This window comes from Lycium barbarum, chromosome 6, assembly GCF_019175385.1.
Source record: "Lycium barbarum isolate Lr01 chromosome 6, ASM1917538v2, whole genome shotgun sequence".
Taxonomy (NCBI): Eukaryota; Viridiplantae; Streptophyta; class Magnoliopsida; order Solanales; family Solanaceae; genus Lycium; species Lycium barbarum.
The window spans coordinates 89,194,107-89,248,435 of record NC_083342.1 but is presented as its reverse complement, the minus strand read 5'-3'; the positions used below and the strand labels follow the sequence as shown (position 1 = coordinate 89,248,435).

At 38.8% G+C, this 54,329-nt stretch overlaps 4 protein-coding genes across 8 annotated transcripts; 1 reads left to right on the top strand and 3 right to left on the bottom strand.

Annotated features, from left to right (window-relative positions):
• Positions 1-2,539: 2,539 nt before the first annotated feature.
• Positions 2,540-15,423, bottom strand: LOC132644174 (uncharacterized). The gene is made up of 3 exons (XM_060360753.1): positions 10,468-15,423; positions 2,953-3,225; positions 2,540-2,842 (listed from the first exon to the last, which is right to left on the bottom strand). The coding sequence occupies exons 1-3, from the start codon at positions 15,421-15,423 to the stop codon at positions 2,540-2,542; spliced, it is 5,532 nt and encodes a 1,843-aa protein (XP_060216736.1).
• Positions 15,424-22,276: 6,853 nt separating this feature from the next.
• Positions 22,277-29,227, top strand: LOC132644729 (DNA topoisomerase 2). Of its 2 annotated transcripts, none has more exons than XM_060361338.1 (19): positions 22,277-22,846; positions 23,493-23,767; positions 23,851-23,932; positions 24,029-24,299; positions 24,414-24,613; positions 24,702-24,911; positions 25,004-25,117; positions 25,215-25,325; positions 25,400-25,564; positions 25,663-26,004; positions 26,098-26,231; positions 26,330-26,687; positions 26,777-26,963; positions 27,043-27,092; positions 27,176-27,598; positions 27,689-27,869; positions 27,950-28,014; positions 28,133-28,238; positions 28,332-29,227. In XM_060361338.1, the coding sequence occupies exons 1-19, from the start codon at positions 22,304-22,306 to the stop codon at positions 28,904-28,906; spliced, it is 4,392 nt and encodes a 1,463-aa protein (XP_060217321.1). In that variant the 5' UTR covers positions 22,277-22,303; the 3' UTR covers positions 28,907-29,227. The 2 variants fall into 2 exon arrangements, with proteins under 2 accessions (XP_060217321.1, XP_060217320.1); XM_060361337.1 differs by having other exon boundaries at positions 28,130-28,238.
• A 994-nt stretch (positions 29,228-30,221) lies between these two features.
• LOC132644727 (protein OBERON 4) lies at positions 30,222-37,300 on the bottom strand. 3 transcript variants are annotated; one of them, XM_060361335.1, is made up of 3 exons: positions 37,142-37,298; positions 33,780-36,736; positions 30,222-31,065 (listed from the first exon to the last, which is right to left on the bottom strand). In XM_060361335.1, exons 2-3 carry the CDS (start codon positions 36,706-36,708, stop codon positions 30,494-30,496), a joined length of 3,501 nt encoding a protein of 1,166 aa, XP_060217318.1. In that variant the 5' UTR covers positions 36,709-36,736; positions 37,142-37,298; the 3' UTR covers positions 30,222-30,493. The 3 variants fall into 3 exon arrangements, with proteins under 3 accessions (XP_060217318.1, XP_060217317.1, XP_060217319.1); XM_060361334.1 differs by having other exon boundaries at positions 33,780-37,298; XM_060361336.1 differs by lacking the exon at positions 30,222-31,065 and adding an exon at positions 32,852-33,006 and having other exon boundaries at positions 33,780-37,300.
• Positions 37,301-41,235: 3,935 nt separating this feature from the next.
• Positions 41,236-47,588, bottom strand: LOC132644726 (peptidyl-prolyl cis-trans isomerase FKBP42). Of its 2 annotated transcripts, none has more exons than XM_060361333.1 (8): positions 47,397-47,588; positions 47,168-47,220; positions 46,340-46,522; positions 43,645-43,734; positions 42,719-42,903; positions 42,513-42,635; positions 42,262-42,414; positions 41,236-41,796 (listed from the first exon to the last, which is right to left on the bottom strand). In XM_060361333.1, exons 2-8 carry the CDS (start codon positions 47,199-47,201, stop codon positions 41,470-41,472), a joined length of 1,095 nt encoding a protein of 364 aa, XP_060217316.1. In that variant the 5' UTR covers positions 47,202-47,220; positions 47,397-47,588; the 3' UTR covers positions 41,236-41,469. The 2 variants fall into 2 exon arrangements, with proteins under 2 accessions (XP_060217316.1, XP_060217315.1); XM_060361332.1 differs by having other exon boundaries at positions 47,168-47,249; positions 47,397-47,587.
• Positions 47,589-54,329: the final 6,741 nt, after the last annotated feature.

The window sequence follows — 54,329 nt, the reverse complement described above, 5'->3', positions numbered from 1 at the left end:
AAATATTTTCTCTAGGAAATAAGTTCCTTGAAAATGAGGAAAATGACTTCCTTAATGGAAGTAGAGAAAATAAGTTTCATAAGTAACATTGCAAGTTCATTGTCTCCTCCCTCCCTACCCAACACCCCCAACCCCTACCCCTCGACCTTTCTATACCCCACCACCCCTGAACCCCCACTCTGCACCTTATACACAACCCCCATACACCACCCAACCCTACAGTTCCCCCACCCCACCTCCTAACCAACCCTACAGTTCCCCCACCCTACCTCCTAACCAACCCTACAGTTCCCCCACCCCACTACCCCCCAATACCTCCCTTCCCACCCCTATAACCACCTTCCCTACCCCCTACCCCTATCACCACCTACCCCCAACCCCTACCTCTCATCTTCCTACCCTCCCAAATCTCTCAACTTTGCAAAATTAGGCACTTTGTGAAATTAGTAACTTTCAAAAAGAGCAACTTTACAAAAGTAGCCACTTTGAAAAAATATTACTTGTGAAAAGTAGCTACTTTTCAAAAATAATAGTTTTGCAAAAGTAGTCACTTTTAGAAAATAGTCATTTTGTGAAAGTAGATACTTTTTAAAAATAGTAACTTTTTGAAAGTATCCAATTTTCATAAATAGTGATTTTGTGAATGTAGTTACTTTTAAAAACTAACTACTTTGCAAAAGTAACTATTTTTTTAAAATAGCCTCTTTGTAAAACTATTAAAATAACCATTTTTGCAATGTCTCCTTTCTAAGACAAAAGTAGCCATTTTTTAAAAGTGACACAAAAATGACTACTTCTGTAAAGTGGCCATTTTTTGAAATTGACAAAAAAGTTACTATTTTACAAATTTGACTTTTCGGCCGTTTTGCAAGAAATACAATTTTGCAAAAATAGCCATTTTTATGTCAATTTTTAAAAAATGACCAATTTACAAAATAGCAATTTTTTGTGTCACTTTTAAAGAATGGCTAGTTTACAAACATAGTCACTTTTTTGGGTTGTCTTTTAAAGTGCAAAGTAGTCATTTTTTGTTGTCTTAGAAAAAGGTCACTTACAAAGGTATCCACATATTTGGTTATCTTATAAAAATCGTGATATAGGCTATGCGTCCACCAAACAGTATATGAGAGACCTGGTTGTATACCAGTTCCCTTATGCAGTGTAGTATGTAAAGGACACAGGATGTTACCGTGGAAAACTCGTTGTTCAAGGGATTAAAAACCAAGACCTACCCCAGTAGGATTACAACTCCACTACACGAGCAACTTCAGGTTACAACTCCATCGTAAGCTAGGAATTAACTCCCATAATCCCTCACCCTTACAATAATGCTTATGCAACCTAGGAACTAACTCACGTAGTCCCTCCACACTTGTTATACTTCGATTACAAGCCACTCCACTTAGCTAACTCTAGCTAAGGACCACTAAGGTTGACTACCTCTAGCCAAACTCAACTAATACACCTAAGCTAAATCTAGCCGAGGGTACCACTTAATAGATTGAAAAGTAAACTACCTAACAATTACTAAGAATTTGATATACCTAAAATAGTTTCCTTTTTGGGAAGAGTAGGTTTAGAATTTAAAGCACATGAACAAAGACTTACAACAACCTAAAGAACATAGACTAAACTCATATCAAGATTTGGTTCTTCAGCTTGAAAGTAGCTTTGTTCTTAAGAGATCTTGAGAACTTGTGTCGGCAGCTTTGCACGATTTAGATTCGGTTCCCACATCTGCTAAATATGTTACCATTATGTTGTATATATATAGTGAGAGCATGTGAGGTGACAAGAGACCACTCTTCAATTTGACCTAAAGCATAGGCCAGCTTATTGCTGTACTTGGGTGCAGCAAGTGGCTCGGCTTTGCAGCTGTCCTGTATTGATGATGCAAGGTGCATAGAGAGAAGATTACAGACCAGGTCTCTATTTGGTTTTGAAACAGTTTGACAATCATCAAAACATGAATTCACATGGAATGATCAATTTCCCACTTTTTTTATGATGACAAACTCATAGAGTGATGTTTCCCTGAGAACTACCTTCCCACTTATTCCCCCTGCGAAGCAGACCATTCTTTTTAGAGCACCTGCAACATGTTAGCAACAACGCAACACATTTTTACAGCATATCTTTTAGCACATCCGCTGTCACATCCACTGTATTCTTTCGCACAACACAGCATGTCTTCCAGCACAACCACCGTACTCTTTCTCATAACACACACAGTGATCCCATCACAAATATTAATTCTTTCCTCTTTTGGCATCATCAGAAAAGCAACCATAGTACAGCCAGTAAGAGGTACAAGTAGAGAATATTACAAGCAGAATCAACATGAGCAAGCAAGGAAAAGTGCATAAAAATATAAAAGCCCAAGAATACGAATTAGTACAAACAATACAAGTATATGTCAGAGTAAACTACTAATGTGCCAGTCAGACAAGAAAGATAGAGAACATGGGGGTTAAGACATCAGCCAAGGGAGGACAAGGGAAGGAAGCATAGACTAAAGGAACATGCTAAGAGCTGATTACTAGGGGTGATCCAAGGCTTGAAGAAAATTGTCAATTTTCTCAATATAAGCGCCCTGATCTTGGGGCATCTGTTTCCTGAGATCTTCCACTTTGTTCTTTAACTGATCCCTCAGAAGAGCATTCTCATCTTTCATCTGCTTGATTTTTGCATGTGTTGCCTTCAAGGCTTTGGTAAGAACATAGATAGTGGAGCCTGCTCCTTTAGGCGCACATGCACAATCTTCCAGAGTAGCCATGGAGATCACATTCTTTTTTGTTCTCAAGGTGGATGGGCTAGTTAGCACATTAAAATGCCCAAGGATCTTTGTCAGAAAGAATCCATAAGGAAGACCAAGATCATTTTCACTAGTGCTCACTGCAATGATCAATATTAATTAGTCGATTCAATAATTGACAAAGCTTCCATAAGTACCATATGTTCTGAAGTGACACTGTCATCCCTTCCACTTCTTGGTATGAGCACTTTGTCCACAAACTCGAAAACAGTTGACAATTGGGCTCGAGATCCTGTTTGAGAAGCTTTCCTGGATGGACTGACCTGCCTTCTGTGACAATCACGTTTTTGAAGGAGGTAGAAGCTCTTCTGGTCATATCCCTCAGCCCTTCGGTTGATACTCCCAAGACTTCGGCTAGTACTGCTTCTGTTAGTACAAAGTTTATCATATTCACTGTTAGGGCCAGAGCACTATCATCAAGATGAAGTAGATTTGTATACAGTCCCATTACTTCAGCTCCATACACACAAGGAGCCGGTGGAGTAAGAAGATGAGTCCACTTTTGAAATTCCACCATCTCCGATAGTTCTTTCATCCCCGTCTCTTCTTTTAGGTTTACATCAATTATCATCCCAAAAATAATCTTCTGCATTTGGAGATGTTACTTTCTTACTTCAATTTCAGGTCTCTCAATGGCACTTGGCCTCCGTTTCTTTTGTGAGGCAGATTGAGTATCACTTTCTTCTCCTCCTATCATTTCCTTTGATTTCCTTTTTTTGTTTTCCTTCATACCCCTAGAGATCTGATTACGAACAGAGCGAAGTATGATATCACCATCGGAGTCAACATTTTCTCCTGAGTTTCCTTTTGAGACACCAGGTACTTTAATGCAGATGGGACACCAAGTTTTCTTCTCAGGGTTGTAACGGTTCGCAGTTACGCGGGTGCGTATCAGCTACTACGAACTTATTGGTGCTCTTTCGGACTTTGTTTTAAAAGAATCGACATCTTGAAAATTTGGAAAACTGAGGGTGAAGGGTTTATTCAAATACCGTGAAAAAATCTTCGTAATCCAGAGTTTCAGGTAAAGGTTCTGATGATCCCCTGGGTAAGGTGTTAGGCACCCCAGTATTAAGGATCCGTACTATACTGTTGACCTTCGAATTCCAATATATGAGTATTTGCATGAACTGTTTATTTAGTGTTTATTCCCGCAAAAACCTTTGTCACTTGCATATCATTTTTTAAAAAAAAAAAAAAGTTTGAACAGGTTCCCTTTATGTATAGGGTACTTATATTTGGATTTACAGTATCCAGGTGAAATAGTCTCCCTTTTATAAGGGTAGTATATTTTGTTTGTAAAGAGAGTACAAAAATTGTCATCCTTTTATATATGTCGTTTATTAGAGAATATAAAATTGTCATGGTTTAAATACAGAGTTTTGTCCATACTTAACTCATACTTTGTTTGGGTCGACCCATTTAATACATTTGGAGATAATATGTTTGGAGCGCCTTATCTAAAAACTTGTATATACGAATGTTTTGGTTTGAAGCACATTTATATTAAAGAATGTACGTCCTTTATAAGTCTAAAATTGATCTCGGGTTTATAGCCAAAATTATAATTCTCCATAAAAGGGTCCATCCATTTCTTGGGTTTAGCAAAAATAAACTCATGTGTGAAACTTGTTTAAAAGCTTAATGTCACAAACCCCTTTTTACGTCTAAGTGGGCTTCAGCCCAAAAGTCTTTTATTATTTATTTGGTTGGACTTGGCCCATTATAGGTTTATTATCTTTCTGAAAAGAAGAGGTCAGCGAGGATTTTCAGCCCCTAAACTTTTGCCAAATTTGTTATTTGGATCAGGTCCAAAACCATTTACCCTTATTCTTGGTTTGGGTCTGAAAACTTGGTTTGATTTTGTAAAATGTGTGTGATTTATTTCAAGAACCAGTCGGTTTTGCTTAAAAAAAATGTCATTTACAACCTTTTGATTTTGAAAATTCCTTTTATTCTTGTTAGCCCGTGTTAAAACAGTTTGGCCGATTATCCATTTGGTCTTGACAAAATCGTTATGCTAAATCCAAGTTTTTGAAAACAAAAGTTTTGGGGACTTAAAGCCAATCTAAACGACATAAGTACCGTTATCCTAAGACAACTAGATCGGACAATAAGGATTCCACTAAATGAGTTTTTTTACAAGTTTTGTACAAATACACACAATGCTCAAATGAAGGAAATGGAAACAAAATAAAGAAGAGAGAAAGACTAGGGGGCGTGCCAATCCCCTAGTATGCCATTTTCACCCATGGTTGGGCCTTCTACGCGCCAAGCTATTTAATTCTATCTTTGTGGACTCGATATCTTCGGTTAGTTTATAATTTTCTAAACTTATCACATGTATAACTTACGCACATATGTATCAAACTCTTTCAAGTTACATAATTATGGCATTTGATCACACTGTTGGTTTTACTGGTCGAGACCTTCACAACATAAAAGGAAAACAGTCATCACCACCCATATTTCCGACACCGCACAAGTTCCAAGGGGTTTCATGAACCCTAGGCATGGCTGGACATTGAGGAATGGCTAAGACCTGTCCCCAAATCATCTCAACTCCCCAGACCAGTATTGCCAAAGAATGCATCAAATTCCCATAATTATGCACAAGTATCACCACACGTGGAAACAATTTATTTTACAAACAACACTGAAAATAAACTCAAGACCATAGTAGGAGGATCAAACAGATATCATAATATGATGACATAAGATAACAAAATAACTCCAAAAAAAAAAAGGAAACATTTAATCACAAGAAAGACCAAAACAGAACTGCCCTCTTCATCCCCTGCCCTTGGGACTGGGTGAAGTCTAGCCTATTTTTAACTGAGTTTGAATTGGGCCAGGCCCAATTTCCTGCTAGAGGGAGATATGATCAAGAGTTGAGACCTAAGTGAAATTTCCATCCCCTTTTTCCATTTGTATATGCTCTGTACATGACTGACATGTTTACTCATATACACCTAATGCATCCCTAATATACACATACGATATGTATATCAAGTGTATATCAAGTGTGTACCCTTCCCTTTCTTCACTAACCTATACATGCCTTATGTATCTAGTCTCTAAGCCCTTATCCCTAAAGTCCATGGCCCAGTGATCAATTAATTACACCAACAATTCATTGAAGGTCTGAACTTTAGAAGTCCTCTATCGTTTATCTCTCCCAAGACCTTTCCCCTCTTATGATCTCATCCTCATACCCCAGTGACAGCACTAAGGACCTTGGGAAGATTTAAAATAGCTCATCACTATCACAAATTTACCACAATTGACTCATTAAAACCTATCCAAACTCTAGAGGTCTTATGGCCAAGTTACAAGCATGATCACTAAAATAGACCCAACATAAATACTTCGGGCAATGACACAGATTAATGTTCAAAGGCAATCTCAATCCAAAGCTCTAACTATGAAATGATTTTGCTCTTTTTATATCACACAGTATCTCAAAGCATATATGTTCTCCTTTAGGACTAACTCATACATAATAAGCAAGACAGAATCAAATACCACTCATTTAGCTTTTACAAAATCTTAAACATCACCATTAGTCTTCTTCTTGGCCATGGCTGCTTATTCATTTTTTGACATTTAAAGCACAACATCCAAAACAGTACAAACAGTTGCACAAAGAGACCTGGACCAACCTTTCCCACTATTTCCCTTCTTCATTTGTCTTTTTAATTCTCAAGTCTTAAGTGATCAGTATTGGGAAGGATGATTTCTCTACACATAGCACACACATAGACTATTTCACACATGATAAAACAAGACAAACTCACACATGACCAATCTTTAACACATATATTTTATGTTAATCTGCCAACCCTAGAAATTCCTTCTTAATTTTTTTTATTTTTTTGTTGAGAGTCTAGCATCTCTTCACTGAGTTAAACCAAACATAGCTATTGTCACCACTTAATAAGCATGTTTTACTAGTTGGCTGGCCATTTTAGACAAGATAAATATCATCTTAAGGCTATCCTAAATTCACCTTTAATTAATAGTGTCAAAATACCTTTCAAACTACCTAAATGCATTCTCATTCAAACAATATCATCAGAGATCAATTCAAACAAGTCATGATAATCACTATCTAAGCCAAGCTATCATAATCAGAAAACCATCAACAAGTATGAGATTGATAAACCTTTCACATAATTCAAGCCAAGAAAAATCATTCCTTAAACATCAAAATAAGCATATTACTAGTACTAAACTACATTTAACTACACATATAACACTCAACCATACTAAGCTATCATTAATATAGGCAGAAATTTAAATAAAAGCAATAAAATAATAAATTGTTACCTTTTTTGAGTGTAATCGGAGCAAGAATGGACTTGGAGCCTACCTTGTGCTTCCAAAATCAAACTCAGCCACACCAAATGCAAGACATGGAAAAGAAAAAAAAATTTAAAACTAAAAAAAGACTCAACCCTTTTGTTAAAGTCTAAATATCACTAGTGAGGCCTAGATTTCGAGTGAAACTCAAAATTCAAGCCTCTTTTGGGGTTGTCCAACTTGTTTTAACATTGAGGGATAGGGTTTTATTAAAATAAAACCCTAAAACTTATCTCAAATCTTACAAAAATGATGTGGGACTTGTGAGTTTTCCACAAGTCTTCATTTTCACCTAACGCCCATTGTAAATCGACGAAAAATTAAGAAATTTCAAAGATTTTACCTTAAAGGGGAATTTGGCAGGATTTTTGTGGAAGAGAAAGCGTGAAGAAGGATGAGAGCAATAAATGCTCCGCCTTTTCCACCACGCCTAGCTCTGTTCACGCTCAGGTGGCGATAGGACATCGCAGTAGAGGAGGGAGTAGGGTGGCATCTAGGGTTTTGAACCCTAGCCTTAGGAAAAAGGAGTGACCCATTTAGGGGTCATTTGGTTGAGGCGGGGGAGTATTTTATGCCACCTTGGGCCGGGTCTGGGCTGTTGGGCCTGGGCTCTGCCATTTAATAAAATGAAGGGGTGGGGGTGGGGGTCTTTTGTATATAGTATATGTATACAATGCGTATATCAAGTGTATACATACATGTAGGGGCAAGGTGGGTATTTTAATAAAATAGGAAAACACTCAAAACAACCAATTGGTGATCGTAGTAAATAAATCATGGTCAAATTAAGATGTAGTTAAATTTAAAACACGACTAATAAATTCATTTTCACATATACAGCCTCAATTGGCTTTAAAACTAAATGATTGTTACAATTACAACCTTTTATCTAGCTAATTGCAAAAATATCCTTCACTAATCTTAATCTGATTAATTATTTAAAATATAGCCTTATTTTGTTACTGATTAACCAATTAAGGCTAATTTGCGCTAATGACCTTAATTGATTTGCTCATGGACTTGGTCATCTCAATTAAAGCCACTAAGAGGCTAAATTTGCAAAACAACCCCTCTAATTAACCAAATCAATTACCAAAATAATTTATTAATTATACAACTATGCAAACCCACAGAATCAAAGGTTGAGGGGGTAAAATGGTCAATTTCTTTAATTACTCAAATTACCTTGGACAAAAATAGAATAATTTATTTATTAATATGATTTTTCCTTGATTCAACAATTAAGTAAATAATTATTCAAAATTGTTTTGGTTTTAGTTAACCCAAATAAAGTATTCCATCAATGTCATAAAATATCAATTAATTTCACATAATTGATAATGTCCTGAAAAATCTCTTTATCAATTTAAAGAGGTGAAATATTGTCCTGAGCAATTTAGACCCTTTAAAATGCACAATTTATTTCATTTGTTATCCAAGGACTCTGAGTAATTAAAATAAATTACGGGAGGTCAAAAATTAGGCGTCAATAACTGCCCCTTTGGTGTTCGAGGATGGCGGGACCATCCATGAGCAATGAAATTTGACTAACCCTAATTTTTTGACGGACCCGATTCATCTCACCCTTCAATTTCATGCAATTCACATATGCGTCCGGACCCTGGCTTCTGGGTTTCCTATATATCTCGAGTTATACGAGAATTCAGGCCACCTGTAATTTGACTCAATTAAAGACTTTCAAGTGATTTAGCAGGAAAATCTCGAGATTCCCGGTGTTGTGACCAAGGTTTCTCCGGATGGTTGTTAGAGTGCAACCGACTCTCCGGTTTTGATCCCGCCTACATATCCCTGGTCTCTGGGAATCAGGACACTTGTAGTTCAACTCGCAGGAGAAGAGTATGTCCCTTTTGCGGGAATACTTTCAGATTTCCCCAGCGTATATCCGATCGGTCGCGATTTTTAATAAAATAGACAGATTTACTCCTAGTTCACCCATGTTCATGGTTATAACCTTCGACCTCATCCATTCATATACAATGTCTATTCCATGATCTTAACGTCGTTTATAACACATTCATATTACAACTCAATAACAATCATAATTCAATTCAAACTATTTCTCAAAAATTCACTATTCATCATTCATAACCCATTTTACCATATTTTCTACAATCCATGTATTTCAACTCTCCAATACCTTAAACATCATATAAATATCATGAATCTTACCTTAGATATTGTAGGAACAAGCTTTGGTTGATAATACTCCACCTTGAGCAAAACCCTAGTTTATCTCCATTTGGATTTCTTGACTTTGGATGATCTTTGATGGTTTCCTTACTCTTGATTCACTTACTTTTATGTTGTTGATCCTCAACTATCCTTGAAAACTTGTATAATAAGTGTAGAGAGAGGTTTTAGAGAGAAGTGGTGTGATGTAGAAATGAAATAAAACAAGTCTTGGTCCCTTTATTTAATGACTTGTAAAATCTGTGTTGAAGTGAACAATGGTCGTAAACTGAGTTTACGACCCGTCCTACAGTTTACGGACCGTCCATCATGGGCGTATTTAACCATATCAGAACCAGAAGCTTTAGACTGCAACCATGGTGATTTACGACCATGGTTTACGGGCCGTAAATCACTTTACGGTCCGTATTCCAGGTCGTATTATACCATTTCCTCGACTGGCAGAAAGTTGAAGTCTTGCATGCCAATTGTTACGCGGCGCCTTCTTTAGAAGTTTAGAAGGGCGACGTAAGGCTAAGTAATCCAACGTCCGTGTGATCACTATCCGCCAACCTGAGGTCCCCTCTACACGCTAGACTAGACTGTCAATGCCGTGTAGGAAAACCGTGTCGTCAACAATTGCAATGAGAGAATTGAAAACGAAAATTGCTTGCTTGTATTAACAGAGAATTGATTACAAGAGAGTTGGGGTGTTCGAGGGGGAGAGAACACCTTTGCAGAAGATTTGAATGCTTTTGATTTCACCGACTATATCCCCCCTAATAATGCTTTAAAAAAAATAACCCAAGTTACAGGAGTAGACATAAGAAAGCTAGAAAATCATAATACAAGAACAGGAAGTAAACTACTCTATATTTACATCAAAAGTGACCTAAACTAGAGCAGGTCCATTACAGCATCTTCGGATCATGGCACTGCCGTGCGCACCGGGGTGCGGGCACGGTCGGGCGCGCTTGGGCGCAGGCTGTCGTGCGCAGGCGCTGGGGCGCTGGCACTGTCGTGCGCGCGCATGCGCTGGCATCGGGCGCGCTGGGGCGCAGAGGGTCGGGCACTGCGCGCGGGCTGCCTGGCATGGGCACCTGGGCGCTGACTGCAGGCGAACGTTGAGGGCGCTGCTTGCTGGTGGGCGCTTTGGGCAATGCCGGCTGGTGGGCTCGGTCCTGAGCAAACGATGGGGCGACATTGGAATAGGCATTCTTGTCGCTTGGTGCGACCGAGACCACGGGGTCGTCCATGACACTGGGGCCATGGGGTGCGACCAAGGGGTCATTGGGCATGGCGGTAAATCCACCCATGACATTCTCCCCCACCTGATTTGGCGACGTCCTCGGAGCCTTCTTTGCAAGATAATCATCAATCAGATCCTGGAAGGCCTTCAAGTCTTTCACCCTTTCCCATGTGTTCTCCTCAGCATCACATCCTCTCCATTTTACCAAGAACTCTTGGTGGTCTTTCCGTGATGCATGAATCACCCGATCATCAAGTATGGCTTCTACTGTTCTTTTGCCAGATGAGTTGTTTGCTCGAATACCGGGTATTGTGAGCTGGCTCCTTGAGGGATCCTCCTTGTCTTCCTGAAAAGGTTTCAATAGGCTAACATGGAAAACTGGATGGATCTTCCACCAAGCTGGGACATCAATACGGTAAGCCACTTCCCCAATGCGTTTCACAATGGACAAAGGTCCAATATATTTTTGCAACAGGCGAGGGTCGTTAGTCCCCGCAAATAGGTACCGCTTTGGGATTTTCACCATCACTTTGTCACCAACTTGATACTCCACGAAACGGCGATTTTGATCAGCATGTTTCTTCATCCGCTTCTGGGCCTTCTCAAGGTAGCTCCGCACTATCTCTAGGTTCTGCTTCCATTCCTTAGAGAAGCTAGCAGCTCTAGGAGATTTAGACACATTTGGGGCATCAACGGTATGTGGGAGGAGTGGTTGCTGCCCAGTAACAATTTCAAAAGCGCTCTTGTTGGTACTCGAGCTCTTTTGGGCGTTGAAACACAACTGAGCAGCATCCAAGAGCTTCACCCAATTCCTCTGAGAACCAGTCACAAAGTGCCGAAGATAGTCCTCCAGCATGCCATTGAACCGTTCCGTCTGGCCGTCAGATTGGGGATGAAAACTCGAACTGTGGCTCAACTTGGAACCCATGCACTTGAAGAGCTGGGTCCAAAAGTTGCTAGTGAAGCGAGAATCGCGATCACTAACAATATCCCTGGGCAGACCCCAATATTTAACAATGTGGGCAAAGAAGAGTCGAGCCGTCTCTTCTGCTGAAACATATTTAGGGGCCGCAATGAAAGTAGCATATTTGGAAAACCGATCCACCACAACCAAAATGGTGGTCAGATCTCCGACCTTGGGCAAGCCAGTGATGAAATCTAGCGAGACACTTTCCCAAGGCCTTGTTGGGACAGCTAGAGGCTGCAGCAGACCCGCCTGGGTCAAGCGATCGGACTTGTCTTTCTGACATACTAAGCAAGTCCTCACATACTGAGCGACGTCATCGGCCATCTGGGGCCAATAATATGCACGGCGCAGCAGCGCCATGGTCCTTTCCTCTCCCGGATGGCCTGCCCAAAGAGTATCGTGGCATTCCTTCAGAAGGGTCCTCCGCAAGTCACCTCCCTTAGGTACATAAAGACGGTTCCCTTTGACTCTGAGAAACCCATTTTCCATATAAAACTGGCGAGTTTTTCCCTGCTCTGTGAGGCTAATCAAATGTTGAGCAGCAGGGTCCTTGGGGAGCCACTCCCTTATCAGATCTTTTATGGGTGTGGAAACTTCGCTTCCCCTAAGGGCGGCGAGTAAACACACCGACGCTAAGTCAGCCCTTCGACTCAGCGCATCAGCAACCTGGTTAGTCTTCCCGCTTTTGTATTCCAAGTTAAAGTTGAACTCTGCGAGAAGTTCCTGCCATCTGGCCTGTCGCCCGTTCAGCTTTGGCTGGGTCATGAAATGACTGACAGCCGTGTTGTCCGTTTTCACAACGAACGGGGTCCCCAACAAGTAGTGCCTCCAAAGGCGTAGACAATGGACGACAGCCAATAGCTCTTTCTCATGGGCAGCATAGCGACGCTCTGCATCCTTCAGTTTCCGGCTCTCATAAGCAACCGGGTGCCCATCTTGCAACAGCACCCCACCCAAGGCGAAGTCTGAGGCATCAGTCTGTACTTCAAAAGGCCTGGCCATATCAGGAAGGGCCAGGACTGGGCTGCTAGACATAGCCCTTTTCAGCAAATCAAAGGCCTCCTGACGCCTGGGAGACCAATCCCACGGCGTGACCTTCTTCAAAAGTTCTGTCAACGGCACAGCAATGAGCGAATAACCTTTCACGAACCGGCGATAGAAATTGCACAAACCAAGGAATGACCTCAAGCCATGAATATCCTTGGGCGGCGGCCAGTCCGCAATCGCCCGAATTTTCTGCTGGTCCATCTTGATCCGCCCCTCTTCAATGACGTGACCAAGGAAGTCAATCTGTTTCTGGGCAAAGGAGCACTTGGACAGCTTCACATATAATTCGTGCTCCCTTAGCCGAGTCAACACCTTCCGCAGGTGCCCAAGATGTTCCGCCAATGTTTTGCTATAGATTACAATGTCATCCAGGTAGACCACCACAAATTCGTCGATATATTCGCGGAATACCTGGTTCATCAAGGTGCAAAACGTGGCAGGAGCATTTGTCAAGCCAAACGGCATGACCAAGAAGTCAAACGACCCATATCGTGTCATGCAGGTCGTTTTCTGTTCATCACCCTCGGCAATCCTCACTTGCCAATACCCTGTCTTAAGATCAATTTTTGTAAATACCGTGGCACCACCCAACCTGTCAAATAGGTCCGCCATCAGCGGGATAGGGTACTTGTTCTTCACCGTGATCTTGTTTAGGGCTCGATAATCAACACAGAGCCTTAAGGTACCATCATGCTTCTTCTGGAACAACACTGGTGAACCATACGGAGATTTTGATGGCACTATAATCCCTGCGTCCAACATTTCCGTCAATTGCCTCCGAAGCTCGGTGAGCTCGGGTTGTGACATTCTGTAAGGTGCACGAGCAGGAGGCTTCGCGCCCGGCACCAGCTCGATCTCATGATCCACATTCCTCCTTGGCGGCAAGCGCTTTGGCAGCTCCTGTGGCATCACGTCTTCGAACTCCTTCAGGAGCTTCTTCACGACCATAGGCATAGGCCCAGAAGAACGCTTCATATCCTTCATACACAAGGTAGCCAAGAACGTGTGCTCTTGTCTCTTGACTCCTTTGTTCAGTTGAAATGCGGAGATGTTTCCGTCCTTCATCTTTCCTGGTAGTGCAGGGATGAGGCAAGTCTTGGCCCCATTTATTCCCAACACCAACAGTGCATCCGCAAATGGAAACGGGATGACATAATTTTCCCGCATGAATTCCAATCCCAGTATCAGCTTGAAGTCGTCCATGATGACAATGGACATATTCATCTTTCCCTCTAGAGAACTCAACTTGAACGGCACTCCCTTTGACGCTCCCCCAACTGGTATGGCGGGGGAGTTGATTGCTTTGACGCGACCCCGGCCTTTCTCCACCACAAGCCCAAAATACTCCACCTCAGTGGAAGCTAGATAGTTGTGGGTAGCACCTGTGTCCACCATGGCCCTAACGGGCTTACCATTCACTCGCATATCAACGAACATCAAAGTTTTGCTTTTACTAACATAACGTTGGAGTTTCTCTTTTGGGGCCTTCTTTGTGGCAGCAGGAGTAGGATCTTTCTTCTTGCGAAGGCTGGCACTAGACTCGCCCTCTTCTTGACATATGGCATTGAGAAATTGAGTGAAGGCACCCATGGGTTCCTCCATTTCCTCTATTTCTTCGATTTCCTCCTCTGCCTGGCTCTGCTGGGCAGCATTCAACTTTCTAACCTGAGGACAATCAACCCTCATGTGCGGTCCACCGCACTCAAAACATCCGCCCTTTGGAACATAGGGCGCTTTCCCACGATTTTTGTTTGGAGACGCAACACTCACACTGCCAGACGAGGAGGCCCTAGATTGGTTAGACCCTCGGTCTCCCCCACTTCTACTAGGGCCACCCCTGTTGTTGTTGTTATAGTTGTTGTGTTGGCCCCCTCTTGTATTCCCTCCCCTAGGAGGTTGTTGTGGCTTGTCCTTTCGAGGCTCCACCTGATAGTCGACAAGGCACTCAGCAGCTTGCATGGCCCTTGTCACTGTATCCACCCGTTGCCTTTGCAGCTCTGCGCGGGCATACGGCTTCAGTCCTTCCATGAACGTGAAAAGCTTGTCTTTCTCACTCATGTCCCGAATACTCAGCATGAGTGCGGAATACTCACGCACATAATCCCTAACTGACTTGGTCTGGCGCAGCTCCCTGAGCTTCCTGCGCGCATTGTACTCGACATTTTCTGGAAAGAATTGCAAGCGGATAGCCGCCTTTAGTTCCTCCCATGTCGTTAGATTTTCTTCCCCGGCCCTGATGGCCTCAAACTTCACCCGCCACCAAAGCTTAGCATCACCTTGCAAATACATGGTAGCAGTTGCTACCTTCTTTGGTTCCTCTAACTCCCCCACGGCCTCAAAGTATTGTTCAACGTCAAAAATGAAATTTTCAACTTCCTTGGCATTTCGAGCACCGTGGTAGGCCTTTGGCTCCGGTATCTTGATTTTCTGGGGCGCAGGCACATGATTCCCAGCGCCCCCACCCTGATTTCCTCCTCCTCGGAGTACTCCATTTAGGGCCACTTGGAAGATATTAAGCTGGCCCGTCAACTGATCAATAGTTTGTTGCATTACAGCTATGGTAGCTGCATCCTCAGTCCTTCCTTGTCGCAACTCCTCCACAATCAGTCGTGTTCCCTCAAAATCACGACTCATGTGCACGATGTCGTTGCTAGCCATCGTTGTCTTTCGGTCCAGGTCATCCATCCTTTCACCCATACTGGCCCTCAGAGCGGGCACAGTATCATTTAGCTGTCTCAGTCCCTCGACAGCTGCTTCGAGGTCCGTAATACGTTCCCCTTGGGTCCTCACCATGGCTGGTGACAAAATCCGTCGAAACTTTTTCCTTCGTTTTCTAGCCAGTCCAAAACTGTGCTCTGATACCAACTGTTACGCGGCGCCTTCTTTAGAAGTTTAGAAGGGCGACGTAAGGCTAAGTAATCCAACGTCCGTGTGATCACTATCCGCCAACCTGAGGTCCCCTCTACACGCTAGACTAGACTGTCAATGCCGTGTAGGAAAACCGTGTCGTCAACAATTGCAATGAGAGAATTGAAAACGAAAATTGCTTGCTTGTATTAACAGAGAATTGATTACAAGAGAGTTGGGGTGTTCGAGGGGGAGAGAACACCTTTGCAGAAGATTTGAATGCTTTTGATTTCACCGACTATATCCCCCCTAATAATGCTTTAAAAAAAATAACCCAAGTTACAGGAGTAGACATAAGAAAGCTAGAAAATCATAATACAAGAACAGGAAGTAAACTACTCTATATTTACATCAAAAGTGACCTAAACTAGAGCAGGTCCATTACAGCATCTTCGGATCATGGCACTGCCGTGCGCACCGGGGTGCGGGCACGGTCGGGCGCGCTTGGGCGCAGGCTGTCGTGCGCAGGCGCTGGGGCGCTGGCACTGTCGTGCGCGCGCAGGCGCTGGCATCGGGCGCGCTGGGGCGCAGAGGGTCGGGCACTGCGCGCGGGCTGCCTGGCATGGGCACCTGGGCGCTGACTGCAGGCGAACGTTGAGGGCGCTGCTTGCTGGTGGGCGCTTTGGGCAATGCCGGCTGGTGGGCTCGGTCCTGAGCAAACGATGGGGCAACATTGGAATAGGCATTCTTGTCGCTTGGTGCGACCGAGACCACGGGGTCGTCCATGACACTGGGGCCATGGGGTGCGACCAAGGGGTCATTGGGCATGGCGGTAAAGCCACCCATGACACAATATACGACTGCCAGTTTACGGACCGTATACCATTTTACGGTCCGTATTTGCACTTTACGACCACTGGCCAGTTGCAAACCTGCAACTTTTCACATTTCTTAGACTTCTCATTCTAATCATCCACATCCAATTGCATGAATTGCTCACCTCCTTTCTTGCCTTATCTTAGCCAACTTTCTCGTCTTACATCGGATACCTTTGAAATCTCACCTAAGGCCATCAAACGTCATTTCTTACTCATGGGATATCATACACTCCTACTCATCACTAGTTCATTCGTTTGCGTACCAACGGAAAATTTCTGAGGTGTAACAAAAATCCTAATTTTTCTCCATTTGTATTTCTTGACTTTAGATAACCTTTGATGGTCCTTACTCTTGACTCACTTGTTTAATGTTATTGATGGCTTATAATCCTTGAAAACTTGTATAATAAATGTAGAGAGATGTTTTTAGAGAGAAGGATGAAATGTGGAAATGATTTTGTGAACTTGGTCTCTTATTTAATAAATCATCACTGATCTGTCGGGTCCATTATACGGTACGTTTTACGGTCCGTATAACCATTATACGGTCCGTAAAATTGATCGTCAAATGAGCCTGTCCTGCACCCTTCGCTGTGACCGTTCTACGGTCCATTATACGGTCCGTATAATTGATCGTAAAACTTCACCCGCGAGCAGCCTTCTCTGTGATGGTTTTACGGTCCATTATACGGTCTGTATAATGAGCCGTATAACCCATCAGTCTACTGAACTGATTCTATCACTTTGTTTGACCTCCGATCCTTATGGAACCTTCTTAACACTTGTTCAACACTTCATTATCGATCTAAGGGACATTATAACTCTTCTCCAAGACATCATTAAGTCCTTGCTAACTCGTTGCTCGTAATTCTTTTCCGATACTTATCAAATACTTTTGCCTTCTCTTGGCAATCCTCTTCCCTCATCTCTAACATCTTTAAAATCTCAACTAGGGTCATCAAACGCCATTCCTCACTAGTTCGTTTACTTGCGTACCAACGGAAAATTTTCCGAGGTGTAATAGGCCTCCACCGCTCAACCATGGCCGTGATGAGCGCCCAATCATGCTGTACCCGACCAACGGACACGCAACGGTAGATGCCGCCTCGAAACAATATCTCCAACACACGAGGGTGTGGGGGGTGCTCGCGTAAAAGAGTCCACGCTCTCTGCAGCCTACGGGGACGGAGCCTAGTAGATATCCCTATAGTACTGGCCCATAATAACTCTGACCTATGATTGTCTTGCAAAGACAATACTGATCTATCAGCGGGCCCCGGGTGAACAGCGGACCCCGGGTGATCATCGGGCCCAGGGTGAGCATCGGGCGCCGAGGGAACATCGGGCCTAGGAGGAACATTCGGATCCATGAAAGAGGAGTCTGTACAAACTAAATTAGTCATTATTCTTGAAATGAAAGATAAATTATATTAACTAATCGAAATTCAGCAGTAATATTTGTTTGGAACTCTATTTTGAATATGTGATATATTTTTAGTTGACCAAATAGCCAACACAACTACGATAAAATTAAACTAAAAGAGTATATTCGTCGACCACATATTTTCCTATAAACTTTACATTTTTTTCGTTAGCTTATGTATTTATGAAAAGAAGAACTTTAACTATTCTTTTTAAGATAATCTTTTTTTATTTAACATATATATTCACGCTTTTAAAATTATATAGATTAACATTTCATAATCGTTTACAACTTGTTTGGATGGTTGTTACCTGTTGTATTATATTATGTTGTTAGTTTAAATAAAATGTTTGCTTTGATTGCTACTTTAATTTTATTGTTATGTAACGACGAAAGGTTCTATTTTATGTAACCACTGATTTGGTCCTATACAATACAACACAATACGATAAATGTCAAAATAATACATAATAATCATCCAAACAAAGTGTTAACAACATAATAATTCATTACCAATCAACTTCTTTCAATTCATAAAGAATATTTAACAAATACTCAATTAACAAAATAATAATTCATTAACAATTCATAAATAATTAACCAAATTAACAACTCATAAACATATAACAAATTAACAATTCATAAACATTTAACAAATTAACAATTCATAAACATTTAACAAATATGGATTAAACAAAAAAAAAAAAATGGAACAATGGCTGAGGCCACTGCCCAGCCCGATCAAACCAAAAAAAAAATAACGAAATTTATGCATTTTTTTTTAGAAATTAACGACGATTAAATGTTAAACATGCATGCAATATAATGTATATAACAAAATAATAACAAAAGTTCATAGTAGAAAACCTTAATCGAAGATTTTTTGTATAGTTATTTTAATCGAGTTGTACGCCGCTTTTTCTCAAAATTCGAACTTAGAATCTTTGCTCCTTGATTTGAATATACCGAGAATCTAAACTTTCCGGACGAAATTTAATAGAAAACGACGTTTTTTGGAAGTGGGGACCACCTTGGCTCGCCTCCAATGGCGTTTTAATTTTTTTTTTCGCCACTGGAGGGACCAGTGGTGGAACCCGATTGGGTTTTAGTGGAGTGATATAGTGCAGTATTTTACTGCGCTATAGGAGAGAGACAAAATCCTATAACGCAGTAAAATACTGCGCTATAGGTGAGAGAAAATTTTGTATAACGCACTATTTTACTGCGTTATAGCACTTAACGGCTCCGTCTCCGTGAAGTGCTATAGCGCAGTAAAATACTGCGCTAAAAGTACTTTGGTAACTTTTTTTTGTTGGGATATTTTGGTTCAAAATATTTGTTTTTTGGGCATTTTGGTTCCGGACTCGTATTGGGCATCGCCGGTAAAGTTGGAGGGTGCATATAACTTATACGGACCGTTTTACGGTGCATTTGATGTCTTTCCCTGTTTTGATCTATTATAGAAGATTATGAACTATTCTAAAGGTTATCAAACATCAATTAATATTTGTATAAAAATTATCAGCAGTTACATTTTAAGTACCTAACTAATAAGAAATCTAAAAATAAAAAACAAGAAATATTTACATGTCCATTTTTGTGCCCTTCAAAAGTATAGGACTGCAGCACTCTTAACAAATTTTGATCATTTTCACTTCCATGTAAGACTATAATTTTTGCAAAATGACACTATGAAGTATGAACCAAACAACTTATTAGCTACCCAAGTTTGAAAATGGTTGTAATTTTAAAATTGTAATACTTCCTACAGCTGCTTCATCACGAATAGGCCAATAAAGAGAGAGAAAACAGTTCTTGACAAATGTCTATAGTCTAGTAAGTTTTTGAAATTGTTATATTATATTGTATCCTGTAGATAGCGAATGGGACGAATCCTAATAGTAATTAAAAACTGACCATGCGCTAATGTCACGGGCCTAACTTTTTCTGCGCTTCAGCGGCACACAAACGCCCGTGCGGCGCCCGCGATCCTTCGCGACCGCAGGCCAGCCTTCTCTTTTCCCAGGATTTCTAGGCACGATCCCATGCCTAAGGCGAAGCTCGCCATGGAGGCTCGCTTCAGTTGTGCCGCCCGATTGATGTCATCCTGACATACTAGCTTTCTCTTGTGGCGCATTTCCCTTCTGCTGGATCTCATCCATATGCACCTCTGGGTTTGGCTATGGACATCCTTGTCCCTCGCCTGGACCTGAGCATCGCCATCGCGTGCACAGTCCTATCCTTAAGCTTGACACTCGCTTCGGGCCTACGCCCCTCGCTCGTGCCTTGCCCAAGCAGGGCAACGTTCGATCCTTGGCCTTGCTCGTGTGCGTCTTTCATGCCATCCTTTCAATTGTCTTATGGCATTGCCAATCATAGCCCACATCGCACGCATTCCCTTTGCATAATGCAGCGTCGCCCCACGACTGCATGTCTAGGCCAACGGATCCTTGCTCGCATGGTTGAACCCTTGCCAAGCTCACAAGTCAGCTCACGAGGCTCTTGACAGAGTCCCTCGATCGCTCCTTCAGTACGGAGGCATCATTCCATCATGTGGTTAGCCCGCGGGGCCTAATCGTTCCATATATTGAGCCTCCAGCACCGTTATGACACCCAACGCTGGCCCAAGGCCACACGCCGTCCATAGAGCTCCCAAACTCCTATGGATACCTTTGACACTCCTTTGAGATGCCAAGGCAGGTCCTTGAGGTTGTCCCTCAAGGCAGCACACTTGAGGCGGTCTGCTGTCGACACGCCCGGGGAGGGCTGGTAGGCTGTCACCATGTATACCCCCCTTATATATGCTTAAAATAAAAAAACCCAACTGGCTCTAGTAGATATGATTTTGCCAGAGAATCACAATGAGTCTTTCTCAGTCATCCGAACTCCAAATGAGGTGCCGTTTGTTCTCAATTACTCCTCTTGACTTCCTTCACACTTCCATGAAGTTTCATCTCATTCCCACAATCACGGAACGAGTTATGGCCTTCGGAAGCTTTGTCTAATTACGACAATGCCACTGCTTCCTTGGCTAAGTCAAGCCCTTAGGTAGAACAACTCCAAACGACCCCAAACTTGGTAAGCATATATAAGTCCCTTCTAGGAATAAGGCTTTCACCCGAAATCCCTAGACTTCATCTTTAGCACTAGAACGCACGGCACTGACATTCGTCACCGCACGTGGCCGACCTTCAATGGTCAAGCCCTTGGGCTTCTCCCAAGTCCTTGTCAAACATCTTTGGCACTCATGGGTCATGTCATGCAACATCTCTATAAGGTTGTTGCCTCTTGCCATGCCCTTTGCCCAGTCTTGCCTACCTTGCCCAATGTCAGCCTAGCCGCCTGCACTGCTGACACTCATGCAGCCCATCAGGACTGCGCGATGCCATGCCCCAAACTCTGGGGCGGAACACCCTCACCCACTCGAAATCGTCATCGTCCTCGATGACATACAACACCGACGAATACCCGAAGTCTGCACCCTTAGGGGTTTACATCGCGGTTCCCTAATCCTGTGGGTCGGAACCCTTCTCCTGAGCTTGTTGTCATGGGCCCACTTACAGGACAAGCATGGCAGACCAGCCAACTAAAGCAAGCACTCAACTTGAGTGCCCGGGGCCCATGACAACAAGCTGTTCAGCACAGCCACCTTTTTAGAGGCCCACTGTATAGCATAGGGCAGATTTTCCCCCTATAAAACGTGTAAGCCATTAGGGCAAAGTCATTCACTCAATTCCTCTTTGTATACTTGTAAAGACAGATTTATTGCATAAATCAGAAAAGGGCACTTGCCTCCCAAAACCTGTGTCTTTCTTCTTTAGCTTCTTGTGTGTGTTTGGCCTGAGAGTTATTCACTGCCTTCCGCCAGTGACATAGAGAGTTGGGCTGAAGCTTTGAGCGGTAGTTAAGACCTTCATCGCTGCCGCTAAACAGTTGTTAAACTTATCTGTATTCAATATTTTGTTGTCTTGAAAGTTTGAAATGCTTTCAAGAGCTATATTTTATTTCAATAGGAAACTACTACTTGATATTCTTATGAGAGACCACTGGCCTCATGTTCCAAGTATTGTAAATACAACTACTTCAAGTATTATTTTGCCCAGGGGCGGAACCACAATAACTTTACGGTGCATTTGATGTCTTTTCCCTGTTTTGATCTATTATAGAAGATTATGAACTATTCTAAAGGTTATCAAACATCAATTAATATTTGTATAAAAATCATCAGCAGTTTCATTTTAAGTACCTAACTAATAAGAAATCTAAAAATAAAAAACAAGAAATATTTACATGTCCATTTTAATTGTATAGGACTGCAGCACTCTAACAAATTGTAAATTTGCAATACACGTCATCTAATATGCCATGGAGGCACACAACGAACCGTCAGATCACAAAACCCACATCTGAGCGGTCCATTTCAGAATTCAAAATTCAAATTTCAAATCTCTCAACTTTACCGTTAGAGCGCCCATTTTATAAACCCTAACCTTCACTCTCAAAATTCACCCATCTCTGTGTCACAATGGCAACCAAAAAACTCCCACTTCAATCAAGCAACAATGCGAACATTAGCAAAACAATCGAACAAACCTACCAAAAGAAAACCCAACTCGAACACATCCTTCTTCGACCCGATACATACATCGGATCTGTCGAAAAGCACACACAAACACTTTGGGTATGGGAGAACGAGAGCATGGTACATCGACCGGTCACATACGTGCCCGGTTTGTACAAGATCTTCGACGAGATCTTAGTAAATGCAGCTGATAATAAACAGAGAGATCCTAAAATGGACGCGCTTGAAGTAGTGATTGATCCTGAAGAGAATTTGGTTAGCGTATATAATAACGGTGATGGGATTCCTGTTGAGATACATCAGGAAGAAGGTGTTTATGTGCCTGAGCTGATTTTCGGGCATTTGTTGACTAGTAGTAATTATGATGATGCTGAGAAGAAGACTACTGGTGGTAGAAATGGATATGGTGCTAAGCTTACCAACATTTTTTCTACTCAATTTGTTATTGAAACTGCTGATGGAAAACGACAGAGGAAATATAAGCAGGTAATTCCTCACATTTTACACCTTTGAGGATTTAGCTCATACTTGTGTATAAACATCTTTTATATAAGGTTGAATACATTATGTATAATGCTTTGTAGTATTGTATACTGGGCTATGTGGTTTTATATTTTATTATGGGGTGTATATTTCCGTAATATTATGGTTGAAAGCTACTGTGTTTAATCTTAGTTATTATGGGAGTTTTAGTCTCTGATTAACAGCAATGTGCATATTTTTTATGTCGGAAATTTTGAATGAGATTATGAATATACTGACGGTGACTTTAATAGGTTTTAGGATATCTAATTTATTTTACAAACTGTGAATCAATTGATAATTGTGGTATTTATGATATTTAAATGAGAAGGTATAGGATAATTTACTACTTGATTTTAAGCAAGTGGATTTACTGATGGTTAATTACAATTGTTTAGGGGAGTTGAACAGTTTATTAAAATATAATACATATCTAATTTGTAAGCCTTAGAGCCGGCTGAAGATCTTATTAGTTAGGAAAATGGAAATTTGGGATTTTCGATTGTCAATGAGGATGCGGCTCTTTCGAAATACTACTTTTTATAGTTGCTTTGATTGTTGGTTGAGTGCTGTTTTCTAAACAAGTGAATTATGTGTTGTGTCAATGAAGGTTTTCTCTAACAACATGGGAAAGAAGTCTGAACCAATCATAACAAAATGCAAAGCAAGCGAGAATTGGACAAAAGTTTCATTTAAGCCAGACTTGGCAAAGTTTAACATGGAAAACCTTGAAGCAGATGTTGTTGCTCTAATGAGGAAGAGAGTGATCGATTTGGGTGGATGTCTCGGAAAGACTGTCAAGGTGAAACTCAATGAACAGCGCATTCCCGTCAAATCATTTGAAGAGTATTGCAAGCTTTTCTTAGATGCTACTGATGCGAAAAGGTTAACTGTCAAAAAATTTATCTTTACTTTACTTCCTTCTTTTTTTACTTTGAAAGGTATGCTAACATTCACTAATTTTGCAGGGAGTTCCTAAAAGTTAAAGACGCGGACGGAGTATTAAGGTGGGAGATATGTGTGAGTTTGAGTGAAGGACAATTTCAACAGGTACTGATGACAAGTTGCTTGAGCCAAAACTATAGTTGTAATCTATGAAATTTTTAGGTTTGAAACTAACATGGTCTAGCATGATAATTTGGGCAGGTCAGTTTTGTGAATAGCATCGCGACAATTAAGGGTGGAACTCACGTTGATTATGTGGCCAACCAGATAGCTAACCACGTAATGGGTGTTGTGAACAAGAAGAATAAAAATGCTAACATCAAAGCCCACGCAGTGAAGAACCATTTATGGATGTTTGTTAATGCTCTCATTGACAATCCTGCTTTTGATTCACAAACTAAAGAAACCTTGACCCTGCGTCAGAGCAGTTTTGGTTCGAAATGTGAACTTCAACCAGATTTTCTGAAGAAAGGTACGTTAGTTCAACTACAGGTCGTTCTCTTTTATGCTTGCAAAGACCAATTATGTTATTATTTCTATTAAGTATGTGGTGGTTTTGATTATCATTTTCCCGACATTACTACAGTGGAGAAGAATATTGGCATTGTGGACACTCTACTCTCCTGGGCAGACTTTAAAAATAGCAAAGACCTTAAGAAGACTGATGGGAAAAAATCTGGGAAGGTCAACGTGGAAAAGCTAGAAGATGCTAATGATGCAGGAGGGAGGAATTCCGATAAATGCACATTGATTTTGACTGAAGGAGATTCAGCCAAGGCTCTAGCTGTATGCTATACCTTTTTGACTTTCTTTAACCTCATTATGTTCAATACCACCTTTGATGTGCTTCTAAGGGAACTGAGCTGTTTCACAGATGGCTGGAATGTCTGTTGTTGGGCGAGATCACTATGGCGTGTTCCCTTTGAGGGGTAAACTGCTAAATGTAAGGGAAGCAAGTCATAAACAGGTTTCAGAAAATAAAGAAATTGAAGCTATCAAGAAGATTCTTGGACTTCAGACAGGCAAAGAATATGACACTGTCAAATCGCTCAGATATGGTCATCTAATGATTATGACTGATCAGGTGCCCTTGCTTCTGCAATATCCATCTTTCTGCTTATGTTGAATGGTTTGTGATTTTTCACTGTAATTGAACTATATTTTATACTTGTGTAGGATCATGATGGTTCACATATCAAGGGTCTCTTAATTAATTTCATCCACACTTTTTGGCCGTCCTTGCTGAAAGTTCCGTCTTTCTTGGTGGAGTTCATAACACCAATTGTGAAGGTGAAATTTATACCTTTTTTAAAAGAGCCAAAGTACATCAATCAGGTTCGGAAGATTTTTTAGTAAATACATTAGTCTGAACATTGTTGTTTTGCAGGCTACTCATAAAAATGGGAGGGTACTGGCATTTTATACCATGCCTGAGTATGAGTCATGGAGAAATAGTTTGGGTGATAATTCAAGTGGTTGGTCTATTAAGTACTATAAGGTTTGTCTACCAAACATTTCATAAAACCATCAGATGTAGCTTTCTTCTAATTGTTCTCTTTACTGCCTTGACAGGGGTTGGGAACAAGTACTTCAAAGGAAGGAAAAGAGTACTTCCAAGATCTTCAGAAACACAGGAAAGATTTTTTCTGGGCAGATAACCAAGATGGGGAATCAATAGAACTTGCTTTCAGTAAGAAGAAGATAGAAGCAAGGAAGAATTGGCTTAGACAATTTGAGGTTGGGACCAATAATATTTTTATTTCAGTATTGATTACAATGCATCTAAAATTTCCCAATTTGACTAGTTAATCTCTATTTTTTCTTGTCCTATGCAGCCTGGTACCCATCTAGACCAGAAAGACAAGTACATCTCATACACCGAATTTGTTAACAAAGAGCTTATTCTGTTTTCAATGGCTGACCTTCAAAGGTCCATTCCATCAATGCTTGATGGTTTGAAACCGGGTCAAAGGAAGATTCTGTTTTGTGCATTTAAGAGGAATTTTTTCAAGGAAGCAAAAGTTTCCCAATTTTCTGGTTATGTCTCTGAGCACTCAGCTTACCATCATGGTGAGCAGAGTCTTAGCAGCACCATCATTGGAATGGCACAGGACTATGTTGGCAGCAATAATGTAAATCTTTTGCAACCAAATGGTCAATTTGGTACTCGAAATATGGTGAGAAACTAAATTTCATTATATGAATCTTACTTTTATATGACGCAATTCCTTCTTTCATTTATTCATCTACCGCACATCCTTCAATTGCAGGGAGGTAAAGATCATGCAAGCTCTAGGTACATTTACACTAGGCTTTCACCAATTGCAAGGTTTCTGTTTCCCAAGGATGATGATACCATTCTTGATTACTTGAATGAAGATGGGCAATCTATTGAGCCTACTTGGTAACTATAATCTAATAGACAAATTATATACTTTCATATCTAGCGAAGAAAAATCAAACGATTGCAAATAACTGACCGTTGATTCTCTTTTCACTTAGGTATGTACCAATCATTCCAATGGTACTTGTGAATGGCAGTGAAGGTATAGGGACGGGTTGGAGTTCATATGTTCCAAATTATAATCCAAGGGACCTTGTCGCTAATGTAAGGCGCTTACTGAATGATGAGCTAATGGAGCCAATGGATCCATGGTATAAAGGTTTCAAAGGAATAATAGAGAAAACAGCAACGAAAGAAACTGGAGCTACCTACACTGTAACTGGTATCATAGAGGAGGTCAATGAAACGACTCTTAGGATTTCTGAGTTGCCGGTCCGGAGGTGGACAGAGGATTATAAGCAGTTTTTGGAATCCATGACAGTGTCAACTGACAAGGCCAAGGATGCCTTCATAAAGGTACGTCCATTGAGTTAATCACTGATTTATTTATTTTCTTTTGAGAAGTACTTTAAGGTAGACAAATAATAAGGAGCTTCTCCTTGCAGGAAGTAAAAGCCTATGGTGATGAGAACTCTGTACATTTTGAAGTGACCTTGTCAGAGGAGAATCTGCTACTGGCCCAGCAAGAGGGTTTGCTTAAAAAGTTTAAGCTAACTACTACAATAAGCACCAGCAATATGCACCTTTTTGACTCTAGGGGCAAAATTAAGAAATATGACACCCCAGAAGAGAGTACGTAATGCCCACTAAATTATATTAGATTTGTGGAAAATATATGCTGCTATTTACCGTTTAAATTCTCTTGCTGTAGTTCTTGAGGAGTTCTACCATGTACGACTCCAGTATTATGAGAAAAGAAAGGCAAGTTTATGAAATAGCTGAACTGAAATACATTTCTTCCTCCTGAATGCTAGCCATTGACTGTATACTTTTAACTTATGCAGAGAGCTCTATTAGAGATTCTCGAATTGGAGTTGCTGAGAATTGAGAACAAGGTGAAATTCATCCTTGGAGTTGTGAAAGGAGAAATCATTGTGAACAACAGGAAGAGAGCTGATCTCTTGCTTGAATTGAAGAATAAAGGTTTTACTCCTTTCCCCAAGAAAAAGGCTGTTGAAGCTGTTGCTGCAGACACAACTGATGATGCAGAAGATAGCGAAGAGAGTCCAGAGGAGTCAAATAGAGGAGTTAGGGCTAGTGATTATGACTACTTGCTGTCGATGGCAATAGGAACGTTGACTCTTGAGAAGGTTCAACAGCTGTGTGCTGAGAGGGATAAGCTGAATGGTGAGGTTGACGAAATGAGAAATGCAACTCCAAAGGTTTTGTGGATGAAAGATCTCGATGTCCTTGACAAACAGCTTGACGTATGCCTCAACTGAAAGTTACTTCTTGACAACTTTTGAGCATGCTTTTCCTTACTCATCTTAATAAACGCTTTTGCTTATATACTTCAGGAACAAGATAAAATTGATTTTCAGACTGAGGAAGCTAGAGAGAAGATAAAGAAGAAGACAATGAAAGCAGCTGGGTCAAAGGCGCCCAAGCCTAAACCCCGAAAAACTACTAAGAAGGCTGGTGTAGTGGAGTCTACTGCGGAACCAATGGACGTGTCAGTTGGTTCAACGGCGGAAACAGGTTAGTATCTAATTCATGGCTTTTTCTGTACTTTTAACGGATTATTGATGTACTGAATTGTGTTTTCCTATCTTCTCAAGCCAAAGTTACCGAGGTTGTGAAGCCAAAAGGCAGAGGAGGAGGTTCAAAGAAAGCTCCTGCAAAGGTTTGGAATCACATTAGATTTTCTTCAAAGACTTTCTTTCAACAAGGATATTTCTTTTTCTTTATTACTATCATAGTCCTCTGCTAATACGTTAACTTTCAATACGTATCATCAGCAGGCAAAACCTGTTGCTGTTGAAGATGAAGAAGATGATGATGAAGTGCTAGCGTTGAAAGACAGACTTGCAGCTTACAACCTTAACTCTTCTCCAGATCGCTCCGAAGGCAAGTTAAATTTGCTGTAGTGTATTATGGAAGGTAGACTATTTTTCATTATTATATTTTGTCTTCTAGAACTTATGAGTATTTCACCTGCAGTTATGGAGACTGAAGCGTCAAAAGCTCAAAAGAAAGCACCTGCTAGAAAGGCTGCTGCGCAAAAGAAGACTCTGCCATCCACTGCAGATGTTTCTGACGATGAGGATGAGATTGAAATTAGTGATGATGAGTTTGAGCCAGAGGTAGCTGTGGAAGGGGAAAAGAAAGGGGGGAGGAAACCAGCAGCTTCAAAAGCAGCAGCTAAACCCCCAAAGAAGAGAGCACCAGCAGCAGCTAATAAGCAATCACTAAGTATTGGTCAGAGACTCATAACTGAAGTTTTGAAGCCTGCAGAGGAAGCTGGTGTCTCACCAGATCGAAAAGTGAGGAAAATGAGGGAATCTCCATTTAACAAGAAAAGTGGAGCTGTTATGGCAAGTCCTGTTTCTTCCTTGGGCAGTCTAGAAGTAGAAGAGCAAGTCAGCGAACCTGTTGTGGCTCCCAAAACTAGACCACAGAGGGTAAATCGTGGGAAGAAGACAACATATGTTATCAGTGATTCTGATACCGAAGATGAGGAGAACAATGATTTTGAACCTTCTGATGATTCTGATTTCGATGGAGATGATGATTAAGAGAGGCTGCGCCTGCTCATTTCAGAAATTTGAAGTGTTCCCTTAGAATCGATGGAGTAGATGATTAATCTCTGTAGTTAGTTACTGATGTGTGTTGATTTCTAGGCCTGTAAACCAATGAGCTTGTTGGTTTCTTGAAAATTTGACAGCTGCAATCAAATCAAAATGGTAGCAATCAAAATGCCTTTCAGACCTTTGTTTCTATGCTTTGTTGTTTCTTTTCATTTTTGTAGTCGCGTATGTCGATGGATTGTTTACTGCTTCGAACATCCAGATGATAAACTTTCAATCATTTTATGAACAAGTGCAGGTTTGATTTTATTTTCTGATGTCTTACAACAGTACTCGATATTAGAACACTACTTTGAAAAATGTTGTGTAAACTTCTGTACAAGACTAAGAATATTCGAAAACTAATAACATTTAAATAATTACAAGCGAGAAAGTATTCGAAAACTAATAACATTTAAAAGGTAGTAAGTACCAGTCTAAATGTATTTGCTTCCGGCCATTTTCTATATTTTCTTGCTTGACAAATAAGACGAAATGCATACTCGCCAACACTTTTAGTATGTCAAAGAGAAACATGCTTTAAGATCTGTCTTGCAACAAAAATGAAGCTAATTCTTTCATTCTATCTCTAAATAAACATAGCTTAGGAGTAGATGAAGTGCTTGCCTTGGCTGGTTAAAAAAAAAAATTCTTATTGATGAACATTAGAATGTTCTTCTCTTCAACATTGGTCTTTAATGTCTAATTGTGCAGATTACATCCACAGTATATAACATTCGTTTTACATTGCTTTTGCAGAGTTGATCAGAATTCAAGAACGAAGTTATCGTTTTAACAAATATGAGCCAGGAAGGGGCTGGATTAGCTATGTCCCCCTAATGAGAGGAAGATACAACTCACATTAGACATCACATGAATAGATCAAATGGCAAACGCACCCAGGGTGCGTCGAGGAACCAATGAAGTAGGTGAAAATCATGAGAGACTAGGGTTCAAATTCGAATAAAGCCAAAATATTGAGTGATTTCTTCTCACCTACCTAAGTTTCGATGGTCTTTATCACCGAATAACACTTGTTGGTTGTTGGACCGATAAAATAGTTATAGGTATGCACAAGCTAACCAGGCACCACCGTTGTATATATAAAAGGAGATCTAGTGGTACTCATTTCACTTGTTTTGGAAATACCTAGATACACACAATGCAGGTACTGAATGGCTCTTCCTCGGCAATTATACTCTCTCAACTGCAACACAAGCACTTCGCCGAAGTAGTTTAGAAATGGTCAATATAAAATTCCCTATTTGAAAAAGAACTCATTTATATAAGGAGTCGGATAATCAAGTACTGAATCTCTACTTTACTTTCCTCGTTTTCTCATCTTGTCCATAACTGAGGTTCATCTGTAACATAAAGACATAAGGTGGTCTCTGTACAGAAGATTCTGGTTAGCAGAATACAAGGAATGCTAGACTAAAGAACACCTACAAGTTTAATATACTTCAGGTGTTTCTACCTTGCAAATACTGCTTAAGAGAAAAACAAGGGTGTCCTAAACAAGATGTTACTAATTAATCACAAACTGAGATTCCTTCTAGTAGCTTCCATTTTCAACAACAGATCTTTGATGTTATTTTCCATTCTCATTTTCATATTGAAGTAGTCCTGATAAGCTCTGTCTAAAGACTGCAACTCTTGCAACTTTTGTTTCCGCATATCCTCAGCGTCAGCCAATCGCAATTTTGTGATGCGGGTTATGTATTCTTCTTCAATTCTCTCACTCTTAGTTACAGCAATGCGTTTCAGAGCATCAGCCTCTCTCCTGGCTTCATCAGCTCGTGCTTGGAACATTTTAGCTTCTGCCTGTTTGATTCTAACAATGCTCTCTAGTTCATCAAATACTGGTCCCTTTTCTATACTTGGCTGAAAAACCGAGTTCATCGCCTGCTTTTCATTCCGAAGGCTATCAAAACTTGAAGGCAAACCTGTAGGCTTTTCCACTTGAGGAGCCTTCTCTGAACTAACAGATTTCAGCCACATTGCTCCCTGGCTGGGCCAAGCAATGCCATTGTTCCCTTCGTGGTTCTTTGTTGACAACTCCTTTCCTTGAATAATTGGAACACTGTCAGATTTGACTGAATCAGGCTCTGCATTCACAGTTAAAATGAAGAAAGTGAACATTCATGTCAAATTGAGCATTAACATTAGGAATTGGGAGTGACAAAACTCGACAGTCCCAAGGACGTCTATGGAGAGAGGAGACAACAGACAAGTGAAAAAGCCATTAAAGGAATACTTCAGCATTTTCAACTCAAGAAATGAAGATATCTCAATTTCTATTCCTTAGCAAGTAATATGACGACCCATAATCCGTCGATTCAACCAACAGCCAGTGTGCTAGGAATTATGTCAAATCACTAGAGAAGTAGATACAAGCACCAGCAGTTGGTGTGATAGGAATAAAGTCACATGAGTAGAAAAGTAAACATTAGTCCACTTATATGTGTTGGGCAAAGCATAAACAGTCCCAGATCCGGAAAAAAGAAGCAGGCTTTTGGTACATTTATCATCAGCTAGACACAATCCAACGATGATGAATTCTCTATATATAAAAAATTAATCTAAATATATTGGAACAGTATGATTGAGTGACGCGGGAAAAATGATATAGAAGGCAAAAGATAAAATCAAATGGAGCTGAGAGGAGAGGAGAAAATAATCTTAGCATACCAACTTAACCAAAATAAGACACTAAGTTAACAAATAATGACTATTTGATTTGTTGACTTTGTATCGAAAACATTGCAGTGTCTGCTCTAATATTAGAATAGTCAAATAAATTTCAGTTACAGAAATCTAAGAAAGTCGTTTAGAATGATAGAGTCTGTGGAAACATGTCAAACAGTTTGAAATGTTCACAGATGAAAAACATCTGTCACCTAAACAGATGGTGAGTACAATTCTTTTGTCAATTATTTATACCACTAAATAAAGGTTCACAGATGAAAAACATTTAGATAAGTGCATTATGCACCTGGAGATAATCCATTCTACTCTTTCTTCTTTTGATAAGCCATTTTACTTCTTTTACTTCTTTTTTTTTTCAAAAATAAGTGAAGCAAACTCATCTTACTTCCAGCTTGATAAGCCATTGGTACATTTGTTAGCATGGCATTCCATTTACTCAGAAACTATTACATTAGGATTAAAGTTATATATAAAACAGAAGACTTTTAAACTTACATTGAATACAAGTTTGTAACTAACAAGTTCCACAGCCTAACTTATAACACATTCAATTTTGCACTATGAAGTGGACAGTATGATCCTTACAATCCAATTAGCATCGAGGAAAGTAGAGATCCTTATTACGGCAGGCATCAACAACAATAGGGCATGTAGAATGTTAGACAAATAGGACAGTAAATAAGCCACCATGTACTGTCACAAGTATGTGGTTCCAATCCATATCAGTGTCAAGGGCTTCAAACAAAAACTTGCAAGTTTGCACCATTTATATGAGAAAATGGCCAAATGCCCCCCAACGTATAACTGGATTACCAACTACACACCCATTTTACACGGGGGTAATTACCCCTGAACATTTTTAAAATGGAATATATACCCCCCTAAAAGGTCACACTTAAATTTGGGTTATGTGATGATATACACTCGCCTGCCACGTGTATATTTCATTTAAGAAAAACTTTTTCATTCTTTATTCCCATTTGTTTGCCTTCTTTCATTATTTTTCCTTATTCTATTGTTTTTTCTTTATTTTTTTCTTTTCTCTGGTTTCTTCTTTATATACCTTCGCCACCTCCGGTGAACCCACTTTCCATTTCCGATCATAATCCCGCCGTGCTCCTCCGTACATCCGCTTCTACTGCTACTGCCATCAAAACCCCTCCACCACCACCCCCTATTCGTATCCCATCCCCTTCTCCTTCCCTTCACCCAGCACTGCCGTTTTCTCCATTGTCGTCACCCACGATAGCTTCTTCAAAGCTTCCTCATATACTTTCCTCCTCCTCTGTTTCCTCTCATCACCGTCAGCCTCAGGTACAACAGAAAAACCCGTGAAACATCTGCACATTCTCTCTGGATCAAGTTTGAATTCATACAATAAGGATTATACATACGATGGAAAAGGAAATTCGACGTATTCCAGCTTAGAGTAATTTGAACACATCCAAAAAAGAACTTTTGATACAGATCTGAGTAAAAAGGGAATGAGGCGGGTGCGAGTTAGGTCAAGAATCCTAAATTAGTGTGTCCTCTTCTGCTGAACCCTATTAAATGTGAAGTTCTTTAAGGATATTCTTGATACTGATTTAGAAGAGAGAAATCTGAAAGAGTCGGTCTTCTTTGTCTCCAGTGGTCTTGCCGGAAAATATTTTGATCAGTGAAGAGGGAAACAAAAAAAAAACCATTGTCTCAATAAAATATTTACATATTAGGAGTAATGCCACATTAAGAAAATAATTTTAAGATTATTTATTTATATAATTTATAATAAGAAAATGACGTGTACAATTTTGTTAATGTAATTAATTTGGTTAGTCTCACTCTCTTCAAGAGAGTGAAATACACTCTCTTGGCCACATCAGCACTTAGGGGTAAATAATTCCATTTTAAAAATGTTGAGGGGTGTAATAGGCATTTGGCCGTTTTCTCCCATTTATATCACGGGAAGATATGTAATACTTGAAACACAGTATAAGCTTTGAGACATCAGCAACAAAGTAACCAGCTGAGAATCCATCTTGAACTTAGTATTACCAATACAACATAAGAAAAAGATCATTTGCTAAGTAAAGACGGAATATCAACAAAATCTGATTGACGGTCAAGAACTCACCAGTCAGGAAGAAATGCATAATTTGACTTTGAACTTCTTGAAGGTCCGCCTTAATTGCTAATTTTGACAGCATATAATTAGCAATTTCATGCAAGCGTTTCCCTCTGACGTCCTCGCTGGCACAAAAAATTCTTTTCACATATTCAAGCTCCTTGGAAAAAGCTTCTGCCGTCCATTCCTTTGCAAAGTTTTGGAAAACCTCTTTTACAAAGCCGAACATTTCAGATGGATGGTTACAGGCAACACAATGGAACTGCATCTCTACACTACCCTTTGCACCAGAAGCACTACGTCCATTCCTGATGTAAGATTCACGTAGCCCACAATCCGCGTGACACCAGTGCAGACATACATCACACCCAACCCAGCTACACGTATTAGATGCCATGTCAAACTTGGAACACACAAGGCACATGCAAGCACTGCAGAAACCATTCTTCTGTGAGCATACTTTGCACTCGCATTCATCCACAGGCAACAAGGATCGACAAGTGAGATTTCTACATCTTAAATTCAGAAATATGTCTGCCAAATCAGGTGATGAAACATCATAACTCGGCCTAAGAAATTCTTGGAGACCGGTTTTTAGAGCCACCAGCAACTCTAGTTGACTCCTGTGGGAATTCAGTAGTGTATCCGAAGTGATGTCAGATCTATTCTGCAGTTCCTTTTGCAGAGCACTAAGCTGCCAGTGTTTACCAGGATTTGTGATGATGTCGCAGACAGCCTCCTTCAGACAAAGCAAATGTTGCCCAGAGATCTCATTAAATCTCCTGGCGGTCACATGTATCGGCTCAGAAACCATGGTTGTGATTACTGATTCAATGAAGTCAGGTCCAACAGCCAATTGGAGCTCTTTGTTTTCAGAACCCCCGAACCTATAAGAGCTACTATCTTGTGCTCTAGTTAATTGTTTCTTATCTTTATTATATTCTGATCCAGTTTCATGAGACCCAACACTCTGGGTAGGAGATCTAGCTCCATTTGAATGACGAGATGCTTTACCAGTACTTAGTTGCCTGTTCAGTCCAGCAGGTAATCTAGAGCCTCCCTCTGCAGCTCTGAGATGTTTTGCTACAGCTTGACCACTAGAATTTCCTTGAGATGCTTGAGACTGCTGATACAAACCAGTTCCATTTGGTAACATGCCTTGAGAATTTGGGATGTCATTATTCTTCTGCTCATTTGAAGCAAGGGCTTGCCAATCGACGCCTTGAAAGAGGGGGCGACTTTTAACAGATTGCTCATAATCAACTGGATCATGTGTCAGTGAGCAGCTAGGATTATGAGTGAAGTGCTGTGATCCTGAGAAGGACATGGACATGGTATAGCCATCAGAATTTGTGCGAAACGAGCTGGCAAAGGATTGGAAACTCCTTCCTTGACTAGGAGAACCAGGAGCCTGGACTTCATTCTGTGCACCAATAGGTAACAAGACATTTGGCAAGCTAAGAGAAAGCTCAAGTGGTTCCAGACCAAACTTTTCATCTTTGGTCATGCAATTACTAAATTTGTCTGCTTTCTCAGTTTCTTTGACAGGACCAGACAAGAACAACTCAAGGCCCCTGGTACTTGGTCCTTCCATATCAGAGTTTCCACAACGTACAATGCCTTGTGTTTCCATCAAACCATCTGCAGGAGGGACAGTGATATTACCAGGCGAAACAGCGACACTTTTTCCCTTGTCCTTGACACTCTGTGGTACATCTTCATGTGCACCAGAAGAAATAGAGCCTGGTCGTCCACCTTCCTGAACAAGCTCCCTATTTAATTCACGGATCTCAATACAATTTACCTTAGATTCAGCAACTCTGTTCTTCTCCTCCCCTTGTTCCCTTTTCTTAGGTGGTAGCTTCTCAGCATCTACATTCTTTTCTTCTTCCCTAGAGCCACTGCTTTTCCTGGTCGACTCATTCTTTTCAGCAACATGATCTACCACGGTCTCGGTTCCATTTCCCATTCCACTGGGGCCCATTGATGTGCCGTGATCAGACAAGCCATCACTGTCCTTGAAAATGTCTTGGACATTATCCGACTGCGTCTCTTCCGACTGCTCAGCAGTAACACTTACTTTACTGAGCTCAACCTTCTGCTCATACAAAGAATTCACTACATCATCTCGTCTCTTACTCTCAACGTGACGCTCACTTTCATGCTCCATCAGTGAGGGGTTCACCTCACCGGAAGCTTCCTCTTCAGCAGCAGGCTCAGTTGCAGAAGATGGATGATCAGGCTCGAGTTCCCCCTCTTCCATTTCACTGCTATGTCCACCACCACTCTCCATTCGCAAGCCCTCACTTTTCTTAACTTCAACACTCCTCGATTGTTCACTACCAGAGTCCTTTGACCAAGCAGGTGATTTTGCATCTCTCCATCCCGGGGGTGACTTTGCCTTCCCAATATCTTCTGATTCATTTCTACTTCCTCTTGCTGAATCCCCACCACTCCTCGTACCTTCATCACTATCTTTCCCGCTACCAAACCTGCGCCATGATGACACACTCCCCTCTCGCCTGGACCTATCCCTCTCTGATCTGAACCCCTTTGGAAAATCCCTCCTTGGTCCAGAAAAACTCTCTGACCTATGAATCCGGTCAGCACCATATCCACCGCGTGGAGAAGAGCTTAAAACCCCTCTTTCGTTACTATGCCTGTATCGGTTGTAGCTCTTCCGTCTATCATAGTTGTCCACATCATAATCTGTTCGCTTCTTAATCGGTCTGAGACTCTCGCGGTCTTCCTCAAACCGATCATATCTAGACGACGAAGAAGAAGATAAACCCTTTCTCCCACTCTCAGCCTTGTAATAAAAGCTCCGGTTGGAAGATGAACGATGCAGACTCGAATCCTCCTCCCTTCTTGCCCAATCTTTCAACACACCTTTCTCCCCAGATGACTCAAGATCATCACTAGATCTCAATCTCTTCATTGTGAGCTTACAAAAACCAACTTCCTTCCTACAAGTCAAAAGGTTTCATTCAACTTTAATCAGAACCAGATTCATCTCTCTAAATACATCAGAGAAAAAACCCCTTCAAAACCTAATATTCCAAGAGTACAAAAGCAAAAAGAATAAATCTTTTAGCTCTAGTCAATTCTGAATCTTCAGCAAAAAATAGAAACTGAAAGCTTAAATCTTTCAGCTGAAGGAAAAAATTTCTTCAACATCAACAGATCTCCAAGAGAAGTATCCTAATTCACCAAATAAAGGATACAAAAACTAAAGCACAATAAACTATAAAAACCCAATCTTTTTCAATTCAAATTTCAAGAACCCAAATTGGGGGTTTTCCAAGATTACAACTTTTTTGCATCAAGAAAGCTCAGATTCAAAAACCCATTTGACAAGATGTTCATATTACCACAACAGTCCACCAGAGCAGCTTCAAATTGGAACCTTTTCTCTTCAAAGATTTAGAGCCATTTGGGATGTTTCTGGGTAAATTTCTTCTAGAGAGAGAGAGAGAGAGAGAAATAGTGATAATAGTCAACGGAGTTTTAACTGCTAGCGTAGCGTGTACTTGGGTAGGTCTTTGTTTGCTTTCTTTTGTGGTGTGAAAGGAGAGAGAGAAAGGAGACTTGAATACGCAAAGTGCGTACAACGCATCGGTCAAGCTTTCTTCTTTCTTAATACAATCCGTCCTTGTATTTTGAGGTAAATTGTCACTTTTGTTCCTTCACTATTCATTATCCCTTTTTCTTGGTTCATTTTTTTTTTATTGTTTTAGTGATGTCTAAGATTTTCTGAGTTCATTAGGTTTTTTTTTTCGTGCTTGTTCCTTGAACGGATGATTGGAAGAATTTGTAGCGACACAAAGATTTTTATCATAATTGTTTTAACGAACTTGAATGCTAGTTTCTCCTCTGATACATGAAGTAATTTTGTGCATTCTGTTGTAAAGGAACCACATTCTTGCCATAGGTATCAATAATAATCTCAGTTAAGCCAACTATTTTTAATATGTACTCAAGAATTGAGAAAGAAATTAAGGCAGAATAGGAAGTTCTATCGATCAATGATTCGAAACTGTTACAATATCGATGTAAGAATGGAAAGCTACAGTAATATCTCCTTAGCTCGAGCTTCCGCAATGGAGTTCCCGTAACAAGAAAGAGGGAATTTAGGAAGGAAAGAGGAAGAATAGAGAAGAGAGAGAGAGAACTAGAGGTAAGAAAATATCCGCAAAATGTCTAACTGCCCAGCTCGGCAGCTCCTAATCTGTTGAAGAATTTAATTGAGCTGGAATAAATTCTGAGCGTAAATCACTTCTAATCTCCACCGTTCAGATGTGATGAATTAATTAATTCATTAAGCATTTTTCTCTCCTGGTAGCACACAAGTCCCCACCAATTCTAAACCCTCATTTCACCTCAACTTCTCTCCAGGACATAACAATTTTTCTATTTTTGTCAAATACTATTAATATCTCCCAAAATTAAATTACTATAATCTAACAGATAGCTATTAAGTTGATATATAAAAGAAAAGAAAGTTTAGAACAATTCCTTATAGTAGTCCATGCCATGGTTGAAGAAAACAAAAAAACTTTCTACAAAAAGGTGTCTAACTTAACAAAATTATGTTAAATTTGTCAATTCGATAATGAGAATATTACTATGGGAATTTTATAAGTAAATTAAATGGTATATGTGCTAAATGTAATAACATAAGGGACTAAAACCGAAAATTGACGTAAGTTGAGTGGTATAAATAAATATACCTTGGGCGATTTGAAAGTGTGGTGCATTGCGCGTAAGGCGCATTTTAAAAGCAAAGTTTAGTCAACTATCTTTGAAAGTTAAAGTGCACCACTCTTAACTTTCCACCTCACCCTCTAAACTTTGAATTAGACCTCTGTCTTTTCTTACATTTTCTATTTTTCTTAATTCTTCTTTTTTTCTTTTCTTATTGTTATTATATTATATTACCCCTCTCAAGCTACTGCTGGTATTTGATAAGTACAAACTAGGTTTGTCGATATTTTATATTAGGACTTCTTAAGAGAAAATTATACTTTCTCTGTTTCGATTTATGTGAATTTATTTTTTTATTAATTTGTATCAAAATAAATTATTTATTTTCTAATTTTAAAACAAATTCACTTTATGAAATAATTTATAGCCACACAAATATTCAAAATTTATTTTGAACCACAAGTTTCAAAAGTTTTCACTCTTTTTTAAATTTCGTATCCAGTCAATAGGTTAACATAAATTAAAACGGAGGGAGTATATCTTTAATAAATTTTCTAACCACACAAATGCTATGATATACTCAATAGTATAAACTTTAAATATCTGAATATTATAGCACATTTAAAATTATAATTATTAAAATAGCTTCTTATTAAACTTTGTATCAAATTAAATTATGACAAATAAAGTGAAACGAATAGAGTAGAAATCTAAGTTTTGATTCAATTTTAGGACACTTGGTGTCCGAGTTTGATTTTTCTAGAAAATTGTTGCTTGTTTGAATTTGATTTGAAAGAATGAGTTTGAATTTAATCATTGGAGAGCAGTATGCATAGTAAACGTGATTCTTTTAGCATCAAAACGCAACTTTCGCTCCTGAAGCAGATTTGAGATGTCACAAGCCAAAAAAAAAAAAAATGTCACAAGCCAAGTTCGAGAGTTAATACCTAAAAGGTTAAAACCATCTAAATTATTCATGTCTTGCGAGTTTAACATTTAAATTCTTATCGGTGATGATTCAAATCCCACGTTATAATCATCACCCTCATTTCCCCTTCCAGTACTTTCATGTAATTTAAAAAAATAAAAATAAAGAGCATTGAGTCACATAGGGAGTGACTCTTTTTGTATGCGTAATAGTTAAAAAAAGCAAATAGTATATGGTACGCTCTCCGTCCCAATTTATGTGAATCATTTGACTAGACACAGAATTTAAGAAAGAAAGAAAGAAAGAATTTTTTATTTTGTGTTTGAGTTTTAAAATTTGTGATCCAAAACAAGCCTTAGATAAATGTGTAGCTGTAAATTATCTCATAAAATAAAATTGTTACTAAAATATAGAAATGTGACATTCTTTTTAGAAAAGACTAAAAAAAAGTGTAACACATAAATTTTGACAGAAGAAGTATTCAAATTTATTTTTAAAAATTAATTATTGTTCTTTTTATTTTATTTTTTTCTTCTTTCCTTATTCATTTTTCTCTTCTCCAAATCTTTTACGTTTGATGCCAACAACAGTAAACTTAGTTGAAACTTTAGAACGTTCCACCGCTATCTAAAATTTTGTTGATCTCAGGAGAACAAAACGCATTTGTTTTAAAGTTTAGGAGTACGGTAAAATTTTGTAAATATGTAGGGTCGTCGTTTAAAATGAAAAGACAAGGGGTCCAACTTGGTGAATTTGGTGGGAGGTCCAATCAGTAAATTCAGAGGATACGACTCTTTTTGACTTTTGAGGAATTGCATTTCTTTTTGACTCTACCACCTTCTTATTCAACCCCAAATTTCCAGCACAAAGCAGACTTTGAGGAAAATTTTGTAGTAGTAGTAATTTCTTATGTTCAATCAACGGCAAATTGTTTAACAAGAAGGGCTCGTTTGGTTGGGGAACAAGTTATCCCAAGATTAATTATTGCGGGATTAGTTATTCCGAGATTGTTATCCCACTCTCAATAAGAGAAGAACGCCTTTTGTTTACTTACTGTACCAACAACAAATTACACAGCTTTGGAGTATTTCAGGATTTTCAGTTCAGTATGGCAAATGCTTGTCCTTTTTTTCCCTTCATATTTGTTAATACTTGGTATTTGTAAGTAAGAAAATGAGATCTCTTGCCTTTTTATAATTTGAATAGAAAAAAATGACATTTTTGGATCTCTTATGTGTTTTTCCAAATCTCTGATGTGAATCCCTTGCAAAAAGGTCATAACACCGAAAAAAAAGTTTGTATTTCTCCCCTGAAATGTTAATTTCACTCAACAATCTTAAATTTCACAAACTAATTTTTCAATATTACTGTCCAGGACTTCCACAAACTTTTAGTTTCAAACTTTTACTTCAAATACTCTTTTGCAATCCCAATATAAACATTGTCCATGCCTATTCAGTTTGATTAATCACTCATTGTAACTATGTATATAAATTTTATTCAACTGATATGACTTCTAGTCTAGTTTAACATTTTTTTACTACACAAAAAGCCTCACACCTCCAATTCTATTTGTAGAACATTGTCTGAAAATAAAATTGCTTGATCCCTCTAAAGCTTTAATTAATCAAAGAGTTCCCACACCTACCTAAAAAATATACATACTTGCTGTGCCCTATTCTATAAATGTCCAATGAATTTCATCTGTAGACTTATAACAGGCATTATATATGCATACAGACTTGACCTCATTGTGTCAGCTGTAGCTTGTAGGGGAGAACTATTACTACAAAACAACTGAAAAGTCTACTTATAAACCAAGGAAAATTGCAATATCCAGAATGCATGTTTCATTAGCAAACATTTGAAATCAGAATGAGAAAATAATTAGCAAGCTGTTATCTTACTAATAAAATTACATAATCAAAACAACAAATTTCTTCCCTATTTCTTTGGTTAGAAATTTTCAAAAAGCTTCTAGAGCACCAGAAGTTTATTGCTGGATTACCAATGGTGGGAAGTAGTTTCTCAGATTTGGCATCAGCAATAACCTCTCTCCAAACTCAGTTAGTCATCCTTGCGCGCCTTACGCCTGAAAAGCATATAAAAGAGTGATAACAACCATTGCCAAATGACAATCAGCCAGTTTCTCGACTTTGGTTTAGGCTCTGGTCTTGGTCCAAACAGTCCTTTGTAAAGTTCCTTTTGTTTTTTATAGACGGCCTTCTCGTGTTCTGCAATCAAATGCAATTCCCTAGCAATGGCTTTATCTTGTGGGGCAAGCTTACGTGCTTTAAGGAAGTCCTCACGAGCTGCATCGGTCTGACCAAGTACAGACCTAGCCTTTCCACGTCTAAACAACGCTTTCACATTGTTTTCATCTTCTGCCAGAACCTAATTCATAATCAGTGAATCAAGCTCAACATTTACTAACCTCAAAACTTGTGAAAAAAGAGTTCCGAATGATGAGTTTAGGAAGATAACGCAAATAAATTTCATATTTAGCCGCTCTACTGCTGGCATGGATGCACTTAGTCCTGAAAGAAATTGGACGATTGTACTCTCAACGGTAAAAAAAAAAAAAAAAAAAAGCCAAAACAAAATTAAATCATAGCAAATTAACAGGGCAACGTCTTTAGCAAGAATTGTGAACTTGTAGGTCTTTCTTCTACAAGAGAAAGTAAGGCCATGCAGATTCCATTTTCCAGAGTCTCCATAAGTTAACAAAAAGATAGTAAGCTACATAAACAAAACAAACTAGGAGAAAAAATTATCTACAGAAACAGGAGGCAGCAACACGTATCTAAACCTTTTGTTTGAGTAAACTCGTATCTAAAAGTTGAAAAAGTGTATGCTTACAATGCTACATTGTGCAATGGCTTCATCATATCGCTGGAGCTTCAGCAGACAGGCTGCTGTGTTCAGATGGCAGGGATTTTTTACTGCCAAAGCCATGTCCCGGTACTTACCAAACAGCTGAAACATGAAGTCATCTCCCATATATGCTATGGCCTAAGGATCAAAAATAGAATATCATGTACTATGAGGACAGAGGAACTTATATGGGCACAGGAAAATATAAGCGAATCAATTATAAGCAGTGGTGAGACCATTTCATACTGTTGCATAGCCTCCTCAAGTTTCTCTTCCTTGAATAAAGCATTTCCATCCATCTTTCTTCTATCTGCTGCCCCAATTCTCTCCTCTACTGTCATGTCACCTCGTGCTTTCCCCTAATATATTGCAAAGAAAAAGATGAGTACCAGCACCTTCAGTAAGTATAAACCAGAATTTAGTTAAGGAACAAACAACTCACTTCTCCGGTCTCATCAAAGCCAATCAACTCGACTTCATACAAAACATCAGCCGAAGGTGGGACATTAGGGAAAGAGAAGCTTCCTTCTTTTCCATAGGCTAGTTCCTGGCCAACATGCAATAGAGCACGCTCACCAGATTTCATGCTGTTAATGCCAATAGCTAGGCCAGTCATTTCCTTTTTCTCTGCAAGAAAACAACAGGACAACACATTTTATTTATATTGTAAGAGCCTGTATGTGTTACTTAATGGTAAATAACTAAGAAGTGTTAAGTGCTGAAACAGTGAAACTGATTGCACAAATTAGCAATTAGTACGTGTTCTGATAGAAATGCTGAAACTGATAGTAAGTAGTTTATGTGTTTGGCAAAAAATTGTTGATAAGGTTCTTTTTGGTAAATGACTAAAAGCCCTCCTCTAAATTCATATGTATCTTTGTAAGTAAATGGAGAACGACGGAAATGGAATAGAGGGAAGTTAGGAGTTTGTTTTGCGGAAGGTATTTTGATAATTAGAAAAAATATTAAGGATACAATAGTAAAAATCATGGTCAAACTAAAAGCGCTCATAAGCTGAAAAGCAATAAGTTGGGGGTAAACAAATTATGACTTTTGGTTGATTTTAACTTATAAGTACTTTGGGTGTTTACCAAACACATAACTAAGGCAAAAGGTTCTTATAAGCCGGTTTGAAAAAAGAAAAAAGAAAAAAAACACTATGTCAACTCTATTGTAACTTCTTTAAAGTTTTATAACATTTCATGACACTTGCTTTTTTTCCATGAAGAAAACACATACATGTGGAAGCAAGCTATCACAAAATCTATAAGCATCAATGGCTAATTTACTATCGCAAAAACTCAGAGGATAAAAAGAAATCAAAATAATGACGCTGAATGTCCTGCAATATCGTTAATGGATATATACCTTTTCCTATAACCAGCTCAAGAGGTTGTTGTTCACGCCATGTATCTTCAAACTTGTGCTGGGTGCTTTCAGCCCATGCCCTGTAATGCACTATAAAGAAAATTCCAGTCATTTTATGCACTTGAAAGGGAAGAAAGACAGACTCAATCTCATCGAAATTTGAATAATTATACAAGAAATACAACAAAGAGACTGCAAAATTAACTAGTGACTGCAGTGATGGACTGCACTGAATCTGTGTGGCATGCAATAGTCAATGCCAGCCACCATTAAAAGTATAATGCGGCCGTAAAAAGAGGGTAAAAATATGCAGCGCATATATGTAGCACACTTGGCACCATATGGATAATTTGGAGTGAGAACTAACAGAGCTTTCGAAGAGAAGAGATTGCTATGCCGCGAGCCTCGTATTTTGTTCCTTGTTAATTTTTGGTGCACCTATGAGATTCCAGTTATTAAAGATGATGGGACACTAGTTGTAGAAATTATATTTTCGGTTAGCTTCTCGGTTTGCCATCAAATCACTACATTTATTACTTTATAGAATCAAATAATCATGATTAGAAGATTAAAGTTGATTATCAAGCGTTAACATTATGGTGTTAGATTTCATAGTGTAAGTCGGAAATTTTTATTATATTTTACTTTTTACATTAATAAACACCTAAGTACTAGTTTTTTTTTCATATAAAGAACAACAATATTTTTTTATACATGCAGTAGTTTTCACTTTTCAAATTATTTTATAGGGAAAAGGCATCATTACCCCCCTAACTTTGACTGAAGTTACTACGCCACACCTTACCTTTTCAGCGGTCCTATTTCATAAATGCTGACATGGCAAGGAGAGTGTATTCACAAAGAGAGTGAGAAACATAAAATCTGATAAAAATATACACCTGTCATGTTTTAATTGGGTACTTCACATTTAATTACACCTAATTAATCATCATTAAAGCTTAAAGTTTTTTTCTTTTAATTTCTTTTTTCAAAAGTTCTTGTTAACCCCGGCAAATATGAGATTGGGAATAGATTTTGTCGCTGGAATTCGAAGCTCGCCGGAATTTTTTTTGTCGCCGAAATTTCAAATTCCGGCCATGTGTTTTGAATCTTGCTGGAAAAAAAAAAGTAGGAAAAGGGGCAGCCATGGTAGGCTTGCACAGGAAAGAGAAGAAGAAAGGAAAAAAAAAGATTAAATATACATGTGGCAAGGAGAGTGTGTGTCACTCTCTCATAAGAGTTTGGATATCCAATTTCAGGGTGGTATTTATTCTGTTTTTAAAAAGTTTAGGGGGGTAATAGAACCCTTGAAAAGGTAAGGTGTATCGTAGAAACTTCAGCCAAAGTTCAGGGGGTTAATGATGCCTTGTCCCTATTTTATACATGAGGGATAACTATACTCTTTTTTATAGGTAAAACAAATACATTTATTAGCAATAGATGTGTCAGAAGACAAATGATAAAGAGTCTTTTTGTGTTACTATTTGTTTACCAAATAACTTCTTATTTGTTATTTCTCATTTATTTCTAATAGCTAGGGTAGTTAAAAAAAAAAAAAAGGGGGGCAGCCCGGTGCACTAAGCCCCCGCTATGCGCGGGGTCCGGGGAAGGGCCGGACCACAAGGGTCTGTTGTACGCAGCCTTACCTTGCATTTCTGCAAGAGGTTGTTTTCACGGCTCGAACCCGTGACCTCCTGGTCACATGGCAGCAACTTTACCAATTACGCCAAGACTCCCCTTCAGAAATTTACTTGAAGGGGTACAAAGTAAAATTTCTATGTTTAGAATAGGAATGCAGGAGTTGTTAATTCATATTTCTCATATTTTAATTTACCTCATTTGACTTCCCCTAAAACTTTTTAGTATTTGAGATAAATAAATAATTATAAACTCAACCGTAACTTAATCATTTAGGATAATAAAACAAATACAAGATAAGATAAAGTGAAGTAATATTGGCCAAACGAATTGTTAGGATAAAAAACTTTCTCCAATTTAAATCAAATCCATAACAAAGATCAATAGTTTATTGATTATTCTACATCTATTACAGCTCCTGCATTATAGTCCATGTATTAAGTTCTCAGCAAACCAACCAACAATTTTACTTATTCAACTTTTTTGATAGCTATCACATTCATGTTTTGTTGAGGGATAGTCCCTCCATAAGAAAACAAAGAGATCCTTTTTCTAGATACTTTTGTCATAAAATAGGAATAGAACATGAAAAGAAGGTATCTAGGAGATGGATAAAGAGCACTTGACCAAAGAAAAAAAAGATAAGCATGAGTTGAACGATTCAGAGAAACGACAAAGATAAAAAAGCAGGTGTTATGTTTCCTAAACATGTATAAGAAGATGAATGCAACAACTGGCATTAGGAGAGAGCTATTAGGAAAACAAGATACTTGTAGTTTAGCAGTGCAGAAAACATGCTAGGATCCAACTGATTAACTCAAATAGATATATCTGAACCAAGGCGACGAATAGAATCCTTCTCAAGATAATAGCAAGATTGTTGAAATTGAAAAAAAGAACATTTTTCATGAAATAGTGGCAGCTTAAGAGAGAAACTGCTCATTCTCAACCAGTCAAAATATAATAGGGGTACAGCTTTTTTCCTGGAACCAGAAGTTGGGATAGTGAAGGAAGGTGAAAAAACAACCAAACAACAATCATCTTAGCTTTGACTTACAGAAGCATGTTGCGTATTTCGATGGCTTCTGACCATGACCTTCTTTAATAATTTGCTTGGTTACTTTTTCATGGAGGATTTCCACTTCAGTATCAACTTTTGGCGGCCCAGCATCATCCTGTGGAAGTTCTCCACGAACGACTGAAGAGCCTTCAGTGATGATTTCGTCAGTACCACCCTGATCTGTGTATAATTTAAACAAACCTTCTTCAGAAACAAGTATGAAGAAGCAGTTTAAGACTGTAGGTCTAACTTCTCCCCAAAGAATAGACTTCACTTTAACAGTTAGTTTAGCATCCATGATCCCAATTCTTAATATACGGCTAGTCACTAGTTAAGTGGACTTGGATAAAAACAACACAAGGTGCAGGAGGAACACACAATGACAATATAAAATTACAATACTTATAGGATTCCCAAGAAATTGTTGGATTCTTTCCGTGGTGAAATTAGCACATTGCTTCCATTTTGAAAAGGAGAAAAAGGTTGTCAAATATGGCAAAATTACTCCCAACTTTGTTGCTAACCAAATTTATCATCCAACAAGTAGGTGGAAAACTCTCTCAAGAACAACATGAATGTCTCTAAATTACTAAAACACATTACTTCATATTGCAGCATTATCTTTGTCTTTTGAAATTTACTTCATATTCCAAAAGCATATTAAAAAGCTCGTCATACGACTAAGGGGGCAAAGATGAATAATATAACCTGGGAAAACTTTCCAACCCCAATTATACCAAGGAATCAGAATAGATCATATTTATCTGAATTAAGAGCTAAGAGTTGATAAAAGGAGTATCATTTAGCCATAAGTTAAAGCATTACCTATTGATGAATGCTCCTCTTCTACTTGAGACATTATTTGAAACCCAAGTGCCCTTCACTCCAATGTAAAAATAAAAAGATACTGGAGCTCAAAAGAAATAAGAAAAATCAAATCTTTATCAAAACCCATTCACAATTAAAGTAGCTTAGCTCGGAAATCCAACAATTTACAAGTATTAATCAACTGGGATTTCACAAGAAGAGGAATAATAATAATTACAAGGGTTACCAAGTATTAATCTTCTTCACAGATAAGCAGTATTTCTCTCAGCGGTTATAAGGTGTCAAAGTCGCAAGAAATTGATGTGCAGGCTCGGAATGTCTATGGGATTATGTGGGCAGTTGACAATTTGCTTTGAAATTATCGAACAACATTCCAGATCGACACAGACAAAATAAACAAATTGCTTATGTGCAGTATGTGAGCTGTGTCATAGCCTGTTTGAGATTTGTTTTTTTTTTTTTTCAAAAGTGCTTTTTAAAATATTACTTTCGGCCAAAAATAATTTGTGTTTGATCAATTAATTTTAAAAACACTTTTAAGCAGCAATTAGTGTTTAGTTAAGCTTTTAAAAAGTGTTTCGAAGTGTATTTATTTAAAAGTTTTTTTCAAAAGAGTATTTTTTAGCAAAAGCTATTTTTTTAGTTTCTAAAAAAACTGTTTCTGCTACTCCTTATAAACCCTTATTTTCTCCCAAAAATTTAATCAAATACCTCACTTTTTATAAAATAAGTATCTTTGGCACAAATAAACTTGGCAAAGCAGGCTTATAAATTTGACTAAAGAAAAGAAAGCGAAAAATAAAAGAGCAAAATCATTTGTACTACCAAAAAAGAGAAAATAATAATTCCATCACAAACCCCTAAATTCTTAACAAAAATTATATTTTGTATTATTATTACAATTTTATGTTGCTCAAATACAGTTAGGTTTTCGGTGTAAATTTCATATTGCTGATAATTCTGAATTACTCCTAACCGTTTCAATTTATGTGAACCTATTTGACTGAGCACAGAGTTTAAGAAAGAAATTGAAAACTTTTAAACTTGTGTAAAATAAGTCACATATAGTTTGTATAGCTATAAATCATTGCATAAAGGTAAATTGTTTTCAAATATAAAAATAGTAATTCTTTTTAGCACGAACAAATAAGAAAATAGGTTTACATAAATAGAAATTGAGGAGTATGTACTTGTACAATATTTGGTTTTTATGAGGAAATGAGACTTTTTCAGATCTCTTGTGTGTTATTTTCAAATATCTTATTTGTAAAAAATAAAAATCTATTTTTTTTTGTAAAGAGCTAAAAAACCAATCATCCGATTTTCATAATAAAGCTCCACATCAATGATACTAGCTAGTTACAATATCAGATAATTTATGCATTATTATTTTTGAAAGAATTATTTTCCGTAGTTTCCTTTCATTCCTTGAATTGGTTAATATACAAAAATATCCTAACCTAAAATAAGAGATTACAAATATACAAAATATTCTAACCTAAAATAAGAGATTACAAAATATTACAAAATATTTACATAATCTATCACACCCCCGCAGTCGAAACGGGAGGTTTACGAACGCTGAGACTGTCTCGAAAATCTTCAAAAAGGACCTAAGGAAGACCTTTAGTGAAAATATCTGCAATCTGATATCGGGACGGGACATGAAGGACATGAACCTATCCCCGCGCAACCTTCTCACGCACAAAATGAATGTCCATCTCAATATGTTTGGTGCGTTGATGTTGCACCGGATTTCCGGACAGATATATGGCACTCACATTGTCACAATATACCAACGTAGCCTTGCGAACCGGACAATGTAGTTCCAATAAAAGATTGCGAATCCAGCAAGACTCAGAGACAACATTCGCCACACCTTTATACTCTGCTTCAGCGCTAGACCGAGAAAGAGTTGGTTGTTGCTTTGACGACCAAGAAATCAAGTTGTCACCCAAAAATACACAATACCTCGACGCAGAACGACGAGTGTCCGGACATCCACCCCAATCTGTATCGATGTAGGAGACAAGGTCAGTGACCGATGAGGGGTAGAGATGCAATCCATGGTCAAGAGTGCCCTGAACATACCGCACAATTCGCTTAAGAGCATGCATATGATCGTCCCTCGGATCATGCATATGTAAGCACACCTGTTGGACAGCATATGAAATATCGGGTCTCGTGAAAGTGAGATATTGAAGAGCACCTGCGAGACTACGATAATGAGTGGGATCCTCATAAGGAGCACCCGAAGTAGCACTGACCTTCGGTTTTGTGTCAACCGGAGTGAGAGAGGGCTTGTAAGAGGACATACCCACGCGGTCAATGATTTCCTCGGCACTTACGTTGAGAGAGGAACATCCCCCCCTGTGACGGGTCACAGCAATGCCAAGAAAATAATTCAAAGGACCTAAATCCTTCATAGCAAATTCGGAACCAAGACGATCCATGATGGAACGACGGAGAGTGTCTGAGGATGCAGTGAGAATAATATCATCAACATATAGTAAAATGTATGCCATGTCAGTCCCCGTATGGTAGATGAATAAGGAATTATCAGACCTGCTATTTGAGAAGCCAATGGAAAACACAAAATCTGCAAATCGTCTATACCAAGCACGTGGAGCTTGCTTAAGCCCATAGAGAGACTTACGCAATAGGCAAACATAATCAGGATGTGTGCGATCCCGAAAACCCATAGGTTGATGCATATACATAGTTTCCTTGAGCTCACCGTGAAGAAAAGCATTCTTCACATCCAGTTGATGTATAGGCCAGTGCTTTGACAAAGAAAGACTAAGAATAGTGCAGATAGTCGTCGGTTTCACCACCGGATTGAACGTCTCACCACAGTCAATGCCAACCTGCTGAGTTTTGCCATCACCTACAAGTCGGGCTTTATGCCTCTCAAAATCACCATTAGTCTTTGTTGACACCCAATTTTGTCCCGCCTCTCTTCCAAAATACCTATTTACGCCTCTAATATTTTTAGAAAAATTAAAATATATATATATAGTCATTTTTTACTAGATTATCAACTTCTCATCAATACCGGCACTTTATTATTCTGTTGCAGTTACTCTTATTATTATTATTATTATTATTATTATTATTATTATTATTATTATTATTATTATTATTATTATTACAGTTCACAATTTTTATCATTTCAGTACTTTACCAGCTTACGCACACGCATCACATTTATCTTTGCATAATTAAATAATAGTATTTATCTTACTGTGGATTTTTGAAATATTATTGCACGACTATTACGACGCCATTTTTATCTGAGCATTAATGTTTGCATATTTCATGTTGAGCAATATTTTAACACAAGTTATTTAAATAGGTCTCTTATTCAAATTTAGAAGCCAAACTATTTCTTGCACTCGGTCCGTATTTTGACTTACCGGACCCCAAATCAAAGTCCGATTAATTCCTAATGTTTTTTTTAGACTAAACCATATTTCTTATCTCAATTTTTTGATCAATCCATGTTTAATTCACTAACCCATTCTTTTAATATCCGGTCTAAAAAATCAACCCAGTCCATTTATGGACTGGGTCCGACCCATTTTCAGACTAAATAAGGGAAACCCTAAAAGGGTTCCCCTTCATTTTTTTTCCTCCGCCGCTCCCTTCCTCTCTCTCTCTTCTCATTCATCATCTTCATCATCTTCATCATCTCCATCCCCCACCCCGCCGTTCCCTTTACCCCACCACCGCCGCTCCTTTTCATCACCTCGTCCCCACCTCGCCGACGACCCCCACACCGCTACCCCACCACGCTCCTCTTCCTTTTTCCCCCGCTCCTCTCCCCCTGTTTTTTCTTCAACACAAAAGAACCCCCCAAATCCCCATAAATAGCAGGGTTAGAATCGCAGAAAGAGGGAGAAAACACAGTTCTTGAACCCCCCAAACCCCCTACAAAATAAGTTTTTTTTGTTATCACCTGAAACCCTTCGGAAAAATACCAGTCTTCAGACGCACAGAATTTCCCAAATATCAATTTGTAGTTCGTTGTAATAATCGAGTCAAAAGATACGTCAAACATATATTTTTTTTTTTTTATTTGATTCTGTTGGTGTTGGGAATCTGAGCCTCGCGAGCTCAGATTTGGTAGTTTCGAAGGTAGATCTGAAGCCCCGCACCCTTATTCGCTGCACCCGAAGCAAGTAATTCTCTATTCCATTATGCATCCTTTCGTTGCTTGCGTTATTTTAGTTGTTATTCTAGGATTAAAGTGTGTTAGTGTAGTTAAGTCAATTTAGTTTGGTAGATAAGTCTGTTTGCACGTTTTCTGTGTGGGTCTGTTTGTGTGGTTGAACATATTTCATATATGATAAATTTAGTTTAGTCTATTTAAGTATGTGAACAACTTTCTTCAGTTAATTAATTTCAGTCCGGTAGTTAATAAGTGTTATGTGTTCATATATGTTTTGTTGTCTCAATTAGTTTAATTTCAGTATAATGGCTTAGTAGCATTATGCGTGTCGTTGTTTCAGTTGGTTTAATTTCATTTTAGCATCTTAGTGTCATTACGCATGTTCATGTTTAATGAGTCCAGGTTCGATTTAGTAATTAATAATGTTTGTATGTCTGTGCCTTAGTTCGGTTTAGTTTCAGTTTGGTAATTGGCAACATCTGTATGTTTATGTCTTACTTTAGTTTAGTTTTCAGTTATATGATGCTTTGGATTAGAATATATGTCATTAGATAGTTATGCCTTTTCGATCCGGTTTCAGATCAACTTTAGCTTAGTTGATCTGTGTATATGCAAAATTGTTGGTTATATACACTAAGTGCTATCCACGACCAGAGGAGTTAGTTAACTGATTTTGAGCATGTTTTGGACTGCTGTGTGCTATGATTGATATACCTAGATGGTTTGAAAGTATAATCATACTTGTTTAGACTACATCGACATATATATCAACCCCTAAGATAGATCTGTTAACCCATGCTTATGTGTGTATAAGACTTGTTTGATCTTTCCCTTGTGTGCTAAGTGTCCAGCATCGTGATCTTGATTGCCACTCAAAATGATACTTGATTTCTTTTCCCTGAAAACATTAACATTAAAAGAACCCAAACCTGCCCTATTCTTTCTTTATACTTTCAAACTTCAGCAGAAAGGATTTAACTACTCTAACTTATATGTGCATCATTTGAGATACGAAAAGGAGTTAACTCAGCCTATAGTCAATATCATTCAAATCTTATCACTAATAGGCTCCATAGAACCATAGGGAGGTCTGAAACAAGTTGTTGTTTTGTGTTGTTGGCTTTGGTCTTAGCTAGTTGAATCTGTAATTTCCTTAATTCTAGACACCATGGTTTGAACCCATATATAGCTGGTATGCAAAACTGATAATGAGACCATACAATGAAATTAGTCTACCACTAAAGTATATCATGTTTATCTTGCCTAAGAAGTCCATATCTTTCTCTTGTAAAAATGTCCTGATCTGGTTCCTGAAGGAAAGATATCAACTCAAAAATAGAACACCTAGACTTAAATGGTATTCAACTAAAAACAAGAGAATTCTAAAACAATAATGAGTCCTTAAGTGAATCATCCCGTACATGTTAGCAGTCCTGATTGTTGGTGTTTAACTGGCTGTTGGTATCATAGTAGATTAGGATTATTTGTTTAACCAGGATACCTCATATCTGAAATGTCCATTTCTCAATGATCATATCTAAAGTAAAATCTCTTTTCTCTCTCAAACAAACTACAAACTTGTTATCATCATGCGAAATGTGGAGCATCTCTTCTTCCTTCTTGATAGGCTGGTTGGTAAGTTTCATTTTGTTTTAAAACAGTTTTTTTTTTCTTCTAAGAGTTATGAATTAGGCAGTTAGATAAACCAAGAAAGTTGGCTTTTTCTTCATGATATGATTTGAGTGTGTTAGGCCCAAGCTGAAATCTGTTTCATTCCGCTAGTATGCTATAAGAAATTTATATTTGCTACAGATTGAAGTTGTATATAATGGGTTATATTTTTACAGTTAGGCATGATTGGATCTTTGTTTGATTCAGCCTAATCAAAGTATGCTTCTATGTTATCCTAGCCTAAGTTTATCCATGTTTAAGCATATATAGAGTATCCTGTTATGATTAATCATGTTTCATATGTCGTATGTGTGTCATGAATCAGTAGTCACTGCGTAATGAAGCCCAGATATGGATGTTTCTTCGTATGCTCTCTGGACTTTCCTTTGCATATTATTCATCATCTTTGGTCCTGTGCATTAATCTGTGTCATTCTTGTATTCTGATATTTTGATAAGTTCAGCGAGATCTTCATGTTGTTTGAGTTTGATAACTGAGTTCTTTCTTCGGTTTAGCTTCATTTCAAATCAGTTGTTTATTTTCAAATTCGTTGGATTAGTTCTGCTACTAGGTGGCTACCTGTTTTTTTCCATATACGATTTTCTTGTTTTGCTATTCATTTTCTCCATTCCTTTCATGTTTGAGTTAAGTAAAATTAATAGACTAAGTGTGTGTCGGTTCGGTTCAGTGATCTGTTTTCGGGTCTGAATAAGAGTTCAGTTTGGTCTTTAATTTAAGAAGCATATTTCAGTTCTTTTATTTTTTGGGCATGGCTGGTACATTTAACCCCTCTTTGAGGTAGATTATTGCCCAATCTAATGTTGATATTTAAAGCATGCTTACACTAGTTTTAAAGCTGACTCCATACTCTTTACATACTCATTTGCTGGATCTGTTACGACTTTATTTTTGTCCAAAACGTGAAACATGCATAAATCTGATTTCGGGTAGGGAGATGCTTGTGTAGGCATATGCTTGTGTATGGACAGCCCAATCAAAATTTAATTTTTCTATTTGTCATAAGATGGTATTTGAAGTCTCTTTCTCTGAGTTATGAATTTTGCATCATTAATTATCCCCACTCATACTAATCCTTTCTCTTTCATTTTGTGCATGACCATCGCGTGCGAGTCTGAAGGACTCGTCGTCTTCCGCGTTCGGTGTTGGGCTAAAAGCCTAACGAAATCTTCCCGAGTCATTCCTATCAGCTCTGTCCGCAGCACAGATAAAAAAAATAAAATTTTGGGCCGAAGCCCAATTGACAGCAACAGCCGCAGCAGGCTATATAAAGAAACTATTGGGCTAAAAGCCCAACAG

What these genes read in the sequence shown, in the direction of transcription:
- LOC132644174 (XM_060360753.1), bottom strand. Translation starts at nt 15,423, where the DNA reads ATGGTGAGGACCCAAGGGGAACGTATTACGGACCTCGAAGCAGCTGTC. An exon ending in CGCCTGCAGTCAGCGCCCAG is followed by an intron (nt 3,226 to 10,467) that starts GTGCCCATGCCA and finishes TCTTGATGATAG; the next exon opens with TGCTCTGGCCCTAACAGTGA. An exon ending in GTGTCACTTCAGAACATATG is followed by an intron (nt 2,843 to 2,952) that starts GTACTTATGGAA and finishes TTTCTGACAAAG; the next exon opens with ATCCTTGGGCATTTTAATGT.
- LOC132644729 (XM_060361337.1), top strand. Translation starts at nt 22,304, where the DNA reads ATGGCAACCAAAAAACTCCCACTTCAATCAAGCAACAATGCGAACATT. An exon ending in ATTCAGCCAAGGCTCTAGCT is followed by an intron (nt 24,614 to 24,701) that starts GTATGCTATACC and finishes GCTGTTTCACAG; the next exon opens with ATGGCTGGAATGTCTGTTGT. An exon ending in TTCTCCAGATCGCTCCGAAG is followed by an intron (nt 28,239 to 28,331) that starts GCAAGTTAAATT and finishes TTTCACCTGCAG; the next exon opens with TTATGGAGACTGAAGCGTCA.
- LOC132644727 (XM_060361334.1), bottom strand. Translation starts at nt 36,708, where the DNA reads ATGAAGAGATTGAGATCTAGTGATGATCTTGAGTCATCTGGGGAGAAA. An exon ending in TATGCATTTCTTCCTGACTG is followed by an intron (nt 31,066 to 33,779) that starts GTGAGTTCTTGA and finishes CTGTGAATGCAG; the next exon opens with AGCCTGATTCAGTCAAATCT.
- LOC132644726 (XM_060361333.1), bottom strand. Translation starts at nt 47,201, where the DNA reads ATGTCTCAAGTAGAAGAGGAGCATTCATCAATAG. An exon ending in AGAGGAGCATTCATCAATAG is followed by an intron (nt 46,523 to 47,167) that starts GTAATGCTTTAA and finishes AATTATACACAG; the next exon opens with ATCAGGGTGGTACTGACGAA. An exon ending in TGAGCTGGTTATAGGAAAAG is followed by an intron (nt 42,904 to 43,644) that starts GTATATATCCAT and finishes GTTTTCTTGCAG; the next exon opens with AGAAAAAGGAAATGACTGGC.